We start from the raw sequence: 72,089 nt of genomic DNA on the forward strand, positions 1-72,089 counted from the left end.
CACATGACATCATGCTCATCAATACGAGCTGGAAGGAGGGTAGTGGCCATTGCTCAGGGCCTCGCTGGATATCAGTCTGCTGGTGGGAGGTGGTGAGCAATTGCTTTAGCATCATTTTTTTTTGTTAATTGTTTTTTTTTCCCTTCACCTATTAAACTGTCTTTATCTCAATCTATGCATTTCCTCATTTTTGCCCTTCAAATTCTCTCCTCCATCCCACTTGAGGCGAAGTGAGGGAGTGATTGACTGAGGGCTTAACTGTCAGCTGGGATCAACCTACCACAGTCACCAAACAGTAACCACCTGATGAAAATTTCCTAGCAGCTCTTTATGAAAACTGCCAGTGCTTGTTCTTCTTAGATCACTTGAGTAGGGGTCACAGAAAGTCTGCCCCTGCTTTTTTGGAAAAACACTATTCCTGTCTCAGTGTTGATACCACAAAGCTTTACAAAGTCCTGCAAATCTAAAGTGAATGAGAACCCTGTCTCTGATCAACTTTGTGAGATGCTACTTGCCTGTCTATCTCTCTGCCTGCTTCTGTCAGAAACAAAGTCAGGTAAGGAAAACACAGGTGTCTTGGAATAGTTCAGAACAGACAGATAATTTTCTCTTTGCATTTAAAGTGTCTCAGCTGTTTTGATTCTACTGTCATTAAAGTCATGTTAGCTAAAATCTGGCATCATCTGAAAATCTTGAATTTTATTCAGTCTTGTAAGACTGAGTACAGCACACTTTACTAGAGATTGTCTTTAACTGCAGAAATGTACATAATGTGCATAAATGTACATAACTACATAGGTGTAGTTCTAAGTAGAGAAAATACCATGTTCCACACTGACATGTGACAAATAAAGAAAAATACTTTTTAGGAATCAGGGTAACTCATGAGCAGTGGCCATTATGCTTTCCACCTTTCCATTTAAGTACTAAATCAGAAAAATTACTCTTAATTTCTCCTAACCATTGGACTATAAATACTGTTCTAGATCTGTTCAGTGATAACAATGGATTTGCTAGGATTCAGAGTGTAAATCTAAGAATACATCACCGTTTTCTCGTGGTGTTTCTTTTTTTCCTTTCCTTGAATACAAACTGTTACTGATTTACCCTTCTCTCCGTTTGCTTTAGCTTGTGCACTTTTTTCATTACTATCTATCTGGCTTCTTTGTGCTTTTCCTTTCCCATTATTCTTCTGCTACCTTTCCACTGTCTTTGTGTAAATGATAGGATAAAACCAAAGCAAAGGTGATGGAAGACAGAAAACAAACTAAATAATAAATTTTGAATTAAAAATGTAAGTTTACTATAAGCATACAAGGCTTTAAAAAATATACTTCCCATAAAAAATAAATCACATTTTTAAACACAATACAATCTTACTGCTAAATTTGTTTGAGTGGTGTACCCACAACAGTCAGAAGCATGGACAAAATGTTTAAAATTTTGATTTTTAAATCATGATGAAGACATTGTAAAAATATATATATGCCTTTATACAGTCATTAACCCTTACTAAAGAAGGAAATGGAATAAAACACAATAAATAAAAAAGCACTTTAAATGTAACCCCAGAGGCAGTAGAGGTCCATAATATGTTACAGAATAAGCAAGCGATTAAAAATCTGATAAACTGATAGACAAAGATTTTAAAGTGTTCTTTATTACCATTAGCAAGAATCTTCCTGGATTGGTTAGTCTGTAATTAGATTTCACACCATTTTGTTCAAGTAGACAATGAAGTCAACTGTCAGGCAAAACTATATTCAATACCAGAAGATTTCGTCCATACTATTCGTGTGTATTCATTCTAGAAGTAGTCATTTGTAAATTGCTCTTCTAGATTTGAAGTTTCACTGGGAAATTTAGTGGAATAAGCCTACTCCAGAAGAAATTTATAGCCTTCTTAGACTGACATAGTAAATTAAATTTAAACTAGTGATAAAGTCTGTCTGTACTACATCTGCATGTTGTTAGAAGTTGCTCTGTGAAAAGTAATCACAGAGATAAACTTCGCATGGAAAATTCCCTCCATGTGCTACTTGAAAAATTTTAATTTGAAGGTACTTCTGTTCCTTATTTAAGTATAGCAAATTTTCTGTAAATGGAAATGTTGGTAGAATGAGTGATCATTCCTTTGCTCAACTGTATTATCTGTGCTGCCTCTGTCTTACAAAATTGGCCCGTTACAGCATACAGAATTTGGTCTACTCAGATTCAACGATATGTTTTTGTTACATAATTTTCCTTTGTTTTTTCTAAAGAACATGAAGTAACAGAAATTCTGAATTGATTGTAAAACACCTTATTGAGATGGATGAATTAACCCGTGAGAAGAAAATCTCCAAATGATTGTTTTTTAAAATTAATTTAATTTAATTTTAGGATATATCTGAACAAGCAGTGGGTAATGTTAACTGGAGGGGAATAAAAAGGGCAAATTATTCAATAGGATATTTTATTTTATGTGCTGCCAACCATATAAAGTACGTTATTCAATACACTCTGAAGCATCAGTGTCTGGCTAAACAGAATAAAAAGCTTAGTTTAAGATTCTAGTTTCTCAAACACAGATTGTTAAAAAAGAATTTTATCGATTATTTATAGATTTCCAGTGCTCATATTATTCAGTTCAGCCAAGATGTGAGCCTTAGCTCTGTCTGGAGGATGAGAGGACTCCTTTCATGGTGTCTGTATGAGTGATGCCATTACAAAAACAGTCCTTTGCTTTCCCCATGCTTGTGCCTAGCCCAGGAAAGTAGTGAAGCACACAACCCTTTCATCTCTGCTCTCATCCTTGTCACACAGCAGCTAAAGCTCTGTCTTTTATTACATAAATCAATAATCCAACTGTAATTGTTAGTCTTCTTAGTAATCCTTCCCTTACACACAAGGAATAGCTAAATTAACACATTGGCAGTGTGCAGTCCTGCTTTACCCAGTTAGATATTTACTCATTCAAATTTCCATAATTTTATTAAACAGTCATCAGTCTCAGGCAGACCATGACTTTCTGCTGGGAATTTGAACCACTCACCTTAGCATTGCAGTCAATTTGTTTTTCACAGGGATCATGTTAAGGCTAGAGTTTACACATTTGTCTCTGGCAGGCTTTAGGTGTCAAGGGAAGGGCAAGCCATGGTGGAAAGTACTGTGATGTCAGTGAAAATCTCCTTTCATTTTCCTCCATGATAAACCTTGTCAAGCAGCCCGTGACTGTCTGTGACTGATACACCACAACTGGGAGAAGCTGCAGCAGGCTGTACACCAAAAATGTACATGGCGCTGGATGGGGTCGGTGAGTGGGAAAGAATGCTCCAGCTAAAAGGGGAGGTACCTGGTCGAGTAACATCACAGAGCCTCCTCCTGCAAGTTTAGCAAGGTTTCAAGTTCAAGAACCTGCCAACTGACATCCAGAGCTCTCTTTGCACTGTGCTGATATAGCAGGCATACCGGTGTTTGAGTGAGCTCTGGCGAGTTCTTTCCCAGTGCTCAGTTCTCCAGGGACCTGCACAGTGACGTCCTACTCCATGGCTGTGACAGCGTGGCCATAATGCAAAACTTTTGCTGAAATGAGTGAACCTGGGCTACAGGATCCTTTGTTCCTGCTGGGAACTGAAAGCCTTGATCACGTTTCAAGTCTCTTTAAATGAAAACATGCTATTCAGCGAAGATTTGCGGCTATATCTGGGGTAAACCTGTGTGGTCTTGGTCAGATTTCTCTTTGCTAGAACATCCTTCAGGTTGGTTCTTCACTGGCTGATGACTTCTTGAGAGCTCTCCTATTACTTTTCCTGCTCTCAACAAGCTCTGAATAGTGCTCTCTCCACAGAGTGGGTGTAGTGCTGTGAAAGTCGGTCCTGTGCAGCTTATTAACTTCTGTATGGGAACAGAAGATGTTACACTGCCCCTGCAACTTACTTTCTCTGACCAAATTTTTAGTCATCTTGAGTTTCACAATATTAATATAGCAAGAAGAATGTACTGTATCAAAATTATTCTGGAGAGTTCTTCCTTGGGAAAGATCCAACAAAAAATCTGTAAGTAGTTAGTGCCTTTGTATTTGGAATTCTCTGACCATTGCACAGCAGTCAAAGATTATTGGCAGAGATCACTGTACAAAATATTTTCATGTAGCAGTTGGTGAATTTATTTATTCACACCAGCTAAGGAGGTGATCAGTGTGTTTGATATGGGACAGCAATTATTGAAGCAATTTGCTGAAATAATTGTTAATATTACAAGATAACAATTAATGTTTCAATATCCATAACCCCTGCTTAGACATTTCCAGTTGTTTTATTTCAATAAAGTTATGATCCTACTTTATTTAACAAAACAGCTCATTAACATTTATAAAAATATTTGGAGCCTCTTTTTTTCAGCAGTTTCCACTGCATAAAACTTGGTCATGATTTCTGATTTGTAATTAACTCCATCATTAATATTGATCATGCAGTTATTCCCAGTAAGTATTAAGCATTTTATGAATTGGAAAATGTTCAGAACTACTCCAGAAAAAAAAGTATTTTGCCTACCCTTATCATAGGATGAAAAAGACACAGCATTGTGTTGTATATTATTGAATTATTGTGCAGTGTTTCTAATACAAGAGCTGAAAAAAACTGGGGTGTATCAAGCTGGCTGATAAGAGATCACAATAAAGGTCAGTAGGAGCAGAGCAACAGAGCTAGAGACAATCTTACAAGTGATTAAGTCCTTTTCAAGTTGATCTAATTTTTATTCATTCTTCTAACACCTTGTTTTTGTCTCATGTTCTCTACTACTTCCCTGCAATTATTCTCCAGTTTGTCAACTCAGTGAGTGTTATTGGTCATTCTATGTCAAAAAATATTCCATTATGCAGAGTCACTCACTTTTTTCTCAAAATATCCTCACAGTAATATTCTGCTCCTTAATATTTTTCATCAATATCTGCTCTATGGATTTGCTTGCTAAAATATATAACATTTTTATTGAAGAACATCACCTATTTCTGACTGCCTCATCTAATCTAAAGTAATTACGTCTCACTGTTAATCACCAGGCAACAGTGTTCACAATTACCTTTTGCACTAAGATTAAATTATTTCCAGTTCTTCATAAGAGAAATAATGGATATCAGACAAACAGTATAAAAAAACCACCCACAAAACCCCTCTCCTTTCCACACTTCTCTCTCTACAGAAAATCCGCTCCACAGTAAATTTCAGAATGCATAACCTTTATCAAGATAATAAAGGTGAGGTTTTTTCCCCAGAAAATGCTAAATTATGAAAGTTTTATTTTGAATACTATCAAAGAGGTGACTCATATGTCTGTGCATACACATATACATACATACATACATACGTATGTATGTGTATATATATATACATTTAAAAAATGAATTAATGACTTATGGAAATTCCCGTGTCTATTCAACATTTGAATCTGCAGAAAATGTGAAATATTTTCATTCCTCAATAGGCAGCAAAAAAGAACTGTGGGTGGTAGGACAGGAATGTTCCACCAAACTTTAAGAAACTCATCAGTATGTATGACATGGATAGCAAAAGACAGAAAAGGAATTTGTGCAAGGAAGATACGAATGTAAGAGAGAAGAGACTTTAATATCATTCCAAGGAATGATTAGAAAATCTCCCAAGTCTTTCTACCTACTTGACTACATTGGATCTTACTTGTCAGGAGCGAAATGACGGGCACAAATGTGGTTTTTTACCCCCCAAAAAATGGAAGCAGAAATTCTTATCTGGATTGCTGTTCATCAAACTTACTGAATCCCTCTAACAGCTAAGCAAAGAAATCCTATTTTGAACTAGCCAAGGCCTGGGAGAGATAATGAAAGTCTCTAATTACTTTACATCTTTCTGAAAGCACCACGCACACCAGAGTTTATGTATGTTCTTTCATATATGATTCATACTGAAAAGACCTTACAAATAATGTTCAATAGTCAGTTTTATTCCACAAAACTTATTCACCAAAAAGGAGAGTTTAAGAGTATGAGAGACTTCATAATCTTTTAAAAGGTCTTCCTGCATCTAGGCTTCAAGGCCTCTCCAGTTATTCTACACTTCTGTTTAATAATCAGACTTGTTGAGCTATGCACACAAGTTCCATATTAAAGTGCAATTAGATGTTACGACGTGATTAATTATAGTTTTATGTTTAATGAGTCAATCACAATTCCATTTGTATAATTATAATCTAAAGAACCTCACTTGTATCTTGACAGATATTCATGGAAAGAGAAAATAAAAAACAATTTGAGAGAGTTTGGGAAATAAATATGTAATTTATTTATTGTTCTCTGAAAGTTAAATAAAAATCATTCTGAGTTAAAGAAGTTTTAAAAGAAGATTTTTTAAGCAATCTCATCTTCAGTACTAATGATCCATATGTTTGTTTTCCACATAAAAAATTATAATTTTGTATTGAATTTAAATTACATTTACTTCATTGAATTGATATTTTATTATCAGGTATCTGCCCCAGTTAATTTTAAGATGTTTATAAAACAAAAAAGTGCTATTTTTTCAGAAAATTATTAATTCTGATACTTGATCTTATCTTGATTTGATCTCCATTAATAGGCTAATCTCTATTGATAGAGAATATCAATAAATTAACAGTACATTTTCATATTCAAGTATATTTCCTATTTCAAACCATACATACGTTTGAATCAAAACAAAACAAAAAAAATGCAAAAGTGGATAAATGTAAAAGGAGAAAATACAGAAATGTGGAATGTTGAATTCATCAAATGAACTCCTTATAACTTTGCATCCCAAGTTTCCTAGTCTCTAAGAAATTTGAAAAAATCAGCTTGAAATCTGTATATAAATTAATTATTAAATTTCAGATTGTCTGGAACATCTTGTAGCACATCAAACATTCTCTGAGATTTTCATCATGTGTCAGGAAAATACTTTTTAGACTGTTCCAAAACGTCATTATTGCTTTTCTCTTCAACCATAAAATAAGGGAAAAATATTATTTTACAAAATTCTCATTAAATATTCTCAGGTACATAGCTGCCTAGCTATCGTATAATATCATATCATATCAGTCACTATTGATGGAGCCTCAGAAAGACAATCCACGGCAGGTTTTATGCCTAACTTCCCTAAACAGAGAATGGTAACAGCTACGTGCTTCAGATCATTAACATAACCAGAACTCTAACCAAAGGGCATCTCAGATCTAGTCTGTAGGAAAGTACAAAGGAGGTAAACGTGCCTTCAGTCTCATGTCTCTCAATTGTTTAAACCTCCCAGCATAAGAGTCCTCACTAATCAGAATCTACCTTACACCACTTTTGTTTCAAAATAAAAATTGACAGTGGTGATTTCTTTTCTTCCATACCCTTTGTAGGAAAGCCTTCTTGTTAAACAGTTTCCAGTGAATGTGAAAAATTTCATTTCAATGCTGTCTTTTGCATGAATGTGTAAAAATGCTCGTCTCCCAGAAGTGTGCTTAAACTACGGTGTTTTAGATTAATCTGAAGTGGTAAGAAGGAATAGGAGAAGGACAGAAGAAAGCTTTCAACTGCTCTCAAGTAGGCTATTCTGTTGAACTAAAAGGTGATCTCACCAAAGAGTGATAAAATAATGAACCTTGAGAATGTCACCAATTTTCCCTTCCAGTTTGTAGGGTAGGGCATTTTTATTCATTCTAAATGTTGTTAATCCACAAACCTTTCTACATTAAGAAGTTATTATATAAAGTGCAGATATAGTTCTTGGAGGAGGAACTGGAATCAAGGTTTTATCTCTCTCTGATGTTTAATAAAAGTTCTAGCCAAAATGTCATATTTTCCTTTTCTGATCAAAATACTCCTCCTACCATGGGTGAAATTCAGCCCTATACTGTAGACTCTTTTTGGTTTGAAGTGTTTTCTTACATGGACTGAGCATAGTCCCCATACCCCATCCGCCTGTGCCCATCGGGGAAGTTGGGAGATGGAGGACTGAAGTCGAGCTTCGGTTGGTGTGAGAGGTGTTTCCAGTTTTGTCTTTGCTTCTCACTTCCCTAAATTTTTCATTGACATAAGATTAAACCAATTTTCCGCTAGTCAAGTCTGTTTTGGTAGTTGGTAAAAAGGCAAGGCAAGGCAAGGCAAGGCAAGGCAAGGCAAGGCAAGGCAAGGCAAAGAAAGGTGGAAGGGACCTACAAGGATCAATAGAATCATAGAATCATTAAGGCTGGAAAAGTCCAGCCTTCAAACCAACACCACTATGCTTTCTAAACCACGTCCTAAAGTGCCATATCTACAAGTTTTATTTAACACCTCTGGGGATGGTGACTCCATCACTTCCCTGGGCAGCCTGTTCCAATGCTTCACGACTCTTCCAGTGAAGAAAATTATCCTAATATCCAATCTAAATCTACTCTGATGCAACTTGAGGTTATTTCCTCTCGTCCTGTCACTAATTACTTGACAGAAGAGATCAACACCCACCCCAATACAAAGTCCTTTCAGGTAGTTATAGAGAGCGATAAGGTCCCCTCTCACCCACCTCTGCTCCAGGCTAAGCAATTCCACTTCCCTCAGCTGCTCCTCGGAACATTTGTTCTCCAGACCCTTCACCAGTTTTGTTGCTCTTCTCTGGACAAGCTCCAGCAAACAAATGTCCTTCTTGTCCATCTAGTCTTGATCATCTATCTTGATCATCTAGTTCTACTGCCTGACCAATTTAGGGCTGATCAAAAGTTAAATCATGTTATTGAGGTCCTTTTCCTGTGCAGCCTACTGTAGGTGACCCTGCTTCGGCAGGGGGTTTGGACTAGATGACCCACAGATGTCCCTTCCAACCCCTACCATTCTGTGATTCTGTGGTTCTGTGATTCTGAGGTCCAAATGCCTCTAAACCTCTGACAGGCAATGGAGCACCGACCCCCTCTCTAGGAAGCCACTTCTCATAAGACTTGTGCTCTAAACCCTTCAACAGCTTTGTTACTCTTCTTTGGACATTGTTATGGATTTGCATGGCAAAGTTTCGGTAGCAAGGGGGTTATAGGAGTGACTTCTGTGAGAATCTGCAAGAAGCTTCCCCCATGTCTGATAAAGCCATTGCTAGCTGGCTCTAAGACTGACCTGCCGCTGGCCAAGGCCAAGCCAATCAACAACAGTGGTAGCACCTCTGTGATAACATATTTAAGAAGGGGAAGAAAAAAACTGCCGTGAAACGGCAGTGAAGAGAGAGGAGTGAGACTGTGTGAGAGAAACAACTCTGCAGACACCAAGGTCAGTGAAGAAGAAGGGGGGAGGAGGTGTTTGAGATACCAGAGCAGAGAGTCTTCCCTTGCAGCTTGTGATGAATACCATGGTATGGCAGGTTGTCCCCCTGCAGTCCATGGAGGTCCATGGTGTAGCACATATCCACCTGTAGCCTGTGGAAGGGACCCCACGCTGGAGCAGGTGGGTGCCCGAAAGAGGCTGTGACCCCATGAGGAGCCTGCACTGGACCAGGCTCCTGGCAGGACCTGCGGACCTGTGGAGAGAGGAGCCAACGCTGGAGCAGGTTTGCTGGCAGGACTTGTGACCCCGTGGGGAACCCATGCTGGAGAAGGCTGTTCCTGAAGGACTGCACCCCATGGGAAGGACCCACACTTTCAGGATAAAGGCCAGTCAGTGGAAAATATGTGTGTCTATGTATACATCTGCACAACAGGGATCTGTCTAGCTCAGACACTCAGTCTGCCCAGCAGTTGTCCCTGCATACCAGTCTTCCCAGTTGCTGGCACCTGCATTGAGGGCCTGCGCTGCAGTCCCACTGCAGCTGCTGGCATAGACCCCCTTGCACACCACACATACACCAACACACAGACACACAAACACACACACTCTCTGAATCCCTCCAGCAACTGCGATTCCATGCACAGTCCATCCATCAACTGGCCCTGGATCTTTGCTCTCCCCCCTTTGCCGCAGGCACAGATGGACAGACACACACACAGCCGCACAGCCACATATATGCATCTCAGCAGACCTGTAGGACAGGGTGGTGCTTGTCTCTCCCACTAAGTTATCTGGATTCCCCTGCCTGCCCTGTGCCTCTGCACTCTTCCATGAGTGGGGAGATGAGCTTTTTATCGCATAAGCAAACATTTTTCTAGAATCACTTTTTCCAGCCACTAATCTTCCTTTTATTATTTTTTTAACTATTTTAGTTCTAAATGACATGTCAACATTTTGATTCATTTAAAACAGCAGCTAGTAATTTTTGCTAGGACGAAGACTCTGGCTTATTGGATTAGTCTGAACTTTACTTACGCTTAAATAAAAAATGTCATGATGTGTTTCAAATGAAAGAGGACAGTAATTTATGCAAGAGTAAAATGGACAATCTGTGTAAACGCAATTATTACAAAAATCGTAATATGACTTTTAGGGAGGTCCAGGTTAATACTGAAGTCAAAAAATTGCTGAGAATTCATATAAGTGATCTAGCAGCAGTTCTTGCAACAATTGTATTTGAGAAACTCAGATTCTTTTGTACTTGTAATTATACCTTATTTTCTGGATCAAATCATCATAATAAAGATGCTGTGGAAGAAAACTCTGTATGCTGAAAAGCTAAAAAACTTAAAAATAAAAATCGTATGCTTTGAAAGGAATTTCTCTGTAAAACAGAAAAAAAATATTTAAAAGAATATACAGATGATTCACTATGGCATCAGAAAACAGCAGCCTAGTTAAGCTTCTTTTGTGTTGACCCGTGGGATACTGTACAGCTTTTGTTGCTACGAAAATGATAAGAACAATCTACACCTCTCAAATGAACAAATGTAAAAAGCAGGTAAATAAAGCTAGTCTCCGAAGGAAGAAGGAATACGCAGGACACTAACGCAAATTAATATCCTGACACTAGAACAGATGTTGATTTGGAGAGTATCTAGCACACAACAGAGGTGTCTGTGTTCTGTATCATTCATGGTTACAAGCACTTGGATATTTCCGTGTCTTCTTAAACTGAAGCAGTACCACAACACTGATGTGAAATACATGTTATTACTGTTTTGTTATAAAGGGCAAGCAGTGACTAATGTGGCAGACAGGCTGTGCAATACTTACAAGGGCAATGGGAACTTCTCTAGAATATTTCTTATGCAAGGAGATGCCAGAGTGATACTAGAACTTCTGTTCTTCTTGCTATACTTAGTCTTAGGTAACACCTCTCACAGCACAAAATTTTGACTCTTTTTACTGTCAGACTGAACAAGGAGTCTGTGGATGACAGTCTCATAAAGTCTAATAGATATGTTTTTGTGAGTATAACATGTCTCCAGTCTATGAGAATACAAATTTCTATCTAAGTAGCTGCTGGTTCACAGTAACTTCTGTAAAAACCGTTAGTCACTGAAAGCATAGGCGGGTGAGCTCCTTTGTTTCCCATGAGGAGAGACTGAGATAGAAAGCAACTTTGACCTCAAAAAACTACATATCTTTTTCTGTACAAGGACACAGACATACAGACACAGGAGAAAGTAAGGTGGTTACAGACGTTCCTCCAAATGGCACTGAGCAGCTCTGATTTGTTTCGTTGTCCCTTGCCCTATTGACTCTCCCTGTTTTGTCCTTCATTCTTCTAAGGACTTACGTGAGCACCACCTCAGCTATTGCAGAAGCACAGCATCTTCAGCATCTTGCAGCACACCAAATAAGTGAAAAAAACAAGAGAGGATGTCTAGAAGGCAAATGGAATCAGCTCACTAAGGGTTGATGGACAAGAACTTTCTGTAGGGCGTGAATCATATGATAATGGACTTGAATTGGTGGCTGTGCTCTGGACAGTCTACTAAGGTAGGGGAGAAAAATCTTAATAATAAGAATTTAGTACCACAACTTCTACTTCAATGGAGAAATCAAGGGAGCTGGCATATGCTCAGAACATTTTGATAAGCCTACCTCTCTGAACATCAGGTAAATGATCTCACAGATCAGGAAAGACATGGACCTGTTGGAGTGGGTCCAGAGGAGGGTGAGAAAAATGATCAGAGGGATGGAACACTTCTTACATGAGGAAAGGCGGAGAGAGTTGGGACTGTTCAGCCTGTAGAATAGAAGGCTGTGGGGAGACATTATTAAGGCCTTTCAGTACTTAAAGGGGGCTTATAACAAAGATGGGGACAATCTTTTTAGCAGAGCCTGTTGAGATAGGACAAGGAGTAATGGTTTTGAAGTAAAAAGGGGTAGATTTAGAATAGATATAAGGAAGAAATTTTTTACAATGAAGGTGGTGAAACACTGGAACTGGTCTGCCCAGGGACGTGGTTGATGCCCCATCACAGGAAACATTCAAGACCAGGTTGGACAGGGTTCTGAGAAACCTGATGTAGTCTGCTCGTTGCAGGGGTGTTGGATTAGATGACCTTTAAAGGTCCCTTGCAACCTAAACTATTCTATGATTCCGTGACTGTGTGATTCTGTGATTCTATGATAATCCTCTTCTATTTCATTGGGTTTGAAATCTTAAGTACCACATTTTCACAGGAATGGACTCCAGGCTCTTCTCACTCATCTAGATGAACACCTCAAAACGCCTGAGATTTCAAAATTGGGAGTAGTCTTTTTTTCTACTAAAGAGTTTTTAGGGTGCAGACATATATTAGCAAGAATATTGCTCTTCTGTTTTACTATTCATCTTCTGCAGAGACTGCATAACAATTTTTAGACAAGCAAAATCACAGAATCATAGATTCATAGAATTGTTGGTGTTAAGTTTTATGGTTCTATAAAACTATTTCACGATTTTTATCTAGTGTGAAGGCTTTAAATCTACCAGACTAATTTAAAGGTTTATAAAATTCTTGAACTATATGACAGAAACTGTACCAGGATTTCGAGGATTTTGAGGCATTATGGCCAAAGAGAGCTACCCAGCCTCACAAGAAGTAGCCTACAACTCCTGATTTTCCTTGTACAAAGACAGTGTTTTGTGGATCCATTTTAGGTTTTATTAGTTATCTTGATGCATTTTAAGAAACATTGTCTTCTAACACGTTACCAGTGAAAACAGCTTTTGCTGGAAAAGCTCTACAGATTTCTGAATTAGCAGATTAATGTAACTGATAACTATGACTACAGCAGTTTCTGAAAATCTTTTTGCACAAATTCCCTCAAAGGATGACAGTATAAACCATATGTGACTATATTTCTTTCACCAGATATCTTTTCCTATTCTTTTTCTCTTCACAGACATAGGAAATGAAAGAGGATACAGGTTTTCCTACATGGAAGTCTTCAGGTAACATCTCACTTTAATACGTGAAATTCCAAAGGTGTATCAATTCGTAAAAGTAATGATCTCTGGGAGGTCTAGAAAACTTTAAAGCATTTTGCATTACATGTTCTTTACACAGCAATAGTTCTTGGCATCATTTATCCTCATTTTGCAAGAAAGAGGAAGATACACTGATTAGAAGCAGGATGTTTCTTCTAGGGAATCTTTAGGTGTTGACCTGATACATATTGGATTTGCTGTAATTTGAGGAATAATCCTAGGCAGTAACTTGCATTTTTGCTTGAAGTGGGTTTTGATTGAGTATTGTAAGAAATCAATTAACATTTATATAACCGGCTCAGCTGACTGTCATTTAAAACGTGTACTTAGGACATGAGCTAAGGCAAAGAGAAATGTACATATTATTTTACTTTAACTGGAGTTATTTGTGGCATCAAAGTCCCAGACTCTAATCCCAGAAATAATTCTGTAGGTGAGCAAAATAATAAATGGATCCATTCAAAGCACCACCATTAATACTAATTTTTCACCAGCCCTTTACAACAGTTTTCTTCCACTTTTGGAGACGCAGTCATGTCATTCATAGTTAGCCTGTCTGCACAAGATCCTCAGAAGTGAACGTCTGACTGGTCCTTTTAGAATTTTTGAAAGGTGCTGCTTGACCCTTCAGCACATGAAGAAATCAGATAGCACCAAGTAGCTTGGTATCTGGCTGGCAGTAGTCGTGCTGCCCTCTAAAAATTCATTCACAGGAGTCAATGCAGAGGGGTAAGAGTATCTGACAGCCTGGAGGCTGGAAGTTTTCAGGATGTCTCTTAAAGTACTGTGAACCGAAGTGGGGAATACAGCTGTTGTGGTTTAACCCTGATAGGCAGCTAAGACCCACACAGCTCACTCCTCCGTAGTGGGATGGGAGAGACAATCAGAAGGGTAAAAGTGACAAAACTCATGAGTTGAGATATAGACAGTTCAATGGGTAAAGCAAAAGCTGTACAGGAAAGCAGGGCTCCATCATGCCTAATAGTTACTTGGGAAGACAAACACCATAACTTCAAACATCCCCCCTTCCTCCTTTTCCCCCAAATTTTATTGCTGAGCATGATGTTATGTGGTTTGGAATATCATTTTGGTTAGCTGAGCTCAGCTCTCCCAGCTGTGTCCCCTCCCAAATTGTTGTGCAACAGTAACCTGCTCTCTGACAGTGCAGTGTGAGAAGCAAAGACCTTGACTTTGTAAGCACTGCTCAGCATAACAAAAAGATCGTTGTGTTATTAAACCTGATTTGGTCACAAAACCAAAACATAGACCCATGCTAGCTACTGTGAAGAAAACTAACTGTATCCCTGTCAAAATCAGCACAATAGGTCATGGTAAAGAAACACAATATGCTAGACTGAAAACTGGTCTGATAAATAGGTTGGAGATGAAAGGGAGGTCAAGGTTACGTTCAAGAATGTGAGAGAAGTTTCATCTCTAACACGGAAAAAGGAAGGCTGCAGCCATTGAAGATGAGGCTGATTTTGTGTATGTAACATGTAGCATTTGAAGTGTCTGTATTTTTATTGCAAATTTGAGATTTTTTTTTTCCTTAGGTAGCAATGAATGAACGCAATACCTTTATGGTTTCTAGTTCTATTGATGATGGAAGATCCTTGATACATCAAACATTTGTTGTACAAAACAGATGACATATACTACAGATTAATTTTTAATTTTATCTCAGGATAATGTAAAAATATTTATTATTCTTTAGGAATGTAACACTATTAAAGTTAAAGAAAAAGATGATCAACTTAATTTGACAGTACTTTGCCTGCTTGTGTCATTAAAGTAAAATAACCATAGTTATATCAAACTCTTTTAAAAAACTGCATAAATGTTTTGATAGACCACAACTAATTTTTCTTGTTTATCAATACATGGAACATCATTTCCTTTTCATAGAATCATAGAATAATGCAGGCTGGAACACAACTTGAAGATCGAGTACAACCATAAATGTAACACTGCCAATCCCACCACTAGACCACGTCCCAAAGTACCACATCTACACACCTTTCAAATACCTCGAGGGATGGTGACTCAACCACTTCCCTGGGAAGACTGTTTCAATGCTTTGCAATTATTTCGGTGAAGAAAATTTTCCTAATAACCAATCTAAACCTCCCCTCGAACAACTTGAGGCTATTTCCTCTCATCCTATGGCTAGTTACTTGGGAGAAGAGACCTACACCCACCTCACTACAACCTCCTTCCAGGTGGTTGTAGAGAGTGATAAGGTCTCCCCTCAGCATCCTCTTCTCTAGACTAAACAATCCCAGTTCCCTGAGCTGCTGCTTCTAAGACTTGTTCTCTAGACCCTTCACCAGCTTTGTTGCTCCTCTTTGGATGCACTCCAGCATGTCATTGTTTTTCTTGTAGTGAGGGGCCCAAACCTGAACACGGTATTCAAGATGTGTCCTCACCAGTGCTGAGTATATGTGGATCATCACTTCCCTAGTCCTGCTGGCCTTTTCTGAACTCCTGTTGGACTTTTCTGAAATCCAATGCCATACATCTAATTCAACATCACTTTCAGCAGATAGGCTTTACATACTGTCAGACTATGGATTTAAAAAATCATCTTTTTCTTTCTCTCTTTCTAGATTTTGAACACTTAGCATAGTTAAATTCTTTAGTACTTCAGATTTGACTTTTAAAACTTTCTCCTTTTTTAGTCTGACATTCTTTATGTGCAATGTCACGATTACAGCCTCTGTGTTTTTGAAATTGATTGTCAGAATATGCTAATTTTGGACATACAGTTATTTCAGTGTTTCTTCCACATGGAAATCTGGGTTTTCCCAAGTGACTTCTGCCACCCTTTGCTAACTATGTTGCAATGCTATTTTAATGAAGAGAGAGACCTTTAACTGAGCATCTGGTTCCTAAAATGTGTCTGATTTTCACAAGATGGTATAATATTTTGACTGGTTTTGAAGATTCTGCACTTGAGTCAGGCATTTGAGAGGCTGTAGAAAATGAAGATTGAGAGATCTGTATGTTTTTGTGATGTATTTTCATCCTAATTGCATTCAATTTTTTCTAGTTTTTCTTTATTTAGACAAGTCAATCCAAAAAAGAATTGATCAACTACATTCTTGACACAAGTATCTATCCCAGGTCAGGTTTGTGGTATGTTTCAGGGTCTCAGAATAAAACCCCAAACCAAAAAACAAAGCTGCATGAAGAGGGGAATTTTCCCTAAGATAGAGTAATTGGTATGATTTTATGGTGTTGTAACAGACTAGTAATGATGAAACGTACTGGACTTGCAAGTATTTTCATTTATTTATTTATTCTTTATCTCAGATGATAACATAATGTAATTATTTGTGTGTTTCCTGGCTAAAAGCATAAAAGCAAGCTGATAGGAAGCTGATCAAAAAGTGGTGATTCATAGACATATTTAAATCCTCTTATGTCTACACATTTTCAGCCTTCTTAGATGTTACTTCTTGTCCTGATTTCAGCTGGAATAGAGTTATTTTTCTTCCAGTAGCTGCTGTGTTTTGGATTTAGTATGTGAAGAATATTGAAAATACAATGATGCTTTTAGTTGTTGCTAAGAAATCAAGGACTTTTTCCAGTTTCCCATGTTTTGCTAATGAGCAGGTGTACAAGAACTGGGAGGGAGCATAGCCAGGCAGCTAACCTAAGCTGGACAGTGGAAATATTCCATACCATAGATGTCATGCTTAGTGTATAAATGAGGGTTGAATGGGCAGCAGAAGACTTTTTTGATGAGTTCATCTTTTCCATTAGTTCAGTGAGCTCAGCAAATTCCATGAGTTCCACAAGTTCTGCGAGTTCCGCGAGTTCTGCACGTTCCATCATCTCTGCTCAGGGACTGGATGTGCAATCAGTCATCAGGCAGTGAGTAAAATTGTATTGTGTATTGCTTGGTTTGTATATTCTATTATTATTATTATTATTAATATTTTCTTTGTTTTCGTATTAAACTCTTTCTATCTCAGCCCATGAGTTTTGCTTTTTTTCCATTCGCCTCCCAATCCCAGCGGGGGAGGGGAAGTGCTAGTGAGCAGCTGCACCATCCTAGTTGCTGGCTGCTGTGTTAAACCATGACGCTTCTATAGTTTAAACATATATGACAAGTATGGGGAAAATATATTCAGCAGGGCTTGTTGCGATAGGACAAGGAGTAATGGCTTTGAAATAAGGGAGGATAGATTCAGGCTAGATTTATACTAGATTTAGACTAGATATAAGAAAGAAATTATTCACCATAAGCATGGTGAAACACTGGAACAAGTTGCCCAGAGAGGTAGTGGAGGCCCCATCCCTGGAAACATTCAAGGCCAGACTGGATGGGGCTCTGAGTAACCTGGTCTAGTTGAAGATATTCCTGCTCACTGCAGGGGGGTTGAACTTGATAACCTCTAAGGTCCCTTCCAAGCCAAAGCATTCTATGATTCTATGGTTCTATGGTTCTATGACTTTCATATTGCATGCCTGTAAGTTGCTTTTCATGATATATAAGCATTGACATAACTTTGATCGAAAGACATAAACCAGATGAATTTTGCAGAGAGGCAATACCATTATTAGACCAATTAGATTTAGCAAAAAGATGAATTTTCAAGTAGATAAGCATATTTTTCTACATGTAACTGAAGAACTTGTTTTCAAAACTAAGTATATGTACTGCCAACAATAGTTTAAGTTTAGCTTGGTTATATGACTTTGTAAGTAGAGAATAGAAAAACTGGGCAAAAAAGGTGTGGAACAGAGGAGGGATTACGAAGTACAAAGATAATAAATTCCTTAGAGATTGTGGGGGTGGAAACCTTTTCATGTGAGGCATGCAACAACTAAAGGTTTCAGTGAAAATTGTTGCATGCCTTGAAACCAGTGCATGAGGTTTAGTTTCTTGGTTCATCTCTTCTGAAAATGGTTTGTAAGATTTGTCTTGAGGATGAGCACTGAGATGTCAGAGACAGAATGAATGTGTTATGAGTGTTTTTTGTCCTCTGGTAGCAGTGAAGAATGTTCTAATCTGTCTTTAGGCATCGACTTTTGGAATCGGTTGTGTAAAAATAAGTTCCTAGTACTCTTGGACATGGCTTGTTATATTCAAGACATCATCCTGGGACTGGAAGATATGAAACAGAACTTACACAAGTCTGGTAAGGATTTATGGGAAAGCTTTTAGAAGAGCAGATTTAGGCCACACAGGATATTTTGTAGTCCCTAGCATACCTAGGTATAATAGAGAATCTGCAGAAGATCTATGCAAACATTGATTTTACGGTCTCACAAAAAAAGTGTGTCTGGCATTTGACATACTACTTAAAGAACCTACATCTGAAGTATACAGTTAGATAATTCTAGACTTTTGATACATCGGTCATGTAGACATTTATTGTGGTTTGAGAAAGAAAGCTCAGTTGTGTACATTTTCATCTCTGGGAAGATTCTTTCTGCTAAGGCTGCTTAAAGCTAGAAACGCTGGGAAAAAGGAGCTTTGAGAAAAGAAAGATATAGGCATGGTCATCTGCCACTATGGATTGTCATTATTTAATTATCCTCCTTTGAAGTTCAAGCTAAGGAGATACACAACAATCAGTGTTACATAATCATAGGAGGCTCTGTCTTGTATGATAGTGAATTTGTCCACAGTATTTTGGGGTTTCTTCAAAGATGCCGGTTGTTTTGTTAGATGCACAGCATTTTTGTATAGTCTAGTCTGTAGGGAAATTCTTGTACCCTTTGGGTTATTGTGGAATTATTAGTAAAATTAAGGTTTTACATGTGAAAATTAAGGTTTGTATGAAAAACGTAGCAGTGTTCATCGATTGAGGAAAAGCATGAAATCAAAAGGAGCTCTGAGAATGGGACACAGCTGCAGCAGGCATGCGAAGAATCCACTAACACAGCAACTCCCTACAACATACCATAGAGGATGGAGTGGAGTGAAGATTCCGTGCCCATGCTCCGTGATGATAAAGCGGGAAGAAATGGTCCTCTAGAACTGATAAGGAGCTCATCTGGCCCCCTGAGCCAACAGGTGTTCGAAACCTTGCCAAAGTGCTATCCTCTCGTGAACTTTTCTCGTTTTCATATCATTTTAATACCAAAACACACCTCCATCCCAAAGGCTACCCACCTCCGAGGTGCAACCACTCCTCTTCGAGTCTGCACCCTCGATTTTTTGTAAACTATACCTTTAAATGCGAAGCAAGAAAATTTTACACCAGTCATGCTAAAAGGTATGTATGACTACAGTCACTCAAACTCCACCTTAAAGGTAGAAAGAATATAAAAATAGCCAGGGAAATAGGGGATTTTCGGAGGAGAAGATAACATCGTGAGCAAGTCAAGGGAAACTTCACCTCAGGCTGCCTCCGACAACCGGGATTGACCAATGGGCTGAGCCTTGCTTCTCCCCCTCTTGGGACGCCTTGGGTGAGACTTAAACTAAGCGCTTTTCTCAGGAATAGTTACTCCCTAATGTGAAAATATACTTCAAATGTAAAAGTTAAATGATTACATATCTATTTAACTGCAGGTGACATGCAGCAGGAGATAACATATTATAATAACTTTCAATCCACTGGTTTATCACTGTTTTGTATATGGTATAGCAAACGAGAAATTTCCAAGTGTGTAATTCCCGAGGAACAATTTCAGTAAAACTCTAGGAAGTTCCTTCAACAAATTTGAAAGAGTTATAAAAACAGAAACCCTGCTGTAACTAATTTGTAGTTAAGATTCCTTTAATGAAAAATATCTGTTTCTTCATTTAAAATGAAAATTCTCTTGCAAAATCATTAATAACAGAATTTCAGAACTGTTTAATGAAGGATTTTTACACTGTATCGACTATACAGGATTTCATCATTGTTAAACTTTATTTTATCAAAAAACCAACCAAGTATATATATGCTAGTAGATATGTATAGACAAATAAGTAGTGTTTAGTCAGAATAAAACCTCCTGAAAAAGAAGAAATAAATTTCTGGGAACTATTGATATCAATAATACAGCTAAATTCTTTCAATTTTTTTTTAAATTCTGATAACTTCTTGTGGTAGTTAATGCAAGATAGACCGGAAGATTTTGTCAGCATATGAGTAATTTTCTGTTACATTAGATGAATCTCTTAGACTAAAGACGTTCTTTAAAATAGGTGTGCATTCACACAAAGAAAATTTAGCACTGAGTCCTAATACACTCTCATAACTTTGACCTTTCACATTGATTTTAAGATACTTATTCTACTGTGAAGAAGATGAGTCACCTTTGAATCAACATGCTAGGCTATAGGATACAAGCTCATCTACACACTCACAGAGGATCTCAGAAAGTCAATGCCAGGAGAGAGCCTAAATAATATTCTGCCAGAGTACTCCCAGCTTCATCACTGTGGGAGTCCCAGCCAACTCTGCATGTGAGCACTTGAGTGTCTCTAAGGATGAGAGCACAGCAGGGTTTGGCAACCGGGACCAATAAGCCAGAGACCAGAACAGCATGAGATTGTTGATGCTGTCTGTGTTCATGTGAGTGCTCAGGGTGTCTGCCTGTTATCTGTGTGGCTGACATGTATGTATGCGGTGTATGCATGTGCTCTGTGTGCATGTGCCTTCTTCAGTCTTGCTGCTAGTTGGAACTGGGGACATGGAGCTATGGCAGCCTCATCTCTCTCAGACATGATATATTTTCCTCTAGCAATACCCATATTTTCCTCTAACCATATCCACCTACTACTTGCATAAAATATCTTCTAACTTCCAGATAATTCCTTATTTGTGATGTGTCATTGGAAAATTTGCTTTAAAATATTTTCAATGCATTTGAGGATTGACAGAAATTAGATTTAAATTTAAGATTACTTTCCAATAACTGAAAATACTTAATAAGTAACTGAGGATTGAAATTAGGTTATAAACAGAGCCACACAATTATGAGTTTAAGAATTTTTATGTATTTATATGTCCACAGTTGTAATCCATTTTGATATTGTTTTGCATGACTTTTTCTTTGAACTTCATGTTCTAATGAACTTCTCACTTCCAAACAAAATTCTGTCCAGTGAAGTTGCTTAAGCTTTCATGTCAACACCAAGCAACACTACAAGCTGCTATTTGATACATTTCCGTAATATATCCATTTTGTTTCTTAAAGCTTTATGTGCATTAGGAAGTCTACTGTAGAGTTTCGAGTTAGCAGAAAAATCAGAAGTCCCAGAAAATTAGCCAAGTTCTATTATTTGTCGCAAGTAGCAAGAGATGCTGAGGCATGGTTAATGACTAAACTACTGAAAAAAACAGGAGAAGAGGAGCTTGGCATTGCAAATAGGTCAATGAGTGTAATTTATTTCTTGTAGGAACTGTTTGTTACTTCATCGTACAAGCATTTTTGTATGTTTTTTTCAACCACTTTTAAAACTGGTGTTTACTCCAGCTGCTATACTAAATCTGATTTTGAGGAAAAATCTGATTTCTTACATTTCCTTACATTTGATGATCCTTCCTCCCATGCATTTTCCTTTTTTTCAAATAGTTTGAATCAAGTCCAAAGCGAAATTTTCAGCTTAAGTAAAATTATTTCAGTAAAATCTTTTTCATTGCCTTTTTTAGAAGAATTATTTCTGAGTGTGCATAGTGCAGTTGTTTGAATATAATGCCAGTAATGAAATAATATCATTTTCTTTTCCAAAACGAGTGTGAGGGATGACATATTTGCTGTGCTTGTTGCATATGTCACAGTCTGCTTTTTTAAAGGATGTGGCTGCACAGCAGATAATGATCTCCATTTTATATGTCTTGACTGCTGTCTATTAAGTCAAGCAGAACTTATTGAAGTAGGGGAATTCAGCCTTTCTGGGGGATCAGCTAGTGTTACTGAACTGCAGGAACCTTCTGGAGAGCATGGAAGAACATTGAAGCATGCAGCAGGAAAAAGATGAGAGAAGCCTTCAGAAAATGGAGACTGGAAAACTGTGCAGAAAGGGAACAGGCTGACCTGAGGTATGATGGAAAGAAACCTTGTGGGATCCAGAAGAGACTGAAGATTTCATTTCTGAAAATCACTGATTTGTTGGAAAGAGAACAAGCATGTGAAAGCAGTGTAGGGAAGAAGGGAATGTTTTTGAAAAACCTTTATATTTCTTCCTAGAAGTTGTGCTATTTTACTTTCAACATGTATGTTCCAATATTCTACTTAAGCATGTCTGTAGAATTAACACAGTTCTATAATATTTTTACTGGGCAAATTGACAAAAAAATATGGAAATTAACTCAAAGCATTGCTTATGTCAGTATTTTATTTCAGTAACAGAAGCAGGTTATTTGTCTTTATACTAAGAGAGGGTAGATTTAGACTAGGGATAAGGAAGAAATTTTTTACCACAAGCGTGGTGAAACACTGGAACAGATTACCCAGAGAAGTAGTGGCGAACCCATCCCTAGAAACATTCAAGGTCTAGTTAGATGGGGCTCTGAGCAACCTGATCTAGTTGAAGACATCCCTGCTTACTGCAGGGGGCTTGGGCTAGATGACATCTAAAGGTCCCTTCCAACCCAAAGCATTCTACGATTCTATGATACTATGGTTCAAGACAGCTTAAGAATAATTTACTATTGTTAAAACTGTGTCATCAATAGAGCATCTCGTGGCAAGACAGCAGTTTCAGAAAAGTGAAGCAGTATTTGTCTGTAGGCTTAACAATTTGTCCTGCCATTCCATGGTCAATGGAACCAATTTGCACTTGCGTATTTTATTTAATACTCAGGAATATCTAGAGTATGTCTATACAGCACACTGTGTTAGGAGCATGTAACGACATGATACCTAACCTTTCTGTCAAGAGAGCATGAGAACGCTGCCCAGCAGACCAGAGTTCTCTAGCATTCATTTTCCTCCTGATTTACTCAGGATGCCACAGTCTCCTGGTCTAATCTTGGGAGACTGCAAAGGGCTGCCAGAGTCAAATCTGGCCTAACTTGCATTCATGTTAGAGTGTGGAGTCTGTGAACAGGACGCTTCTTTATTTTATGCCTTTGATTCTCAGCCAAAAAGAAGTGAGATTCACACCAGAGCAGACTAACACGGCAACCAGGAATTAAGGCTTGAATGCAAAATAAGGATGAGAAAGCTAAATTTAGTCAGTCTTTTTTCTGTGCGGCACTATCTTGTGCAACCTTTAGTTTTTTCTGTATTCTTTGTTACATGACATATTCACTGTCAGATTTCTGGAGGCTTTGTTTTTTATTTTGTGTGGTTTTGTTTTGTTTTATTTTGTTTTGTTTTGGGCTTTTTTGTTTTGTTTTGGTTTTTTTTTTTTTTTTTTTAAATCCCGTGTGAGGTTCTGTTCCACTGAAATCCTGCAATCTCTTAATCTTCACTTAAGTCTCATTTTCTTTAGGAATATGCAACGCAAAATATTCAGGATAAGTGTATTCAAAATTTAATGAACTGCCTCTGAAAAAGCATGCCAGCAAGATTTGGAAATGATCAGATGTAAAGGTCTGCAAAGGATCAGATATAAAGGCTATGAATAACTGTCTTCTCAGAACAGCTTCACACCTGACTTACTATGCCTCTGACAGTTCATTCCTATGTACTCCCTGAGTAGAAGCTGACATCCTTAAACGGGTTTCTTACTATAAAATGCTTTTGAGAAAATAGAAAATCGTACGATTGAGATCAAATTAATTTTCACCTGTGACCTCAAAACTAATTAAGCTGTTTAATTAGTTTACTGAAATGCCATTGCTGTGCTCAGAATATTACCTTACAAAACATGAAAGCTACTTGGCCTTAAAGTGGGAAAAAAAAACACTAATCTGAATTCAAAGTATTACAAGATGACAGAAGTGTCATAAAAGTTCAATATATGTTTTAATTAACACCCTGGATTAGTTATTTAGATGCTGCATAACATTTAATTGATAATCTATCCATATAAAATCTGATGCATCTTTGAAAATTTTTCAGATATCTATTGATAAAGCAGGGGGTTTTTTTCAGAACAAATGGTACCTCACGAACTTGATACTTGATACGACGTCCATATCAAAACTCCACAAACATACTTTATCCTCTCTTATCTGAGTGAATTTATAAAGTATGCTCTAAAGCATAAAATGTCTTCTGTTGTTGCTCTTTGTGTTTCCCTGGTCTACAATATCATCCTACCTGCAATATCATCCACAGTCTCTTCTCTCTGAGCTATAGTGTAGCTTTTCCTGCCTCTACTCTTGCAGCAGTTTTTTGCCTTTGCCATTGCTGAGGCCAAATTTGTTGTTGGTATTAAAATAGTAACTTAGAAAGTTAATACTGAGGATTTCCAAACACTCCTAAGGTTTACGCATGAAAACTCATTAAAAGGGAGTAAGTCAGATGGAAGAATTTCTGTCTTCTGATAAACGTCATTTTGATTAAAATACCTGACATTTAATGTGACAAAGTAGTCTGTTCTGGTCAATGTTATAATGCAGTACTGTTATTGGGAGTTTACTACTTAACCTTGTTGTTAGAACAGGAATACTTAGGAATCAAAAAATCACGTTAAAAAAAATAAAAAAGATCAAACACGTAATTTTTATTCTGGTTTTATTCTTTATGATACAGTTTAAAAATCTGGTTTTGTTGCCCATTGTTGTGGTTGCTTAATCATTAGATTTACTGTGGTTCAAAAAAATCCCCAATCTCCCCCCCCCAGCCCTGTTACACACAAACAAAAAAAAATGTAAGAAAATTCAGAGATTCTTTATTTAACCTTTGATACAAGGTTTCCATACTTAGTGAAATGACAATCCTAATTTAATTACTGAACTAGAATAATTACGTATTTTCCTCCTCAGTGAATGGCACAGACCTTGCATATGATATTTCCCTATACAATATATTCCAATAAAAGATGTTATTTTTGATTAACGTGAGAATGAGCCCAAACTGCTACTGCCCCTGATGATGACTCTTCTTCACAGTAAAGAAGAGGTAGACATATTCTTTTTCTCTGAAGACAGACAGCAGCATTCTTCTCAAATAATTTCAAATTACTATTTTTCTTCCCCCTTCAGTAATTAAAGATTAACTGTTGTTCTGAGAATTCCTCTGTTTAAGAAAGAAATAAAAGGGAAAAAATAAGGAAAGGAAAAATTGTATAATCTATACTCCACACTTTGGAATCAATATTCACAGTTTTAGGAAGATGATCTTTACCTATTTCCTCTTCTTTTATGAATATAATTACCTCATAACTAACTTTATTGCTGTGTGGGTCCTGTTTCGGATGCCTGTATTTTTTTCTGGAATATTAGTTTTCACATTCTTGCCTTTAGGACTTTATACTATTGACAGGTTCATGTTGCTGATTTTAGATTGTAGATTTCAAATTTTCCAAAATCAGACTTTGAAGTCTGGTTATTCTTTTTAGTGAAAAATGTTTCATGAAAACATTTGCATGTATTTGACCTCAAATTGTTCACAAATTAGATATGTGTCTTGAGATATACCTATTTCTGATTTTGCATCCAAGTAATTTTTCTGTTAAAAATAAACATTTATACAACTGGAGCTGTTGAACTTTTAAATTTGTCTTAGTGTCATTTTTTTTTTTATAAAAGAAATTTCACTGTATTCAACAACTGTTCCTGAGGTATTCAATTCTGACAGCTCAATTTGCCAGTTAAAAAAAAGGCTTTGTAGGTTGTTTCCCTCAGTGGCCTATTGGGTACTTTATATATATACAGACAGAGGTTGTCATAAATTACTTCTTAATTGCTTCCTCCTAAATGTATTCCTCCTTCTTCACTACATTGCAGTTTATATGTATACTTCAAATGCTACTTGGATCCTCTTCTCCTTATGTTTCTTTGACTTTCAGGTTTTTACACAATTCTGTCTCCACTTATGTCACTCTGATGAACAAAATTAAGTTAAAATCAAGGTAATTTTTCTCCTTTGTATTTTGCTTTTAATGTTGTTGTGTTTGTTTTAAATCCAAAGCAGGCCCAGTGCCTGGAATTTGCCTTTTTTTTTGGTTTTTTGTGTCAGTTGTTAATCTATATTTTCTTTACCATTAAACCTATCCTTTTATTACTTTTCTTACTTACTTTTAGCATCTTTTTTGTATGACTTAGTAATATCCTAAACTCATTGAAGGGAAATATCTCTCTAATTCATTTATATTACACAATAAGAGCAGATATTAAAAGTTGAAGTGTAAAAAGGGGTCCCATTCCACAAACAAAATAAGAACTATACCAAGAGTCAAAACTCTTAGGTGCAGGAGAGGTATATAACTCATCCTTTTTTGTTTTGGAAGAATGAAAGTAACATTCCTTTCCAACTTTTTTTTTTTTTTTAATTCTACATACATTTTTAATAATTGGAGAGTGATCCATTATTTAATTCCTGTATAAACAATGAAAAGGAAAAAAAAAGTCAAACCTCAGTTAACTGTATTCTAACTAACGGCCCTGCTGTTTAGAAAAACAGTTTACCATTTACAGTGCTATATTTTAGTCTTTGCTAAAAAAAACCCTGCGAGTTAGAATCCTCATATGTAAAAGAAGCTTCACATATGCTTGAGAATTATACTGTCTATGTGTATAATTTATTAGATTTAAGACCTATTGCAGTCTGTGAAGTGAATACAGTTCTGAAACCAAGCTGTATTCATGTATGCCTATACACAAGGTTTTCAACAATCAGAACCCAAATTTAAACCTAAATATTTCAGTATTCTTAATACTCTGATTCTGACCAGAAAAATATTTCAAAGATTATTATAATCAGGTGTCTAGACAAGCTTGTGTGCTTTATATAAATGATAAAAACTCACAGGTTAACTTTATGTTTCTTTTATTATTGCCGTTTATTTTTATTTTTCTAGAGAAGAGTTTGTTTGTTCTTGTAAAGTCAGCAAAACACAAACAAATAAACATTCCTTTTAGAATTTTATTTCATTCTGGATACCTTCATTTTTATTTGGGGAAAAAGACATGTCTTAAGGTAACTTTCAGTGTTCCAAAATACTAGTTTTTTTACATTCTGTCACATCAGATCAACCAGTTTCACAAAATAGTTATGAGACATGGCAAGCAGAGCAATATCTGAAATGAACAAGAGATTATAATATCACTGTTTCTTTCTGATTTTCTGAATACTGAAAAAGAAAATTAAGTTAGTAAATTTATTCTTGAATATATCAAAAGTCAGAACAGAGAAAAGTTTGGAAATGATGAAGTCTTTTGAAGATAGTTCTTTTGTTCTTTTGACTGAGCTTTCAAAAAATGTTAATCACAGTCCCCAAAAGCTTCTAAGAAATTAACCAGACTGGATTAGCAAGACAAACTGCAGAATTAATTGAATAAATTATGGGCATATTAAACAAAGTAGCAGCAGTAATCACAGTTATTCAAGTTTGCCACCTGCCTAGTGATTATCTCCCTCTGAGCCTCATAGTAAAATTTTATTAAGGGGTTTGTAAGAAATAGAAGTGGTGGCTTCACAGCTTTTTTATGGGAATTCTTTTCCTACTGAGCATGTGTAACACTGAAGAAAATGAAATGCATGCTATAAAATTAAAGATTTTTTTCCATTATGGTTGTCTTAAGTGCTATTTCATTGTGGTGAAGTTCCTCCAGACCTCCCAGCCAAAGGTTAGGGATATGTAGATACCTAGATTGGGACAATTGTTTCTCCAGGCATCAAGACTTGGATGATACTTACTTACCAGTACTCAGTGGACTGAATCCTACACTCCGTAGTTAACTTGAATTCACTGTTGTTGAAATTACTTCTGTGATAATTTATACAGATACTGACATTTTCATACCTAAAATCACACACAATTATATCTGTTGCAACCACCATTGCGTGCATTTTCTCCTATAAATTGTTTCCTATAGCAAAAGACAAGCTGAACAAAATAACAGGAATAAATAGGGGAATATTTTCTTTGTTTAGCTACTACATGAATTGTATTATCCTTGTCTTTAAAGATAAGAGGTCTGTTTATTTCATGTCTTTCATAATATTTTTTCCCTTGTTCAGAAAATGGCATCAAATACCTGGTTTAGGACTTCTTCATGATGGTAGGCATTGCATGACAATACGTCAAATATGTTTCAAAATCAGATACAGAGTTAGAGACAGTTGGCTCATTTTCCGTCTCCCCAGATAATGTCTTTGAATATACTTTTTCCAAATCAGCAGTAAAATTGTTCAGTATTGATGAACTTGATGGAATGAATTTAGCCCAGTGTTTTTCTCTTAGCAACTTCAAATAAAATTCAGCTCCCATGAGAAGCTTCTTAAAACCTAGATACACTCATTTAGCAGAGTCAGGTTCTAATGTTGAGAAATGTCATCTCCTGTGCTTATGGTCAGGACGTAAATTCTGTTCAGCCTGCAGAAGAGAAGGCTGTGAGGAGACCTCAATGTGGCCTTCTAGTACTTAAAGGGGGCTTAAAACAATGATAGGGACAATCTTCAGCAGGGCCTGTTGCGATAGGACAACGGATAGTGGTTTTGAAGTAAAAGGGGGTAGATTTAGACTAGATATAAGGAAGAAATTTTTCTCAGTGTGGGTGCTGAAACATTGGAACAGGTTTGCCCAGAGAGGTAGTGGAGACCCAATCCCTGGAAACCTTCAAGGTCAAGCTGGACAGGGTTCTGAGCAACCTGATCTAGTTAAAGATGTCCATGCTCATTTCAGGGTTGTAGGACTAGAATCATAGAATCATAGAATCAGAGAATCATAAAAGCATACGCTGGAAAAGAGCTCTAAGATCAGCAAGTCCAACCGCCAACCCAACACCACCATGCCTAATAAACCATATCCTGAAGTGCCACATCTACATGTATTTTATACACCTCCAGGAATGGGGACTCTCCACCTTTTCCCTGGGCAGCCTGTTCCAATGCCTGACCACTCTGTCAGTAAAGACATTTTTCCTAATGTCTAATCCAAATCTCCCCTGATGCAGCTTGAGCCCATTGCCTCTCATCCTATCGCGAGTTACTTGGGAGAAGAGACCAGCACCTGCCTCACTACAACCTTCTTTCAGGTAGTTGTAGAGAGCCATGAGGTCTCCCCTCAGCCTCCTCTTCTCCAGACTAAACAGCCCCAGTTCCCTCAGACGCTCCTCGTAAGACTTCTTCTCTAGATCCCTCACCAGCCTTGTTGCCCTTCTCTGGACATGCTCAGCAACTCAATGTCCTTCTGGTGAGGGACCTAAAATCGAACAGAGTATTTGAGGTGTTCCCTCACCAGTGCCGAGTACAGGGGCATGATCACCTCCCTCCTCCTGCTATTCCTGATACAAGCCAGGATGCCGTTGGCATTCTTTGCCACCTAGGCACACTGCTGGCTCATGTTCAGCTGGCTATTGACCAGCACCTCAAGATCCTTTTATGTTGGGCAGCTTTCCAGCCTCTCTTCCGCAAGCCTGTATAGCATTGTGTGGGGTTGTTGTGACCGAGGTGCAGGAGCCAAAACTTGTCCTTATTGAAACTCATACTGTTGGCCTTGGCCCATTGATCCAGTCTGTCCAGATCCCTCTGCAGAGCCTTCCTAGCCTCAAGCAGATCGACACTCCCACCCAACTTGGTGTCATCTGCAAGCTTACTGAGGGAGCACTCAATCCCCTCATCCAGACAGTTGACAAAGATATTAAACAAGACCAGACCCACAACTGAGCCCTGGGGGACAACACTCATGACCAGCCGCCAGCTGGATTTAGCTCCATTCACCACCACTCTCTGCACTTGGCCATTCAGCCAGTTCTTTATCCAGCAAAGAGGACACCCATCCATACCACTGACGTGCGGAAAGCAGACTTCATAATCTGTAAGACAGTAAAGTAGGTATGTTTATTCAGCACCGGGCAGCTTGGGGGGCAGTCCCACCAAAGTCATGCGTGCCGAGCAACAACGTGTCTCTTCAATTTATATAATCAAATATTACATATACATTAGATTTCCCAATACACCTATAGATATGCATCTATCCTCATTGCATATCAAAATCAGTTCCGAGAAATAATTTCCATATTATAATTAGTTCCAAGAAGTAATTTCCATAGACTCCTCCCAGTTGCGCTTGTGCAGTGCCTCCTAGTGGTGGTCGTCAGGGGTCCCAAGATGAAGGCCCATCCTCTTCATCACAGTGTCCGCTGATTGACCTTCGTTTCTGCGCAAACTCAGTTCTCTTCTGGCTCCCATCCATAGAGCAGGGTCGGTCTTGACCGGTTCTAGGCAACTCCCAGCCCCTATCAGGAACTAACCCCTTTGTATGGAGATGCAAGACTCTCTGCTTCAATTAATTTAAACAATAGATAAGCAATATCAGGTTTTTTTTAAATGCACAGCAACTATTAGGTAATGCCACTTCTATTAAAATCTCTTTTAACCCCTTCCTTCACCATGGGCAGCTAGTTTCTCCAGGAGGATCCTGTGGGGAACTGTGTCAAAGGCCTTACTAAAGTCCAGGTAGATGACATTCACAGCCTTTTTGCTCATCTGCTGGGCGGATCACCTGGTCATAGAAGGACATCAGGTTGGTCAGGCAGGACCTGCCTTTAAAATGGATAGATGATCTTTAAAAGTTCCTTCCAACCCAAAACATTATATGATTCTATAATTCTACTCTATGAACACTGGAGGCTAGCAGTAAAAAGAAAAAGCTTCTGATAATTATATGATGTAACCAGTATTCATATTTGAAAGAGTAGATTTTAATTTACTGTTTGTGTACCTAAGAGATAATAGACTCGACATGTTTTGCTTTTTTGTTTTTATTTAAAACCTGAGCATTGAATTCTCAAGCTATAAGTGATGTCTTATGCTTTCGTTACAGTGCAATCACATTTTTTTCTACCAAAATATGTTATGGCTTGCTGTCGCCTGTTACTTTCACAGATATGTCACACTGAACAGTTCTGAGATTGATACAGTTCGCTCTGCATGTGTGCTGTCTCTTTTATGTCACAAAATAACACTATTTGAGTAAAATGCTAGATAGTATGATTGTGTTCATAGAATCATAACAAGGTTTAGGTTGAAAGGGACATTAACATCATCTAGGTTCAAACCCCCTGCCATGGGCAGGGACACCTTCCACTAGACCAGGCTGCTAAAAGCCAAAACCAACCTAACCTTGAACACTTCCAGGGAGGGGGCATCCACAACATCTCTGGGCAATCTGGTCCAGGGCCTCACCACCCTCATAGGAAAGAATTTCTTCCTTATATCTCATCTAAATCTACCCTTTAAGCCATTACCTCCTGTCCTATCACTACATATTCTTGCAATGAGTCCCTCTCCATCTTTCTTGTAGGCCCCCTTCAGGTACTGGAAGGCTGCTATAAGGTCTCCCCAGAGCCTGCTCTTCTCCAGGTTAAACAACCCCAACTGTCTCAACTTTTGCTCATAGGAGAGGTGTTCCATCCCTCTGATCATTTTTTCACCCTCCTCTGGACCTGCTCTGACACATCCATGTCCTTCTTGTGTTGAGGGCTCCAGAGGTGGATGCAATACTCCAGGTGGTGTCTCACCAGAGCAGAGTAGAGGAGAAGAATCCCCTCCCTCGACCTGCTGGTCACGTTTCTTTTGATACAGGCCAGGATATGGTTAGCTTTACGAACTATGAGTATGCATAGCTGGGTCATGGTGAGCTTATCATCCACCAACAGCCCTGAGTTTTTGTCCTCAGATCTGCTCTCAGTCCATTCTCTGCCCAGCCTGTACTTGTGCTTGGGGTTGCCTTGACCCAGGTGCAGGACCTTGCACTTGGCCTTGTTGAACTTCATGAAGTTCTCACAGCCCACCTCTCAAGCTTGCCACGGTCCCTCTGGAAGGCATCCCTTCCCTCTAGTGCGTCGACCGCACCATCAGCTTGGTGTCTTCAGTGAACTTGCTAAGAGTGCACTCAGTCCCACTGTCCATGTTGCCAACAAAGAAGTTAAACAGTGCTAGTCCAAGTACTGACCACTGAGGTACGCCACTCGTCACTGATCTCCACCTGGACATTGAGCTATTGCCTGCAACCCTTTGAGTGTTATCTATCCACCAGTAGTCCATACATCAAATCCATCTGTCTCCAATTTAGGGACAAGGATGTCATGCGGGACAGTGTCAAATGCTTTGCTCAAGTCCAAGTAGATGAGATCATTTGCTTTTCCTTTACTCACAAATGCAGCAACCCTGTTGTAGAAGGCCGCCACATTTGTCAGGCATGATTTGCCCTTCGTGAAGCCGTAGCGTAGTTTCCAGGAGGATCTGCTCCCTGATCTTGCCAGGCACAGAGGCGAGACAGACTGGCCTCTAGTTCTTCGGGTCTTCCTTTTACCCTTTTTAAAAATGGGTTGTTGTTCTGCAAGAGCTATACTGCATATTTTATTTTTTGCTTTTTATTACTGTGGTGTTACAGCCCCCCCCCCCCCACCTGCCACTCGCAGAACCAGTCAACATTGTATTCTTGCTTGCACTGCAAGAATAGTTAACTGGTGTGCTTGAAAAGCAGTGAATTGGGATGACTTGGCACTTTCCCTGTTCTTCGCAAGAGCAGTGAGTTGGGCCGACCAGGCACTCCCAGACCGCAACATGAAACTCCTGCTGTCTGGGGTTGCAGCTGTCTAGTAAATATCAGAACTGTACATTCTGGGTAGTACTGGAACTGTAGAGTTCTGTCTAAATATCAGGATTACATCATGTGGATTGTGACCAGGATGGAAAATTACTGATGCCTAAAGTCAATCATCTTGAGATCCTTTAAACAGCGGTACCAAGGAAGGCTCTTTGAGGTCTTCTGGTCTGTAGCAGACTGAGCCCAGTAAGTCCCTCTGAGTGGGACACCTCTCAGAGTAACTTGCAAACTACCTGGGCTGATGTCCTTGAGACTCAACCTTCGTCCATTGAGAAATCATTTGATTTGAAGTGAGTATTTCACTGAACTCAAGGGGAATTTTTATGACTGTTTGTGTGTGTGTGTGAATCGATTCAAAACATAATATCGTATTACTGTGACTGTAATAGCAAATTCTTTCTACTCACTCCGTAAATGCTAAGTTAACCTGTGATTAATAGCTGCTAAATCCCTGTGATTCTTTCTCTCTTTAAACTGTGAACAAACCTTATATTGCTGCTAGACATATCCTTTAGACATAAACCGTTGTCGTCTTAGGCCAGGTCTGGATCCAGCTGCACCTAGGCTCCTCTCTGAGAAGCAGTTTAGAAAGTGAGCGGGTCATTTCCGAACCCTGTGACTCAACAGGAGGGTCTTCTTACTCAGTTACACTTTCCTTTTACTCTGTATAAATTATCTTCTATTCAAAACCCCTTTCGATATTCTGTTCCATTCATTTGATAATTAATAGAGTGAACCTTGCCAACAAAATTTGTAAGGTCACATTTTCTAAATCTTCAATAAAATTTTTTCATGCAAAACCTTTGAGTGATCATTTAAGCGACCTAACCACTCATTTAACTGACCTAACCACTCATTTGAGACGATTATAAAATCCTTGATTTTTTCACAGTTCTAACATGACAAAAATTACCATAATGAATACGTGGAGCAAGTGATTAATAGAAATGGGGAATAACATCTGAATCAGTGACAATATAGATACCAAAAATCCTGACAGAAACTAAGAAGTGTTTGGAGGATGTGACATGGTGAACTTAGGAGTCTGTAAAAGGATAAAGGAATTTTTGTTGCTTGTTTAGCAATGCCTCCCATCATCAGTCCTGATATTTCTGGAGAACTGGGAACTTCTCAGAACTTCACAGCAGGTGATAAAGTAGTTGCTGATAAGTCTCCTTCACCTACTGCCACAGCACATTTGAGATCCTCTGATCCACCACTGTACCTCTTCCTCACTTGCTTTTCTCAGAGATGCAATAGATGCCTCTCCACATATCCTGGTTCATACAGTGTCTCTGCCTGCGTGTAGCATTTTGCTGGGAGAAACCAGAGAACCACTAGGTAAGAAAGGAGAGGACGTACATGAAAAGGGCGTGAAGGAAGAAGTACAGTTTTGATTCCAAGTTCTAAAATAGGAAGTTCAGATCCGATTGATGAGACTGGCTGTGAATAGCAAGGGAGAGGAGGGATGGAGTTGAGAAGGGATTATGAATCCAATGCATGGCAGGGTGATCGTTGAAGAATAAAACCAAGGTGTGGAGAAAAACACCAATATTTAGAGTTTATGAATAGCAAGGAGTTAAACTTTTCTGTGAGGCTAAAAATACTATTAACTAAATAAAAGTCCTGATTAACAGCTTCCTCTTGCTGAGATGTTTTTTCCTTTTAATTTACTATTTTCACTTAAATTATGATCATTAAGTAAATCTTAGGTAAGCAGGAATTCAGCAATATACATTTTTATATTTCTATCATACAGTATGTCTGAATATTCATCTCTATGCAAGAATTGTAATTGCTTCAGACTTCCACATGCAGAATAACTGTAAAAATACTCTATGCTTTTAGTTGTATATTTTCTCTTTCTGGTATATACTGAGACTATTACACATAATATTCCATCTGAGAATGTAAGATGATATGAAATGGTAATATAATTTCAGCTTTTTTTTTTTTTTTTCATATCCAAACTGCTGAAATAATGTGTACACTACCAAAGTAATGTTTTGACCTATTTCTTGAGTTGTTGTAGGTAATTTAAAACCAGTGAATGTCCGGATCCTTTCAGCTTGCCTTTCATATGTTCTTCTATGTGCATGAAGATAATGAATAAAAGACTTTATCACTTTTGCTAATGTCTTGTTCATTAGTTTTGACACTTTGCGATGTCACTTAACATTTGCAACATTTCTGACTTCAGGAAGAATCAAGTGTTTGAGGTTTTCTTTCCCACATTCTGGCATTTTAATCAAACAGCATGTAGATAAATAAGACATGAGAGGAAAAATATTCTGCATACAGTAGCTTTTGTGTATGCCATATAAAAGGGAAACCTGTAGTTATTATATGGCACAATACAGCTGACAACCAAGATAAGCTGAAATCCTTTGAAGTAATCTAATATTAATTTTCAAACCCGATTACACTAGGGCTTTCCACATTTTTCTTAAAATAAATTCGCATTTTACATTTAATTTGAGTTGCTGTCATTATGTTCATTGTTACTATTTTGTCTTACAAAGAACCTGTTACATCAAAGAATATTTTGTACTCAAAGAACTGTATGTTTTATTTTTTTTTATACTATCTTTATATTTCTTGATGTTTAGTGAATTCTGAATATTTAAATTCTCTTTTCAAGTAAGGAAAATAAAATCATAAAAGCTAAGCAAACAAACAACTCTTGAGCTACTTGTGGTATTGTCTTTGCAAAGAAGTTTCCACACAGTTAGCAAACACTATAGTTTATCTTGAAACTATCAGTATTCTTGAGTCACTACATTAATCTAAGTAACTTTATTTCACGTTCTTATCAAATACAATACAGAGTGGGAAAAGGTATTGAAGGAAAAAGTGAATATTTTTTTCTTTTCTTGTTGTGGACGTTTTTCCTTATTTTTGTTTTGTTTTAATATAGTCATGTTCATAGGACAGACTAAATGACGTGGATTAATAGATGCTAACTCACGCTTCACTGGGCATTACTATAACAGTACTGTGGTTAGTAGAATGAAAATGTACTTGAAATAATAGGAAACACAGAAGATACATTAAAAATAGTAAAAAACCCATAAGGTTTCAGCTTTTCACCCAGTATTTCTCTCATAAAAACTAAAGATTACTTGTGATGTCAAGTGTGGTTAAGGGTTCAAAGGATATTTTGTTAGGAAAACTGTTATCAGATATGTAATATAGCCCACCAACTCCACCTGAGTGGGCTGCCAGAAGGAAATACTTAGGACTACAAGAGATAGATACCTTGGTCCACCGTACAACAATGAGATCAAAGGATTTTGTGTTCTCATGCCTACAGAGGGTACACTGCAACCTTTAATAAGAACCAAGTTTTGTAGGGCATCACATGATTTAACATACTTTATATTTTAAGATCTGATTGAAGACAACCATTAAGTAGCTAAAATTAGTATTTCTCGAAAATATATCTGAAATTGCGTCTGACAGAGAAATTTTAGCAGGAAATCTGACTCAGTTTGGACAACATTAAAGTAGTGCACTTTCAGGCAATGTGTGAAATCATATTAATTGTGACATACTCAGAACGTCTTCAAGTGAAAAAAAGTGCCTGTATACGGACACATGCTTTAAGTGATGTTAGAGTGTTTGACACAATATTTAGAAACTTAGTGTGTGACTTCTCTGATCATACATAGATGTGTTTTTCTTCAAAAATCGTTCAAAGAAATAAACACTTCTATAACCCATGTTGGCTAATCTTTGAATTCTTGCCTGAATTCTTCTTCTTCATGGAAAAAATTCTTATTTCCACTGACTGTGGAGGAAATCTCCTTTGCACACCTAGACTGTTGGTCACTGAAGTTAGAAGGAAACCAATCACACAATAAACATGTCTTCCAGTATGCTTATCTGTTAGATAGGTGCTAATGTGTATATCCATGTATATAAAAATATATTGTCACATATAAATGTGTATACGTATAAATATATAAATATATAAATATATAAATATATACCAACACATATATTATGTGAAATTTATATTACATGACAACTAACTCAAAGAAACCTTGATTCCAAATCAGTATTCTTGAAGTCTGAGAAATTGCTTGAAACCATAGAATCAGTTATAAAAGGAGCTTCTTCAGTTCACAAATTATCCACTCTTAAAGAAAATTCTTTTGTAAGGCATAATTTCTGGCAGCCTCAGAAACCAATGCCTGAACAATTTATTTATCCCTAGAGATTATCCTGGCAAACAAAGTTAGAAGTAGAGAGGCAGAAACAGTCTGAAGAAATGTTTTTTTTCATTCGCAATAGTAGTAACACAGATTTTAATCTGTTAATCAGGATTTCACAGTCCATATCTGTCAGTTCAGCACTCATTTTACCAGCTCTTCCCCAAAGTAAATTGTTTGTCAGTCAGAAGAAACCTTCTTCCTTCGTTTTTCTCTGAATAACAGCCTTCCAAAACCTTAGAGCTGTAGTGGCCTGAATGGGAGAATATTACTTCAAATAAAAGTAGTCCTCATGCACAGGGAAAAAATAAATTGCCCTGAGGCTGATTCTTAGATTTAGAAATATTTTGGTTTTATTGGAAAAAAGTAATACACTCTGATAAAATGAGATATATTCATACTTCTACATTTTAATATACTTTTGTTACTACAAAACACAGTTTCTTTGTTCAGTCTTTCTGTGATAAGACATAAATCACGCTGAAATTGAGATTTGAATTGACAACAGTATGTTGTTTCCTTCAGTTACAGCTAATTCTATTGACCTATACACAAACTATGAAAGAATAAGTTCAAATGCAGAAAAAAAAGTGCTGTTAAATCTTCCGTTAATTAGAGTATGGGGATTTATAGTGTATACTGTTAACTAGGCAAACATAACTAAAAAAAAGAGCCCAAATAATATTTAGCAAATAATGCATCTTGTTCTGTGTTCCTTTCAAATTATTCTAAGCAGGTGTGAAAGAAATCTAAGCTGAATTATCCACTTACATCAGAACTAGCAAGTTCCACATACTCTTTACTTTGAACAACATTTGCACTTTCTCCCTTTCTTGAGGACACAAACACTGCATCACTGTCTATTGCTTTCAACAGCCGCCTGCAGTAGTTTGGGGTTTTTTTTGTGTGTAATTTTGACAATTCTTTATTCTGTGTTTACTGTACACTTCTGTGGGGTCTTCTATCAGTTCCCTCCTATCTTGCATGTTTCATTATTTCAAAACTTATGAGGTCTGCTTCATTTTTCCTTCCACTAGAAGAAACTGTCTGAGGAAGTTCAGATAATAAAACTACAACATCATAAAATAAACAGTTTATGCATACATGCAAACATGCATATATATATATACATAAACATAGATTTATTTTAAATATAAGGTTCCTGGATGCTACTTTGACGACAGTTCCTTCTTCTTGATTCATTTTCTAATGCCTCCTTAAAAATTCATTAATTACATCAGGAACTACAAGAACAGAGGATTAGATTAAAGGAAAGAATATTTTGACAAATGAGCAGTTTGGCATAGTTTTCCTTTTGAATCAAGGCTGGAGAAGTCTCCTGGTCTGCAAGAGAGGAAGAAAATTTGCTTGGGCTGGTGTCAGTTTGTATCCATGTGAAAGGAATATGGGGTTCATCTTCCCAGAAGCATCTTAGTATGCTCCTGCTGTCATATACAGTTCTATGTATAAATGGGTACTTCCAGATGGAGATTCAATTCATCCCAAAGGGAGTATTCATTAGTTCCAGAATTCTCAAAATTCCTTGTTTTAAGACTTTGTCAGCTGCCTTCTGCTTAAAGAAAATCTATGTTTTTCCATAGACAGATAACACATGTCATTCTCTGAAGTATTTTGCTGGAAAATACAGATAACCATACTGAAAATAAAGCTTAAGTAAGATTCCATTATAAGATTTAATTCTGAAGACTTATTTGGTCTTCTGAGACTTCGCAACTTGCTTGACTCTGAAGTAAGTTATATTCTAAGTGCACATTAGAAGACGATACGCATAAAACCATATCAAACAGTTGTCAGTTAAATGTCTGTTTAAATAGTTAAGAAAAACTTATGTTTTCTATACACAAGAAAAAGAAGTGGTGTTTACAATCTGCTATATTTAAAATGATATACGTTAACTGCATACAACAAAACAGAGTTCTTGAACAGTTATGGGGATTAAAGAAGTTCAGTAAACTTGAAATGTAAAGGCTATGATTTTAAAAACTTCTTGAAATTCTCATACAAGTCATTTCACTTCTGAAAATTCCTTAGTTTTATTGAACCATTGTGTACTACTTATTATCATTATTATGGTTTGCTGAAGCATGTAACATTGAAGAAAGTTGTGACTGTGCTTATTTTTAAAATAACTATAAATTCTTGGAAGATTTGCCATATTTATAATACATACATATATAATCTAAACTGATAACATTGGAAATAATGTTAAAATCACTTGGAGATGAAACATCCTATTTGCTATTCAATTGTTTATTGAATTTCACCTATGCTGAACTGATAGTACTTGCAGCAGCTATGCAAAACAAACAAAGAGAATGGTCTGGAATTAGCAGGGAGGTACAGCTAATCTGATGCCCAGTGTTGTTATTTGTAGCACTGTACCCCAGCAGACACTGAGTTGTCGGTTCTTGAAACAGATTTTGCTAAACTGACAAATCAGATGCCAAAACCTGTTTGGCTTTTTCTGGACTTCCTCTGGCCTGCCTAGAGATGCGTTTTAACTTGTAACTACAGTTCTTTAATGACCAGCTAAATATTACCTACTTTGTTTTAGCTTTTGTTGTTTTGTACTAATGTGTGATATAATGCTCATAACTGTATGCATTTAGTGACTAACAGATAGTTATAGCACAGCTTACACCATTTAGGAAGAACTACCTGAAACCCTAGAATAAAATGCAGTATGGAAGAGTGCCAGTATACAATGACAACAAAGGCCTTGAAAGTCCAGGCGCAAGATCATAATGGAGGCTCTAGGCCTATACAGACTTTACCAATGGTCAATTTCTGGTTATCAAAGAAATGCAGTCTTTGTATCTAGGCAAAATAAATTTTTCGAGATAACAAGCAGCATAGAGGGCAGCATATGTAAAGCTCATCATATACAGGGCATTCAAATACATCATGGACAGGCAGACCAGTGAAAAGGGAACAAGGTGTTGAGTGTGTTAGCAGGCACAAAAAAGTGCCCTGAGGTAAATCCTAGTATGTGGAAGAAGAAACTGTCAGGATCAACATTGTACTACTCCCAGAAAAGGCTGCTGATGACTCCCCATACAGACCTTTCTCAGACAGAAACTATCCACTGTAAGACACACCACGGAGGCAGCACAAGGGTGAGCATGAAAGCAGAGAAAGGGACTAACACTAGGAAGTTTTCATATATATATTCATATGTATACTTTATAAATATATATACATACATAAATATACACATTTTTAAAACACACACACGTCTATAATTTTAACTGCATATAACTGTGCTAGAATCATTTTAGCCCGTTGGTTAAACTGCTAAGACTTAGATTAGACTAAGAATAAACAGCAATAGTAAACAATAATTAAAGCAACCTGTTCTGTAACTCTTGAAAAAAAAATGGTTACATATTCACCTAAGAAGTGTTTTGTTTATCAGTAACAGGGTGAAAAAATGAATTATTATGCTTTTGATCACATGCCTAAAGGTATTTTCATGTAGAACTGTCTGGAGCAAGACATGGGCATGGGGGGGCAGGGGAAGAAACAGTTTGCAAACATTTTAAGAATTTTTGTGAGAAAGGGAAGCTGAACTCAAACATAGCTACCTTTCACTGCATTCAGGACTTAGTTAACTAATGTTTTGAACGCTTTGGACTTCAGAAATCCCTGAATATAACAGTATTGACATATCTGCCCTCCTTATGTATTATAAGCATTAGAACTGTAAAAATGTCCCTCTCTCTTGTTTATAACCTAGCTAGGTAGCATGGTGTTAGATTTAGTTTTTGTGTCTTCTGTTGCTAAGAGAGGTAGCAGAAAAAGTAACTAAAGCTAAATTATAATTCATCTTTCATTTATGGATAGAAGAAAGAGTAACTGCATGAATTGTGTTATGTTGGAAAGAACTGTATGAAATGCAAGTGCTAATTCTGTCATGGCAACTAGAAAATTGTAGTTGTCAAATATGCCTTCTCAGCAGAGGTTAGATTTATGTGGGCGAGACTAGGTCTTTTATGGAGCTGATGATAAACTAAAGTGCAAGAGATTGTGATGCTGACAGTGATGACAGAGAAAATCACATCTTCTGCATACATTCTGATGCTTTATTTCTGCATTATAGAATTGTAGTGAATGTTACCTTGAGACACGTTTATTGTATCCAGCAAGAAAAGAAAGGTGGGTAGCAGACAATACGGGAAGGTGGGGAGGCATTAGAAAAACAAGGAACAGTAGAGGTATGAAGATGTGCAACTGAGGAAACGTAGAAGAGAATAAAGAAAAGCAGAGGCCTGTATCCAGTTTAAACATAGAACATATAACACAGGTCAGACTCTTGAAACATTTCCGTTACAAGATATAGAAATAGCCCTGAATTTGACAAGCTGAGTTTAGAGGAAATAAGACTGGACCTGTTGGTGAAATCCACAGCAAATGATGTGAGCTTTGATAGTAATTTCTATTGTATCATGCTTTGATGCTGTATGCATATTATTTCATTTTAATTAGGGATGTCAGCAGAAGACAACATACTCCCTATACTACATCATTGTTTTGCAATATTTCTATTTTTTCACATATAAGGAACATTGACTGTGGTGGGCTGAACTTGGCTGGCTGCCAGACACCCAGCCAGGTGCTTTTTTCACTCCACCTCCTCAGCCAAACAGGAGGAGAAAATAAGATAAGAGCCTGCTAGTGTATGGGCTCTCCATGGGCTGCAGCTTACCCCAGGGCATACTCACCCGCTCTGGCACGGAGTCCTCCATGGACTGCAGTGTAAACGTTTGCTGCACCGCGGTCCTCCATAGGTTGCAGGGGAACAACCTGCTTCACCAGCAGGTGAAGATTCCCTGCAGAGGAATCTCTGCTCCAGCACCTGGAGCACCTCCTCTCCCTCTTTGTAACTGACCTTGGTTATCACAGGGCTGTTTCTCACATTTTTTTTCCTTGCTTCTCACTGACTGTGCAGAATTTTACCCTTTCTGAAAGCTGATTTCCTTGAGGTGCCACCATCCTGGCTTAGAGGCTCAGCTGTGCCCTGCAGTGAGTGTGGCTATCTGGAACTGCTTGTAAATATCTGCTTATAAATATCTGCTTATAAATATCTGAAGGGTGGGTGTCAGGAGGATGGGGCCAAGCTCTTTTCAGTGGTGCCCAGTGACAGGACAAGGGGCAATGGGCACAAACTAAGGCACAGGAAGTTCTGTCTGAACATGAGGAAGAACTTCTTCCCTCTGAGGGTGATGGAGCACTGGAACAGGCTGCCCAGGGAGGTTGTGGAGTCTCCTTCTCTGGAGATATTCAAGACCCGCCTGGACAAGGTCCTGTGCAGCCTGCTGTAGGTGACCCTGCTTCAGCAGGAGGGTTGGACTACATGACCCACAGAGGTCCCTTCCAACCCCTACTGTTCTGCGATGCTGTGATTCTGTATCCAGCACAGGTCAGTCCCGGTCTCTTCTCACAGAGGTCAGTGCTGCAGTCCCTCCACTGCCAACACCTGTACACCTGCACACAGTACACTGACGCAGGGTACTGAGATAAATGTTGCTTAGAGACTGTACTTTTTCATTAATTAAACATGAAGAATTTTTTAATTGCCTATATCAACAGTAAAGAATTTTATTATAAACTGGTGGTCCCATATTAAGTTCTTCACTCAGTTACTAAACAGATACCAACTCAATTAATCTTAATTTGATATGACTATTTTTCTCATTGGTTCTGAAAATATAGACTCTGAGGATAAATATCTGAAGAGCAAGATACCATTGTACTTTCAGTCTGAAACAGAAATGAAGCATTGCAAAATGTATGATTTCAGCCTTGAGGTGTTTTTTTGTCTGTGATGACTTCTTTTATGTGCAATAATATCACTTTAAGGGCTAAAATCAGGGCATATAAAATGAGTGCCACTCGAAACAACCTTCATGTCAACACCCACAAAAATACATGTCTACAGAATAAGAGACAGCAATGAAGTAAATATAAATCCCCAATATACTTGAGTGAGTCCAGCTGATACAAGAGGTTGAGCAAAAGCAGTGTAATTCTTAGAACAAATCCTTATGTAACTTTGTCTATTAATAATTGCTGTGGTTTTTGATGATTATATAATATTGATAACAAAATTACTATTCTTCAGGCTTGCTTCTCTAATGCTGAGTTTGGATGATATATGACGAACATATAATGCAGCATTAATGTCCTGGTTTCAGTTATGATTGAATTAATTTTCTTCCTAGTAGCTGATATATAGTGCTGTGTTTTGGATTTAGTATGAGAAGAATGTTGATAATACAGGGATGTTTTCATTGTTGCTGAGCAGTGCTTACACGGATTCAAGGTCTTTTCTGCTTCTCACACCACCCCACCAGTAGGTAGGCTAGGGGTGCACAAGAAGCTGGGAGGTGAGACATCTGGGACAGCTGACCCCACCTGACCAATCCATGCAATATGATGTCATGCTCACCATTTAAAATGGACAGAAGAAGAAGGAAGGGAGAGACATTCAGAGTGCTGGCATTTGTCTTCCCAAGAAACTGTTACATGTGCTGGAGCCCTGCTTTACTGGAGATGGCTGAACAGCTACCTACCGATGGGAAGTAATGAATGAATTCCTTATTTTGTTTTGCTTGCATGCACAGCTTTTGCTTTAATGATTAAATTGTCTTTATCTCAATCCACAAGTTCGCTCACTTCTACCCTTCTGATTCTCTCCTCTGTCCCACCAGTGGGGGAAGGAGCAAGCAGCTATGTAATGCTTAGCTGCAGGATGGAGTTAAACCATGACAAATATCAGCCCCCATCTGAAATGAAAATTTTAAGTGAAGCAAGACATGCTTATGCTTTATTTCACATGTCAAATATGTTTTGTTTAGTTTAATTCCTCTTTAGAATTTAATTTTTAAAAAAAAAATTAATTTAAAAAAAAAAACATTTACCACATATCCATGGGGCATAATATCCATACTTTTAAAAAAAATATTTCAATATGGTGAAGTTTCATTATTAAGATAATACAAATAAATCATAGAATCATGAATTTTGGAAAAGACCTCTAAAACCACCAAGTCCAGGTAACCCAGGAAACTCCTATTTCAAGGGTCCTCTAATTTCAAGGGATATTGCTTTTGTCGTATTGGTTTTGCCCTTCCTTGAGTTCTACTGTTATGGGAGCTACATGCTTTGCTCGGCCTGGGATCCATCACAAAATAATCACAAAAGGCGAATCTGCTATGAAAAATGCCGCTCCAGTTTCCAGCGGGCAGCTCTTTAGACCAGGTAGACAGTTTGTTCTTGCTTCTGATCCTCTTGAAGAGACCTCCAAGTCATTTTTACAGCAAGTAAGCAGCAAATTTTCTGACCAGGATTAGAGGTGCCCTGCCTCCAGCCAGGTGGAAGAAAGGGACAACCGTGTTTATTGGACACTGTGGATTCGATGGCTGTGTACCTCAGATCCAGAAGAGCATAAAGCTCTAGTGGACACTGGTGCACAGTGTACTTTATTGTCATCAGATTACAAAGGGGCAGAATCCATCTGAATTTCTGGAGTGAGAGGGGGATCCCAAGAACTGACTGTATTGGAGGCTGAGGTGAGCCTAACTGGGAAAGAGTGGCAGAAGCACCCTATTGTGACTGGCCCCGAGGCTCCATGCATCCTTGGTATAGACTGTTTCAGGATAGGGTATTTCAAGGACCCGAAAGGCTACTGGTGGGCTTTTGGCATAGAATGAAAAGCAATATCCCCTCTTCAAGGTCCTATTATATAGTGGGGAAGCAGAAGAGGTGGAAGGCTGCTGTATGGAGTCCTACATGACGAGTCGCAGAAACTGCTGAAGGAGTAGGTGAGTCGAGCCAGTTTGCAGAGGTGAAAGCCATCCAGCTGGCTTTAGACATTGCCAGTTGAGAGAAGTGGCCAGTGCTCTATCTTTACACCGACTCCTGGACGGTGGCCAATGCCTTGTGGGGGTGGCTGCAGCAATGGAAGAAAAACAACTGGCAGTGCAGAGGCAAACCCATTCTCAAAATTCTATAAAATTTATGAGTTTTAGCCATCTTTCAGAAATATAACACATAAAAAATTAATAAACTGCTAAAAATAAGGATCCTATTTTGTAACTGTGAATAAAAAAAAAAAGGAAAAATTGATCTCGAAACACCAAAATCTGAGCTTTTTATTTTTCAATTATTTTTAAAACTATTCAGAAATTCATGTTTCCTTCTAATCTCAGTGCTTATTTCTTTTTATGTAGTGTTACTGTTTCTCTAGTGCTGTATTACCTTCTTTTCAGTTGTTGTTGGGGTGTTTGTTTGTTTGTTTGTTTCCTGCCTTTCCTGTTTAATTTTCACTCAGTTACTGACTGATATTCTGCAGATGCTGTTATTAATCTCAGATGCTGTATGGGGCTGTATGATTTCTGCAGGGTTCTGTTCACAAAAGGGTTTACAAATTAAACACAGCAGTCTAGTTTCTGGACTGGAAAGAGGTTTCGAAAGTTTAAGTGGAGATTTGGGTTCCAATTGTTTACAGTCTATTTTAAGTACTTGCTATTTCTAAATCATTGTACTTTACATTGTACTTTAGAACACATGGGATGGTCAAAACACATGAAAAATACACAGAAGTACTGACAATAAAAATATACAAAATCTGAAATCCATAGAGAGGAGAAAGCACAATACAGAACCATGTGGCAGTACTTACAAGTTAAAGAAGTGAATCTCTGACACTTTCTTCTGTATATATATATCTATCTCTAACAATAATTTATCATTTCTGCTTTACTCTGCAGCATGTTGTGTGTAACAAGAAAAAAATTCAATTTCTTTGCCCTAATAAATACAGAAAATCCTACCCTAGGAGTTACTCCTAATACTAGAAATGATATAGTACCTCACAGAATCTGGACACATTTCAGCCTTGGGCTTTAGTAAACCTCTGTCTGAACACGCCAGGCTGCTCACAAGTGGTAGCACAATGCTGCTTTACCAGCTCTGACACTCAGGTAATCCATCTACATTCAAAGTAGATTTGTCTACTTCCCAGAATGTGTGTGCTTCATCAACTGGAAAAAGAGACATGGTAGAACAGCTGAAAGAAAGCTATGTACTAGTAAATAGACCACTGAAAGAAAGAGAAAGCCAAGGAACCAGACTGACATCATCACAGCGGCAAAAAGGCCCCAGATTTACAGCTTCTAAACCAACTGCTGGATGGGAATGAAAAAGATCTAGAGTGTATTGATGGTGTTCAGGAACTAGAGTTCACTTATACAGTATTTATTTAATTTTTTTTTATTTACAGTACTGTCTCAGCTCTCCTATACATAATTCCTGCTACTGAGGTGAGGGAAAGACAAGAGCGGGAACTTTTCTGACTCTTGCAGTTGGGGAAGCTAAGATGAACAGATGAATTCTTCCACATTTTTTTCTATCTCAGTGCTACCTAATACAGTGATTCTGAAAGTGGTTGAGCAGCAGGTCAAAATGTATTTTCCCCTGTCAGGGACACTACACAATGGGTACGGCTTGGCTCTTTCACAGCTGCAGTACTCCTATAGTCAGAATGGCATCAGAGATGCTGGTCATCTTCTCTTTACCCTTTTCTTTGCTTCCTTCTTGCAGCAACAACTTCTTAAATTATTTCCCAATAATACCCATCTAATTTATTCTACATTTAATAACTGATCTTTTTTCTTTCCTCATGTGTGGGTTAAAAAAAAAATCATTTTCATGTTAAATTTTGAGGGAAAACAGTGTATAAAGTAGAATTCTACCTTCTAAGTATCTTTTATTTATAAGGTAACAAGCTTATAGGTAAAAGGAAAACAAATGTTGTATATTCCCTTGTATATTTGATGGAATTTGCATAAAATTATTTCTGAAAGAATTTCATGGGATTAGTTCTAGATGCTGAAACTAATTGCTAGCTATTCATAGCAGTGAGGAAAGGCTGGCCATGATCCCAACCGAGACAAAACAGCACCTGTTACTAAAAGAAACAGCATTTATTTTTCCGGGGGGGGGGGGGGGGGGGAAGCATTTAAAAGCCATATTTTTCTTTCATTTTTCATGTCAAATTTCTAAGTGTATTAAGATTTACAATACTGCTTCCAAAATCTTGCAATTAATCTGAAAATTCTAAGTTTGATATGTATGTTTCTATGTTGATTGGACTTACAACACAGTGTTGCTCTGGATTCTCTTTTGAGATTATGAAAAGAGTAACTAAAACAACACTCTCAACAAAATTAGAGTTCTACTCATAATTAAGATACTAACAAGCAGTTTTTAGTATGATTTTAACTTATGCAACTTGCAGAAGCAGACACAAAAACATTTCCTAAGTTGAAGAGCAAGGATGTTTTTCGCTGAAAGTACCTGGCACAGAAACAGAAGGGGTAACACCCTATTGATATTATACTCCACTTAGTGCTGTTGAGTATTAGTAAACTCTCTTGTTATTTGTGTTACATCACCTATTAGCAAGGCAGAATTTTTAGAAACTTTTTTGTAGATAAAATTATACTCTCTCATATTAGATAATATTATTTCAGACAGTTCTGCCTAATGATGAGTACATAAGTCATTTACAACTTCTATTAAAATATTTTAAGAAGCTTAAGTTTAAAAAGTCAAGAAAACAAACAAAGAAACAAAAAACATCTTCCAGTTTGGCCTTAATTAGACTTTTTCAGATGTGTGAAGGATTAACACAAGGTTAATATATTAATTAATTAAGGAAAACTGAACTCCCTCCTTATCTATGTTGTGCTTTATAATATTATGATTTTTATTTATGAACTTTTACTCTACTGAGATGAAAACTACTTGTATCTCTTTTTTTGCTGTTATTTTTACTTAAGAACATTAAGGAAGCCACGTACACTCCAAAAAGTTTGAAACTGGAAAATTGTGGGACTGCAAGCAAGTCAGCTGCTTCTGTTGAATACCTCTGCTGCATGGAAAGGAAATACAGTGGTTGGCTCATTATGGATTTGAGATTAGTTTGCAAATCAACTTTATTCAAACAGACAATAGTTTAAGAAATAAAAAAAAAAAGAGGGGAAAGGAAAACACGAATTAAACTACCTTCCCTACATGCACACACACACACACAAGGAAGCAGTTAACAACTTGTTACACCACCTGGAGGCTCACAAGTCTGTGGGGCCGGATGGGATCTACCCAAGTGTATGGAGACAACTAGCGGATGAGCTTGCCAAGCCACTCTCCATCATTTATCAGTAGTCCTGGTTAACAGGGGAGGTCTCAGATGATTGGAGACTTCCCAAAGCGATGCCCATCTACAAGAAGGGCCAGAAGGTGGATCTGGGGAACTACAGGCCTGCCAGCCTGACTTCCGTACCAGGGAAGATTATGGAGCAGATCATCTTCAGTGCTCTCACCTGGCATGTGTAGGACAGCCAGGACATCACGTCCAACCAGCATGAGTTCATGAAAGGCAGGTCGTCCTTGACTAAACTGATGTCCTGCTATGACCAGGTGACCCGCCCAGTGGATGAGGGAAAAACAGTGGATGTTACCTACATGGATTTTAGTAAAGTCTTTGATACTGTCTCCCACAGCATTCTCCTAGAGAAGCTGGTGGCTCATGGCTTAGACAGGTGCATTCTTCGCTGGGTAAAAAACTGGCTGGATGGCCAAGTGCAGAGAGTGGTGGTGAATGGAGTTAAAACCAGTTGATGATCAGTCACAAGTGGTGTTCCCCAGGGCTCGGTTTTGGGCCGGTCTTGTTTAATATCTTTATCAATAATCTGGATGAGCGGATTGAGTGCGCCCTCAGTAAGTTTGCAACCAAGTTGGGTGGAAGTGTTGATGTGCTCGATGGTAGAAAGACTCTGCAGAGGGCCCTGGACAGACTGGATCAATGGGTCATTGTCAAATGTATGAGGTTTAACAAGGGCAAGTGCCTGGTCCTCCATTTCAGTCACAAGAAACCCATGCAACACCACAGGCTCAGGGAAGGGTGGCTAGAAAGCAGCCTGGCGGAAAAGGACCTTGAGGTGCTGGCTGACAGTCGGCTGAACATGAGCCAGCAGTGTGCCCAGGTGGCCGAGAAGGCCAACAGCATTGTGGCTTGTATCAGGAATAGTGTGGCCAGCAGGAGTACAGAAGTGATCATGTCCCTGTACTCAGCACTGCTGAGGCTGCACCTCGAATACGGTGTTCAGTTTTAAGCCCCTCACTACAAGAGGGACATGAGTGGCTGGAGGGTGCCCAGAGAAGGGTCTAGAGAACAAGTCTTATGAGGAGCATCTGAGGGAACTGGGGCTGTTTAGTCTGGAGAAGAGGAGGCTGAGGGGAGACCCTATTGCTCTCTACAACTACCTGAAAGGAGATTGTATTGAGGTGGGTATTGGTGTCTTCTCTCAAGTAACTAGCAATAAGAAGAGAGGAAATGGCCTGAGGTTTCACCAGGGGAGGTTTAGATTGGGTATTAGGAAAAGTTTGTTTACTGAAATAGTTGTGAAGCACTGGAACAGGCTGCCCAGGGAGGTGGTGGAGTCACCATCGCTGGAGGTGTTTAAAAAACGTGTAGATATGGCATTTCTGGATATGGTTTCATAGGCATGGTGGTGTTGAGTTGATGGCTGGACTTGATGATCTTAGAGGTCTTGTCCGATCTTCATGATTCTATGACTCTAATCCTTTAAGGATTTAGTCTAGTAGAGAATTTTACAGAGGCTCGTAATGCAACGTTCTCCTAAGTCCCTCACTTGTGATACCTTTCAAGATATTTTGAGAAATGACAAGGCATAGTGAGTTAAATGAAAACCAATGCAAGAAAAAACTAATGAATATCAGCACTGTGTCTTTCTGCCTTTATGTTTCTATTTAAACAGTGTTACTAGACAATATCCAAATAGAGAGAGAATAACAAATTATCATTTTAAAGCACATATGTTAATATTTAAGATCAAAAGTAGTCATCACTGAACAATTTACATAAGCCTATTTCAAAATAACCTCTAAACAATATCAATATTTTATATCCACTTTCATTACAAAACTTGCATGAGTTTTTTTGAAAATAAAAACACCTTTCACACTCACAAAATACTATATCGAAATGTTACACAGTGTAATATACTCCGTAGAAAATTACAAATGTATCAGTCTATATCTACAAAAATATATCCAAAATTATTCTGTACAAAACAAAGTCTATGCTGCTTTCACGTGTATAAAAAGATAAAAAGTATTCAGTGTTGTTCTGCCTTCTTGTTTAAAGGGTGGGTGTTTTTCAATTGTACTATTCTGAACATTTCTTCCTGTCCTTTCAATGTAGATGGTAAATCAGACATCTAACTTCACACTTTAAAATATCATGCCAGATTTTGTTCCAACCATGCAATCATAGAAATCATCAAATAATATCAATTACTAGCTGTCATTAGGTGATTAATTATATTTAGTTAGGATTGACTAGTACTGTAGAAACAATATTGGCAGACTTTATGAGGGCTAACTGCATTCCAACAGCATGCAGATATGTGTGTACTGAAAACTCATTGGCATATGTTCATAAAAGGAAGTTTTAAACAATGTGCTTACTTTTACCTGTCTTTATATGACATGCAAATTTTCTTCTACACAGAAAAGAGAAAAAAATCTCTTCGTTGTTAGGAATCTTGTATAATCATTTATACTAGTAAAGATGAGGTAGAAAAAACTAAGAAGTGTATTGATCACAAGCCAATTTTGTTTATGTTTCAGTTGACTAAGCAGCACTCTTGCTGCTTCTTCACCTCCTCCTCGACGCTAGCTACATCAAAATAGTGAAAGATCTTCCGAATTTTACTTTTAATATGAAATGGTTTTAAATATCACATTAAATTATGCCTGGTATTTTTAGAATGGATATAATACTAAGAAACCAAGCCTGAAACTTTTGTTTGTAAAACAGTTACTTAAGCCACTGCAACTCACACCTAACCTTGAAAAATATTGCTGTCTGCATAGATAAAAATTTAGACATCTATTGCAGAGAAACTTATTATACCTTAATTAATCTTCCCTTACTAGAATATTTCCTATTTTTCTTTTTAAGCTATATTTTTGTCCATTTTAATATATACGGCATGTGTGGAAAGATTACATTTTCCTTAAATATATTTTAGTCCAGTTAGTTTCAGGATTACTTATGATATTAAGCTTATTAATCAATTTGAACAAGAAACAGGAAGAAGCTTATTGACATTACCATTGATTCTGTCTAGGAGAAAACGCCTCTGAATGTCACAGATGGCAGTTCAAATATTATAAGTTTTTGCTGATGAGTTAGGTCTTCTAAGTGGTAGCTCAAATATACTGAAGACAAAGAACAGAAGACTTTCCATCACTAAACACTCTGCTCTGAAATAAATATTTTTTCTAAAAAAATCTGACTTTGCTCTCTGTGTGACCCATATTCCTCAGAACTGTGAATTCCACCAGTGCATGATCATTGCAGACCAGGCTGCTTCCAATCTTGATGTCTTCAATTAGCTCACCCGCTTTGGTGACCATATCGCATTCTTGGTCCGGTATCTCATCCCCTCTGGTAGCACTATTTCCTGGCTTAAGTTATCCTCAATGCACTCCAGGAGTTTCCTGGGTTGCCTACAGCTTGCCGTGCTCCTTTTCCAGCAGATGTCAGTGTGGTTGAATTTCGTCAGCAGGATGAGAGCCTCATCTGAAATGGAGTACCAAATTTTATGTAAGATTCATAAAAAATATCATACCCAACTTACAAAATATAATTGGTTAGGACATTGTAACAGGGAAGACATGTAAAGTACAAGGACAGCAGATACATTTTTGTGTCCACAGTAGTTTTTCCCATGCTACAACAGATAGGATTGTTCAACAGGAAGAGGAGCTTAAAGTTCTTTCTGGTAGATATATTTTATTAGTGTTCTGGCTGTTAAATACTTTTGATTTCAGAACTTTTATTAGTACTATTCTTCTACTACTTTGTTTGTATAACATTAGATTATTATTAGTAAAACTGGAGTACTTAATATATAGCTAAATATATATATATTAGTTGCTGGATTAAACTTGTCTGTGATGGGATTGTTTGGAAAACTAAAGAATAACGCTAGCTTTGAAATTTTAAATGAAATCTTAAACTTCAAACTTTGCACAACAATCACATCCTACATGATATCTGGGTATTTAATGCTATGTAATTGATGCTATACAATTAGCACTTATAACTATGATCTTTGGTGTTTCTTAGGCATGGAAGCTAAGGTGATCAAGATTGAGAGCCTTAATTTTCCAACAAAGGAATACAAAACAAAACAAAGTTCCTAAAAAACAAAGAGAAAACATCACAAAGCAAAAAAAAAACAGTAGAAGCTCTGTTATGAGCATGGACCAAAGCCTAGAAAATTCTTTCTCCCACAGTAGCGTTCCAGCCAATTATTTCAGGAGTAAAGTTCTATCTTAACTTTTCTCTTCTTACTCATACAAATCTTGTTTCATTTTTCCCAGTTTTCACCAAGATGATTAGGAAGAAATCTATTCAAGCAGCTTGGCATTTTGCAGAGGATTTTTTTGTTTGTTTTGTAAAGCTATTCGTATTTACATGCTGTCTTAAAAATGTTATGCTTTGATGTTAAAGTAAGGTTTAACGTTCCTGTTCTGGAGGGAATACAGCTCAAAAACATTAGTCATACTTTTCACAAAAAGATTCCGTTTTCCCAGATAAAAACGTTAACAATTGTATGACTTCTTGCTATTATTAAATATTAGTTCAACACTAAAAGTTTATTTAAAATTAAAATGAAGATTCAGTTAAATTCCGGTATATATTCTACATCATTCTACTTAATAGAAAATTTGCTATTGACTTCACTAAGCTTTGTCTCAAGCCTCATTAAACACAAGAAGTAATACTGCAGGGGTTAGTAAGATTGCTTTAAATTAGCATAAATGAATAACCACTCTTTGTTAAGCATGAACAGTTGTTTTATATAGAACACAAACTGAGGTAAAATAAGAACACAAATTATAATTCAAGATAGAGCAGTAAAATCTTGAGAAGAAAAAAAAAGCAGAAAATATGTTACCACCTTGGTCCCTCCTGAGATGTTTCCACACTGACACTAGACAGTGTGCAGTCAAAAGAAATAGATAGTGACCCTGGGATAATCCAGACTTCTTGTGCTGGTTTTAGCTGACGTAGAGTTAATTTCCTCAGTAGTAGCTACTATGGGGTTATATTTTGGATTTGTGCTTAACAGTGTTGATACTGCAGAGAAATTGTAGCTATTGGTGAACAGTGCTTACACAGAGTCAAGGCCTTTTCTGCTTTTCACACCAACCCACCAGCCAGTAGGCTAGGGGTGCACAAGAAACTGTCAGGCAACACAGCCCACAAGCTAACTTCAAACGGCGAAAGAGATATTCCATACCATATGACATCCTGCTCAGCATATAAAGCAGGGGGAAGAAGAAGGAAGGGAGGGACATTCAGAATGCTGGCATTTGTCTTCTCAAGTAACTGTTACATGTGTCGGAGCCTTGCTTTGTTGGAGATGACTGAACCTGTTGATGGGGAGTAGTGAATGAATTTGTTATTTTGCTTTACTTGCACACGCATCTTTTGCTTTACCTATTAACCTGTCTTTATCTCAACCTATGAGTTTTCTTGCGTTTACCCTTCTGATTCTCTCCTTCATCCCACCGGGGGGGAGTGAGTGAGTAGCTGTGTGGTGCTCAGTTGCTGGCTGGGGTTAAACCATGACACTGCTGAAATATCTTGGTGAGTATTATGACTCACATTTTAGAGAACTATTCACCTAAGCAGTGAACAGGCAGGGTGAAGAGAAAGTATACTGAATTCTGTAAATGAAAATGAGTTAATGTGCTTATCCAAATGTCTTTAGAAGAAGAACACCATCAGTGATTATGACGAAAACTGGAAAACAACAGGATACAATTTTGACACCAGGAGAAAAACAATGTTATCTGCAAAGGGAGAATCATTTTGAGAAAATTCATTTACAGCTTTCAGCACAAAAGACTTAGTAAAATCAAAGCACGATTTACAATTTGTAATTGCTGGTATTTGATAAAAAAATGAAAGCTTACACTGGTGAGTATAACAGCTAAAATTTAAAAAAATGCTACATACAAACAAAAAAGACATTCCTGCTTAAATCAACAGTAGTGTGTTTTATTGATTTTTACTTCTGCACTAGACAGCTCTTAGCCTTCAGTTCGGGTTTTGTTATTGAACAGTACAGACATAGCTAGAAATTTTTATGTTCAAAGCTATTTGTAGAGGATATCTAAAAGTATATAGAAAAGTAAAAGAACAAAACAACTTAAGTATACTTCATAAATTAACATGAAACAATTGAAGATTTCCTAGCAACAGATTGAAGTCAATCAGATACATTTCAGAAAAAAATCCAAGGACATATTCTACCACTCTTAATCAGCATGCCTGAAACTATCTTCTGTTGTCAGCAAAATGCAATTTCTTCTACAGTTTTGGATGTAGGTCAAAACCTGAAAATTTGCTTTATAAAATAATTGAGATATAGTACACCAAGCCACTTCAACCTCCAACTTAAAAGGAGAATATACCAAGCCCTTCTGTTTCTATACTTCAGTTTTATACAATTCTTTATTTTCAAAACATATGAGGACATTGAAACTATTCCTGAAACATTACATGAGGAAATGAACCATGCACATTCTGACAGGAGAATATATTTCAAATATTATATTAAAGTCCTTAGGCCCTAGTCCATTGAAGCATCTCAGGACGTACTTAACTGAAAACTTTAGTAGTCTGAAGCCAGTAAGCCTAATTCTACAGATGTTCTATTTCTGAATTCCTGGGGCATATTTCAAAATATGTAAAAAGTGTCATTGTTTAATTTCAGGAGTACTTCACACTCTACAGTGTAAATGAACCTGAGAAATGTAAGAATTGAAACTTCATATATTCTTACAGTAAAAAAAAGTAAGTATTCTGCCTAAATTTCATTTTACTTAGTTGAGATATCTATCAAAGGTCTAAATAAGCAGAACTGATTTTAGATTCCTCTTTCATTCACTACACAGAGATACCCAGAAAGGGCAGAAGTAGTTATATGGCTGCTACTAGAAGTGAAAACATGGTATCATTAAAGATAAATAATGAGTAATTTTCCCACTATGTAGACTCAGCTGAGAGTTACTGCATTATCTGATAATTTTATGACAGGGTAGATCACAACACTAATCAGTTAGGTCTGTTGTTCCTTCACTGAAATAAGCATTTGTTACAATTGTCTAGGTGTGTGTATACACAATTAGAGAATTTGATATTGCTGTGAGCGGAGTTTTTTGAAGACTGACAAATCAGGCCTGTCTTAAAGTTTAAAAAAACTTTTTTACTCAATCTACAGCACACTTGGTATAAATGGTTAGCTCATGCAAATTGTTAGTCATCATTACTACCTATACAAAACTGATAGAAGTCTAACTATAATAGCCTAAATTAGCAGTAAGTATACAGCACCATGCCACAAAGTCAATGCTGAGGGCTACTGTCTGTGACAGTTCTCAGCTGCAGAGGTTACAATGATCAGGTTGGAGAACTCTTTGGTGAGAGAAGTCAGTACAGAAGTAAGCTTTTCTTGTTTCCTCTGCATCCTTGCTCACTTATCCTCGTTGTTTCTTTCTAGCCTCTTTCCCAGAGAGGGTTTCTCATCTGCTTTCAGTGATGTTTGTTTTGGTTTTGCCAGGCATACTTCATCTGTGTTCAGCAGAAATTCTACGTATTTCAAGTCCCAAGCCTAAAGTAAGCCTCGTGCTTTTCTTGTCCTTTTCTCTTCCCCGTGCAGTTTCTCCTACTTCAGTCTTTGCTTATGTTTTCTCATGCTTCCTAAGTGCAGCTACTTGTTTTTATTTGCCTTTTTGTTGGTCATATTGCTCACTTATTTATGTGAAATGCTTACCCATTGTGTCTGGTTATGCCATCAAAGTATTATGAACTATTTAAATATTGTTGTTGCTTACACCGTTTTAGCAAGATTACATTTGATTTCAAAGTAAACTAATTTCAATTTTATGCTGATTAATGGACTTGTAATTTATATGTGTCATAGGCCTGTGTTTTGGTTATATATTAAATAGTCCTAATTTACAACTCATCAGAATTAGGCTGTCTTTATGAGGTATAGTCTTATAAGCATGTAGTTTTTTCTCACATTTTCCTAGATCTTTCCTAGAATTTCTGCAATTCAGTAGTTTTACAAGATCTTCTGGAACAGTTCTTGGCCAGTCATGCATGTGCATATAACAAAAATATATCGTCCTTATATCATTTATTAAAACTTTGCATACTCAGAAGTGATATTGGAGGTGATTGCAAAGTGTCAGACTATTTCTTATCCTTTGTTTGTGTTTGTATGTCTTCTAACAAAGTGCATGTACATGAAACAGATTTTCAAGGCCACATATCTCATAGCAGACAGATTTGCAGTTCTCAAAGCTTGCAGCCTAATGCTACTTTCCTAGTCTTCCTTGTTCATTCCCAACAGGAAGACCAAGTATAACACATGGATTCCCCCTTCTCTATCTTCTGCCACATGGCTGAATCTCAGAGACTTTCTGATCTGCACTCCGCTATTCCTGTTATTCCCTCATAATGTTCACAGGCATGTCTGCATTTGCAATTCAGACTACTTCTGTAGGGTTCTCCAGTCGTGGTGTGTATCATCCAAATTTCACTCTCTGAATCACTGACATGTAGAACAATCTCTTCTACATCTGTTGAGATTTCTGTCATGACAGCATATCAAAACCCATCTGCCCTGGCCTTATACACTTCTATAACTATCCACCGATCAGGCTAAATATATAAATACAAATATTTAAATATTCACATGATAAGAAGGATAAAACAGTTTTCTTCTTCCCTATATCACAGCAAATATGGAGCAAATACAGTCTTTAAAGCATACTGAACATGTAGCAGAGACACAAGAGTAAGAGACTTGAAGCATCATACAACTTGCTTAGACTAGGATTAGTAAGAGTAGGCAATGATGAGGGCCCTTTGAGTTGTCTGGAAGGAACCTAATTAATGCTTCACTTTAATTAAACAATCCCTATCTAACAAGAGCGTACTCAATTATGAGCTTAAATTCCACGCTTACATATTTTGCTAAACTGCACAGTGCTAGTGTACATGTGTTTGGCAGAGCAGACAAGGATATTTTTAGCTGAACAGATTTATGTCAGAAAATGCCAATTTATCTGAATTATTCTTCTCCCCACCAAAAGCAAAGCAGTTTTGATGAAACAGTAAATGGAAAAAAAAAAAGACACTGAAACACACCAAAGCAGCCTAACAGATATTACTACAGGTCACAAAATGAACATGAGTGGAAACATCTCAGTGTGCATTTCTTCCCCGCACACCACCCCGCCCCCCCCGCCCAGCACCCCTAGCTGCATTCTGGGCTCCCAGCAGTGGAAGGTGGCAGGTGACCCACAAAAAACCTCATGACACAAAAGGCTGTTGTGTGTCTTCAGCCTCACCGTCTGTCTGGCCAGTACCACCAGCATTAGTCATGTCAGCCAGTGGGGAGGGGGAAAAACTCTACTCCAACAGGCCCCACACAGGTAAGGCTGCCCCATCCCCTGAGGAATACCTGCTCTACCGATGCTGGGGCTGCACTGCAACTGCCACCACCAGCACCACAGCAGGAGGGTGTGAAGAGGGGCAGTGATCTTAAGAATTCTCCAGAGAAGCCTTTTTAAAATTCTGCGCATCATCCTTCGATGTTTTCTTAGACTTCCTTTTTCCAAAAAGAATTCCTGAAGCCACTCTCAGTGCACAGAGCTGATGGGGCTCTTAATACTTTTGATAAATGCTGCACCTTCAAAAACAATAATAAAAATAATCCAACAAACTGAAGAGTAGGGAGATGTTGAAGAGTTTTTTCTGACACACATTATTCTTAAAACAGTGTGCATCTGCAGAATATTTCTATATATGCAAAACAGTCGTAGGGCTTTAAACAGGTGGTGTTTTGCAATAAAAACACTAAAACCTTGAACAAATATTCTGTCTCTGAAATTCATATTCTTTGGGGCTCTTCTGACTTCACAAATCAATTTATTGGTGAAGAAAGTGAATATTTTACTATCTGAAGTCTTAAAAGATGAATTAGTGGTCTCATTGCTGAAGTAAAACACCTTGGGAAAACACAAAGACCAAATACTAGTACCCTCCAGTAATGAATCTTGCTTGTCCTGGAGATCCTTTTGATGATTTTGTACTCTGGATGCCTAGAAGTGCTCAAATGCTTTCTACATATTTGGTTTTTGTTGTAAAATTCCCTTTCTAAACCACATCATTGGAATCCTTTCAAATGCCCACATGAACTTAATTGGCAATCATACTGCTGATTAAGAGATTTTACTTTTAGACTTTGATAGTTTCTTTATTTTCAAGTGAACATGATTAGTGATTAGCAAACTCATTCAGTCCCTGAAGTTTCCAATTATGATCTTTTTAAGGACGCAGAAAATAACCTTTCGTATTTGTCTCCTGAAATAGATTAAAAAGACTGTCAATATTTACATTAGAAGACAGCTCTTATAAAACAGGCATTTAGAAGATTATTTTTCCCCCCCTGGTTTTCAGCTCAGAGCATTATTTCACCATTAAATTAAAATACTGTGTCAGTATCTTTGTTCAAAACTTCATACCAATTATATAAAAATGCTGAAGAAATATTATTCTTAGTTACTACGGTAGTTGGTAGTTTATAAACAGAGACTGTAGGTTTTTAAAGACTCAAGTTGATAAGACTGTTGTGAAAGCTATTAATCTCCGCCAGCAGTAACATAGAATTGAATCACAGACTCCCAGAACAGCTGAGATATAGGAAAGGACCTCTGTAGCAGACTGCTATGAACTGTTTTTTTCTCAACATTGCCATTGCACTGTCACCTCTTCTTGACCTCTGAAGAAACCACCATAACATCCTGCAGGAAATTACCATACCATGCTTGCACACAGACTAGTGCACGAAGGGCTGCCTAAGCAGGTAGCATGCCTAGCATGAAACGCATGTACCAAAATGCACTCTGTGCCTGGGCAAATGCTCATTTAAAAGGACAGAACACGCTCCCCTGAGAGCACTTTTTTTTTCCTTCTCACCACTTTTTCTCCTAGAACCCGTCCTTGTTGGAACCTCAGCTCCTGCATAGAGACTGAGCTGACTGGACATCGCTGGATCCATGGTGGTGGTAACCGAAATCCCGTGCACTCTTTTCCTTGCTTGCTCAGGTTGTCTGACTTTACTCCTTTCTTTCTCTCTCCCTTTCTTCTTTTCTCCTCTCGTCCCCCCCAAGCTGCCTCCCCGCCCAACCTCCGGTTCCCAGTTCACCAAAATAAAGTTTGCAAGGTTGCATGGCATATGACTCCATTTGCATCTTAATCTCGTTCTTGGGATCATATTGAAACCTCTCCGATACTGGATCGGGACTACCTCCAAGGATGGAGACCTCGCTGAGAAACCTGTGCCAGTGCTCAGTCACCCTCACAATAAAAAAGTATTTCCTGATGTTCAGACAGAATCTCCTGTGTTTCAGCATGTGCCCATTGTCTCTGGTCCTGTCCCTGGGCACCATTGAAAAGGACCTGGTTTCCTCTTCCTTACTGACCCCCTGACTCCCTTCCTCTACTTAGGTATTTTAATTGGAAGAAGTTCCTAAAGTATAAACAAGATCTGATTAACATTTTTTTTTAGCACAATTAAGAGATTTGTTTCTCTGTTTGCTTAGATTGGCTATGACCATCTCCAGTTACACACACACTTACACATAGGCACATGTATATATTTATTGCACTTCTAATTACTTTCTTTTTTTCTATTAGTTGTGTAAGGTTACGTGAGCTGGTTTGATTTTTTCCAATTAAACAGCTTCAAGGATAGCCACTCTTTTAGAGAGAATGCTTCTGGAAGCTTCCAGGGACCCTTCTGGTAACATCTTCTGTTAGCTGTTTCTTGATTGGCAGGTTCATGATTCTAACCTGTTTCCTTATATTCTGGGTCTTGATTAAAAACAGCCCACCCCACCTTATATACTATCTCTGATCCAGGTGGCTGATGGTGTGGGCTTCTGACATGACCTGATGAAAGCGGCAGTGCCTCCTAGCTGGTAAGTGTGACCCCAGCAAACATAAGTACCCATGAGAGATTTGTCAGTTGTGGGGCTGCAGGTATGAAAGAAATCCCCAAAATTGTCCGAACAGTGTAGAAGATATGAAAACAGTGGTGATGTACTCCTGGGATTGCTTCCTGACACTGACTTGGAGAAAGAACCTTAGCACAATGAGCAGTTTTGATTCAGATGGCTTGTTAGAGGCAGTTGTGCCCTTGCTGCAAAGAATTTGAAGGGTATCCTGGGCTTCATTAGGAGGAGTGTTGCAAACATATCAAAGGTGATCCTTCTCTTCTACTCAACATGGTGAGGTCGTACCTGGAGTGCTGTGCTTACTTCTGGGCTCCCCAGTACAAAAGAGACACGGAGTACTGGAGGGAGTCCAGCAAAGGGCCACAAAGATGCTTAAGGCACTGGAGCATCTCTCTTAAGAGGAAAGGCTGAGAGAGCTGAAATTCTTTGGCCTACAGAAGAAAAGGCTCAGGCGGGATCTTATCAGGGTGTACAAGTATGTGAAGGGAGTGTGCAAAGAGGACAGAGCCAGGTTCTTTTCAGTAATGCCTAGTGATGGGACAAAAAGCAATGAGCATAAACTGAAACAACAGAGGTTTCCTCTGAACATCAAGAAACATGCTTTTACTATGAGGGTGACTGAGCACTCACACTAGTTACCCAGAGAAGTTGTGGAGTCTCCATTCTTGGAGATAATCAATATCCATCTGGACATGGTCGTGAGCCACTGGCTGGGCAGGTGTGTTAAACCAGATGACCTCAGAGGTCCGTTCCAACCTCATACATTCTGCCATTCTGGGATGCCGTTTTTCAGACCATGGGATGGAGGGAGAGCAGTGGCCTCTCGCTGAGACTGAGAACTAGAGTGGTGTCACTTATAGGAAGTACACTCTGCTCAAGACATTGAGTCATCAGATGCTGCATGAAATAAGCATTCTGTGTAATATCAGGAGGATAAAGAGGAGATCTAGAGTATCCACAGTGACTCTATAGAGGTGACAGCCTGAGACACAAAATGCTGTGGAAGTGCGATAGCTAGAGACTACACCTGAATGAGCGGTGTACAGGGACATACACTCGCTGCAGCAGCTGATGCCACAGGCCAGGGACAATTACCCCGCTGGTTTGATTCCACTAAATGGAACCAGATTCATTCACATCAGTTGCCCCAGCAGCTGGCGCTCTAGGCACAAAGTCTGTAGGACACTCCCTACATCCAGAGTGCTATGGCCCCTCCATCTACTGATGCTAGGACCCTCACTCACTCCACATCACAGGCCACCAACAAATTCCTCTGGCACACATATAGGTCTCACCAGCAGCTGACACTTGATCCTTGCAGCACATGCAGACATTGGATAGAGAGAGATTACACAGAGGGAGTTAAGAAAAGATTTAAGAAGAAGACATAAGAAGATGGGACAGACCACAGTGATCAGGCATGCTGATCGTCTCTGTTTATCGACACTTTTTACATTCTTTCCTGTCTACCCACCCTCTTTTTTCCTCCTTGTTTCCTCTTCCCTTACATGTCACCTTCTGGGTTGTACAGCTCTATCAGTTCCCAAACCCTTCTCAGTTTGAGATACTCCTGGTTTACAGTCTTGTCACTTATAAAGTTGAGGCTGATCTCCCTGGAAGTGGTGCCTGTATCTTCTTGGTAGCCCAACAATTTGTGTCAGTGGTGAGGTTTATTTCTCATCATTGTCACCATATTTGTTTTGTCAGGTCTGTGTGTCTGTATATTTTGTTTCTGGTTTACTCTTTTTTTTTCCTTAGTTTCCTATATGACAAGGTCCCAAATCAGATAATTTTGCTGAAATTAAACATTCTCACACTCCTGCATGGCCTCATCAATTAGTGTGACTGACCAGGTTTGATATTCATCACTGCCTTCATTATCATCTGTCAGTCAGGTTTCTGTCCCTGTGTGTTCTTGTTTATGGCTTCCTCCTTTATTTATTATCCCTTTCTGTATTGAAAATCATTCTTGACAAAATACTCTTAAAAGAGCAGACACTCTCCTTCCACATACCCTCACATAATCCTTAAGAAAACTTACTTGTGGGAGAAAATATTTGTGGAAAGATAATGCATGAGACCAGCTAAGAACATGAGGCAGTGTGTGATCTCATGGGGTTTATGTACTCTTCAAAAAGACGAAATGTCAGTCAAAACCACAAATGAACATGAAGGGAACAGGAAGATCCTCTTATAATGACACTGTGATGAAACATAACCCTCCAGCACAACTTTGTTAGAGAAATAACCAAGTCTTTATTTGTCACATTGGTGGAAGCCATTACGTAGAGTTGCCTGATAACGCATCTTCTGACCACGCTAATTCTAGAAATAAGGTGCTTTAAAACCATTAACTACAACATCTGTGGAAGTTAATATTTCATTAAGAAAGAGTTAGAAAAAAGAAAATTTGATTTAAATTTGCATAATTACTGAGACTGACAGTGAAAGGCTGACGATCTTAACATAAGAGAAGTTTAGGTGTTCAAAGAACATATCGATACGGCACTTCAGGTCATGGTTTAGTAGCATGGTGGTTTTGGGTTCACGAGTGGACTTGATGCTCTTAGAGGTCTTGTCCAACCTTTATGATTCTATGACTCCATAAGTTACTTGCAAAAACTAGTAAAAATTAATATCAGCTTAATTCTATTATTACAAATCAACTAAAATTTCACCTAGCTAAAGCATAGCAAAATTATTATCTTATGATGAAAAGACTTAGCAGAGGTAAATTACAACTGTGGTGAGTCTCAATTATCCAGACTATTTCACTTAGAATTACTCATCTCCATTTGACGAACCTACCATCTCCCACCTCCCCCCACCACGAAAGTACAATCCCCTTACCAGAAACACGCAGACAAATGTCTTACACCATCAGAAGACCCAGAACAATTGGAGAACCACTTTCACTGACTTGAATCACATTTTAATTTGCTTTGAAAACTGAATGCAGAATTGCATTCTACATCCATGTCTCAAGCACTTCAGCTCTTGTGCTTACAAGAAGTAACCAGTCATTGACACAAATTCTTTTTATGGATTTCAAGTATATCCGTAGTAAAACTGAATGGTCAGTGTTTTGCAACTGTTTATCTTTCATTTTTCATACTTTCTGTATATGTATAAGATGTTCTTGAAATATCTGATCACTGGTGGATATTTTGTCAGAAAGAAAACAGAGGTGAAAAGCAAGTCGACAGTCGCAGTGTTTTGTTACGCACAGCCGTTATGATCGTTCATGAGCTGAGACTGAAATAAACACTGCTGTTCTTTCTGGAATGAGGCAGTGTTTTCATTTTTGTGAAAGTGAACAGCTTCATTTTGAATGCATAATTACTGGAGTGATCAAATATTTATCGCTTTTTCCTCACGGTGATCTAAGTTCCTACCTTTTCCTTGACTCCTTAAGATATTTGTTTATGTAATTGTAACAGTATCAACATACTAGTAAAGGCAGGTAAGAGTTTACAGTTCGTTTCTAAGGGAGAAAAAAATAAGTGAATCTAATTAACAGTTCTTAGATTTGAATTTATGCAGTTTAGTAATTTAGGTTAAAACATCTTTTTTCAGGGAGAGACTGGCAGAAGCAGAATAGAATTGAGTCCCTCCACTCCAAATAAAAAGACTCGATATAAGTGTATAAAAGAAGTGAATTATTGGGTCATACACAAATTTACATCTTGTTATCACAACCATCTGGTGTCTTAAATTTGGGAGGTACTGACTTTTGAGCACTATTTATGATCTGCAGTTATTTTTAGAAATAGAAAATGCTTCTAACAACATTAAAGTTTTGCAGGTTTAGAATTTTTGAGTAAGAAATAAAAAATGTTATGTTTAGTTCAGATTTCTGGGGTAAATACAATGTACTTAGAAAAAAACCAAAAGATTGTAAAGAAAAATATGTAATATGTAATATGTAATATGTAATATGTAATATGTGATATGTGACATGTAATATGCAATATGTTTTGCTTTATTTTATGTAAATTATGTTCTAATCCAAGATACACAGTAGTTAAAGCAGCAGGAGCTCTTCATATCTATGAGACTTAGGAAAAAAAAAGCATTTCTAATTAATATTTATTCCATATTTACCATGTATAATAATTGGAGTAAAACCACATTGTGATATGAGGTTATGCAGATGAAATGGACCAGATACATTCATTGTTTATTTACTTACTTGCTTCTGGTTTAAAGTAAAAGAAAAAAGAAAAGAAAAGAAAAGAAAAGAAAAGAAAAGAAAAGAAAAGAAAAGAAAAGAAAAGAAAAGAAAAGAAAAGAAAAGAAAAGAAAAGAAAAGAAAAGAAAAGAAAAGAAAAGAAAAGAAAAGAAAAGAGAAAAGAAAAGAAAAGAAAAGAAAAGAAAAGAAAAGAAAAGAAAAGAAAAGAAAAGAAAAGAAAAGAAAAGAAAAGAAAAGAAAAGAAAAGAAAAGAAAAGAAAAGAAAAGAAAAGAAAAGAAAAGAAAAGAAAAGAAAAGAAAAGAAAAGAAAAGAAAATCCAATACTTCTGTAGTGGTGTAGTAATTTCCATATGGCATAGTAGCTAAACTCTTACAGAAACATGAATAGCAGTGCTAGCTGAGCACGATTCAAAGAATACTGAATATGATTTCACTGCTTCTTAAATTGTTAATCCAGACTCAAGAGAATTGCATCTTGTCTCCACCACAGAGAATGAAAATTTATGTGTACCTGTAGTAAAGGTCAAACATCATTCTGAAAACCTAGCTTGTATGATGATGGATACATAACATTTTCTAAATGTCCGCATGTAGGCCTCATGTGTGGGAGCCCAATATGCCTAACTTCAGTGCAGGTGTACAAGAGGCACTCTTTAAGAAGACTAGGAGCACTGAGGGCTAAATTAATTTGCCTTTGCCAGCTGTTGACCTTTGGGATGTGCTGAGTGGATTAGCTGTGTGAGGCTGGAAGATACAATAAAGGTCTCAGAGAAGACCTTACCTTTCTGGAGCTGCAGCTGGAGTTCAGATGAGATATACTAGGTCACCTCAAGTGACTTTGGATCCCTCTGTATGTTCAGCTTAAAACAAGGCCTGCATCTTGCTGAAGCAAACCAGTCAAACGCTTCTGGAAATATTCAGGCTATACTAGCAAATGATACATTGCATGATTCAATTTTTATCTGAATTAAAAGATTTATTTTTCTATTTCTACTGTTTAATTCTTCAGCTAACTCTGAAAAATGTAGTTGCTTTAAAGGTAACTCTTCCAGCTTCCAAAGCTATTTAAGAAACCTTATTTTGAGTCACCCTTATTACAAAAAATGCTGGATCTTTCATGAACTCTTAAAGGAAAAAAACTACCATGATTTGAAGTCTTTCAGCTTTAATTAAATCATAGATTTTCTTGCTTGAAAATGAAATGTGTTTTAGTACAGGAACAACATCAGAGATGATGATTTGAGAAGATTATTACATATAGTGGAACATTAGAAAGATATTTTAAAACTCATTCTATTATCCTGTCTGAATGATTCTACTTGTATTTGTTGTTGTTATTTAACGTTATTGAGGTGAAATAAAAATGGAATATGACTGTGATTAATGAAAAAGGAGCATAACAGTAGTGGGGTGATCTCTTGAAGACCATCACAGTCAATGAATTCTAAAAGTTATTATCTGCCTGAGACAACTGTGGACATCAATAAAACTATTTATGAAAATAAATGTATTTCAAACTCTGACATGAGTTGTCAGTTTCCATTTAAGATTTCCATAACTGTAGGTGAAAGTATACTAGGACAAAAGCTGACATGGTCTGCAACCTTGTTGTATTATTTCTTTATCTGTGGCCAAAGTGATGGCGGTGTGGTCCTGTCAAGGGTAGCCAGCAACCGATCTTTTACACTAAGCATCATAGGAAGAGTTAGGTTCATATGCCTCCTAAATGGAAATGTGGTGCTTTCCATTGAAGTGGGATGAATAGTCAAAGGAGTCTTAGAATTAAGAGCATTTTGTCATACACAAATATGACTAATTTTCTTTTTGAAGTAGTACAGTCAGCATGAAAAAAAAAATTAAAATTAAGTAAATAAAACCCAAGACAAATCTTCACAAAGACAAGGATGAAAACAAGATCAAAGAAAAGGAGATGCATGTGACATATACAGGCTTAATAATAAACAAGTATTTAAGAAATACTACACATACAGAAAGCTTAGCCTGAATCAGAAATTGCGGAGCACTGTGACTCCATAAGTGTTTGTTTGTTCTGTAAGCAATAAAACTGACAGTCTCTTCAGAGTAAGCAAACAACAGAAAATAAATGTTTTCCTGAAGTTGATTTGAAGCCAAAATGAATCCAACATTAACACAACCTATCCTCCGTTCTCTTCAGCTCTGACTTGTATTCCACAGAGAATTTTTGCTCTGTTGTGAGTACAAAATAAAATGTGAAGAGATCCCAACTTCTTCTTTTACAGATTCTACTTATTATTAGCAAGTGGAGGCATCTATTTCTAATGTAGAACATGTCATCTGAGACAAATTTTGTCCTTAGAATAGAAGGATTTCAAGAAAGATATTTTTGGGCTTCTAAAAAAAAAGAAACTGTTTTTTATAAAAGCTGTTCTCTCAATTAAACTGTTAACTGTTTTTTAAAACAAAAATCCAATCTTCCCAGTGTCTTTCAGCAATGGCATCTGTCAGCTCTGTTTCCACTGGAGACAGGTTTGATTTTTATAATATTTCTGTATTAACGTTTCAGAAAAATGCTGTTTGGAAAATATTAGAAATGGCCTCTGATCAGAAAGAATACTTGTTACTTTACATTATAGTCAATGAAAATATGCACTGTTGCCAGTTAGCAATATAAAATAAATATAAACCAGTGCTCCTAGGGCACTTCCTAAAGCAGACACTACATCTGGTCAGCTGAAAAGGTCTCTAGACTCTATTAACTGTGCTGTAGCTACATTTGAAATAGTCATCTGAGTTTCCTTTACAACAAGCTATTGGCATTTTAAAGCTACTTAATTGAATCTGAAGACACATATCTAAATTGTGTCAAGTGAACTGAACTTTGGAAATTATTATTGTAAGCATCTAGGACAGGATACTGTTGCTTAAACATGAGCACCTGTTCACACTTTACATGTTCTAAGGCAGTTTATAGATACGATACCAGACCAATGTGACACTCACATGCTTCTTGAGCAGCAGTTTGAGACCACACAGAGCATGAGAGATTATGCTCAAATTGCATGAGTTGTCTGATTTTTGGCAACTGGAAAATAAATCTCAGCCAAGCTGCTGTTACGCAACAGCTCAAAAATCGTCAAATCCACACTTTAATTAATGTTTCCCAAGGTTGTATACTTAATAATAAGCCTGTTTTTGTTAATGTTTGATATGTTTGAAGATTGTACAGTAACACTCTAATACTCTTATGTTTGAAATGTAGCAGCTTTCTAAACCCCTGTGGGTTGTGACTGACACATGTTCTTCAGTAACTTTCTGGAGGTGGTTATGAAGGTAATAATCTAAGCTCACTTTTGTCTTTGACCTGAAAAACAGGACATACACTCACATTCTTGTCGTCTGGCTTCTTCTGGTAGTTGGTAACAAAGATCTAACAGTCGAGATGACATCTTCCCAAACCACCTTTCAGCTGTAACTGGCTGTTTAAGCCACTACTGTAAGTAAGGTGTCAGGACAGTGAATCTTAACTTCTGAGTCAGCAAGGAGAGATAACACAACCTCCTCTGACACTGAATGGAAAGTGATCTCAGGGATGTAGCAAGCTGTGAAGACCACATGACTTATGATTAAATAAAGTGTGAGTTACTGTGACATGGAGACAGTAGGGTGAATGGAAAATATTCTAGAGGCATGTGCATATCTCTGTATGTAGAATGTGAATAAAATCATAACTCAGTAATGCAGAAAACATATTCTTCCCTTTTGCAATTAATATGACTCCTTTTGTTCCATGTTCAAGAAGCATACAGAACCTGTAGAAACTCATGCTGTTGAAAAGACACCCTGCCTGTTTTCCCCTTCTTTATAAGAATAAAAATATGGTAGTCAATATCTGTGATCAATTTTTGATATACCAAAAAGGAAACATAATGAATTCTGCATACATTTCTTACCAAGTAAGCAAGACACCTGATTAACTACTGTTGTTGACCTTTACTAAACAAAACTTTTTCCAAACTTTTTTCCTCGGATTTTTAGTGTTCTTATATTTTTTAGAGTTCTTACTTTAAAGAGAAATAAGGAGTATTGACAGATAGTCATGTTAATAATATATTTATAGCGTTATTTTTATTAAGAATTTTTTGAGCTAAGCGATCCCCTCAATGTGAACAGGAATTTTCATTATCAATTATGCCATGTAAACCTAAAATACCATTGCATCTATATATCTACACAAGTTCAACCCACTTATTTAAAACATACACTTTGTTTAAGAACATTTTATAATGCACATTTGATTGTATTCTCTTACTTTAAAATGTTCAGTAATAAAAAAATGCAGATTCTTATTTAGCTTTCTAATCCCACTGTTAGAACCATTTTTCAATAGTTTTAAATATGAACAATGTATTTCCAAAAGTGTCTGTTCAGATTTTGTAAGAACTTCCATAACAAATGTTCAGTTTGATATTTTTTCTTGTCTTTCTTAATATTAATTAATATATTCTTAGCTATGATTTTATATCATGAACTTTGGACTTTATTCTGCAAAATGTTTAATTAGAGGAAATCTGAATGAATCAGCATTTTTGGGTGTTTTATTGGCTCCGGTTTTAGGAGCTAGATTTCATTAATATCTGATGAGATATATAAAGAGTTAGATATCTCATTAGTTCAAAATGTAACAAGTAGTATTGAATGAGACTTGACTCAGGTGATAAATTTAGGAAGCTGAAATAGAGTTCTCCACTTTCTAGATAGTTCCCATTGAGAGATAGGTCCCTCTGAATGTATACAAATTTAATACTAAATATAACCTATTATAGGGAATTCTGTTGTGTTTTTTTTCTCGTTTTTGTGTTTTTTTGTTTATTATTCTGTGTTTTTTCATTGTTTGATTTATAGGGTTTTTTTCATTTTTTGGTTGATTTCATTTTATTTCTTTTTTTTTTTTTTTTTTTTTGGAAGGGAGTGGGTTCCCCACAAAAAGTGAATGAATATCTGTGTGGTTATGTGACAAAGGTCATTAAAATACACTGCTGTAATAAGAACTTGCCTTCCAGCAGGGCGTTTTTAAAGTACTATAAGGCTCTTACACTTTCAGAAATCTCATAAATTCAGCAGCAAGTCCAGGTGCACAGAGTGAATGTGTAAGAGGTGGGTAGCACAAAATGGGACCATGAGGTGAGGTCCGTAATCAGCTTTCAATATAAATACACATAAAAAATTCCTATGGGAGGATTTAAACAGGCTTCTAATTGTTATTCTTTGAAAGCAAAATAACAAATGATAATTCAATGATTCAGTGGTAGAGGGGGAATGAACTAGCTAGGAAATATATATTTGTTACTTGCTCAGCAAGAAACATTCTTATCATTTTAAGTAATCACCTACAATGCATAATCAGGTAGCTTGTAGAATGATGTCTCATCCAGCTTACAAACTTTAAATGCTCTGGTCTGTGACATGATTAATTTAGGCAGCATTTTGAATCTCCTTGTCATGAATCACAGAATGGTAGGAGTTGGAAGGGACCTCTGTGGGTCATGTAGTCCAACCCCCCTGCCAAAGCAGGGTCTCCTAGACCAGGCTACACAGGACCTTGTCCAGGCAGGTCTTGAATAGCTCCAGAGAAACAGACTCCACAACCTCCCTGGGCAGCCTGTTCCAGTGCTCCGTCACCCTCAGAGGGAAGAAGTTCTTCCTCATGTTCAGATGGAACTTCCTGTGCTTCAGTTTGTGCCCATTGCCACTTGTCCTGTCACTGGGCACTACTGAAAAGAGCTTGGCCCTATCCTCCTGACCCCCACCCTTCAGATACTTGTAAGTATATATTAGGTCCCCTCGCAGCTTTCTCTTCTTCAGGCTGAACAAGCCAGCTCCCTCAGCCTCTCCTCACAGCAGAGATGTTCCAGTCCCCTCACCATCCTTGTAGCCCTCCGCTGGTCTCTCTCTAGTAGCTCTTCATCTTTCTTGAAGTGGGGAGCCCAGAATTGGACAGAATACTCCAGATGAGGCCTCACTAGGGCAATGTAGAGGGGAAGGAGAACCTCCCTCGATCTGCTGGCCACACTCCTCCTAATGCATCCCAGAATGCCATTGGCCTTCTTGGCAGCCAGGGCACACTGCTGGCTCATAGTCAATCTTTTGTCCACCAGGACACCCAGGTCCCTCTCCGCAGAGATTCTCTCCAGCAGGTCCACCTCAAGCCTGTACAGATGCATGGGCTGTTCCTCCCCAGGTGCAGGACCCTGCATTTGCCTTTGTTGAACCTCATCAGGTTCCTCTCTGCCCAACTCTCCAGCCTATCCAGGTCATGCTGAATGGTAACACAGCCTTCTGGTGTATCTACCACACCTCCCATTTTGGTGTCATCAGCAAACTTGCTGAGGGTACATTCTAACTCTTCATCCAGGTCGTTGATGAAGAAGTTAAACAAGACTGGGCCCAGTACTGACCCCTGGGGGACACCACTAGTTACAGGCCTCCAACTAGACTCAGTGCCGCTGACGACAACCCTCTGAGTTCTGCCATTCAGTCAGTTCTCAATGCATTTCACCGACCACTCATCCAGCCCATACTTCCTGAGCTTCCCTAGGAGAATATTATGGGAGACTGTGTCGAAAGCCTTGCTGAAGTCGAGGTAGACAACATCCACGGCTCTCCCTTCTTCTACCCAGCCAGTCATGTCATCGTAGAAAGCTATCAGATTGGTCAGGCATGATTTCCCCTTGGTGAATCCATGCTCACTACTCCTGATAATCTTTTCCTCCACTTGCTTGTTGACGACCTCCAGGATAAGCTGCTCCATTACCTTTCCTGGGATGGAGGTGAGGCTGACCGGCCTGTAGTTCCCTGGGTGAACTTCAGTGGTGCCCAGCAACAGGAGAAGGGTCAACAGGCACAAACTGAAGCATAGGAAGTTCCATCTGAACATAAGGAAGTACTTCTTTACTCTGAGTGTGACAGAGCGCTGGAACCGACTGCCCAGAGGGGTTGTGGATTCTCCTGCTCTAGAGGTATTTAAAACCTGCCTGCACAAGGTCCTGTGCAGACTGCTGTAGGTAACCCTGCTTTGACAAGGGGATTGGACTAGATGATCCCCACAGGACCCTTCCAATCCCTACCATTCTGTGATTTTGTGATTCTGTAACAGGCTATTCCAGACTACTAACTATCTTACTAATTTAAGCATTTTTGTTTTTATAACAGATACAACATTATGGGCAGTAGGTAACATTACTGAAGAGTTTCATGCAAAACCATTGCAGTTTGTCTGGCAGATACCTTATTAAGGTGTCAACAGCAGGAAAGCTGCAATAAAAACAATACAGAAGAGAGAAAATACATTCAATAATTGACAAAATACATTCAATAATTGACAATATTTTAGTAGCTGTTAAATTATATTACATGTGAAAAGGCTGAATTTATTTAGTGAAAGTGGCATGTATTTTGGTTCGAATGAAGATTTGTATAGTAGTAGTAGCTTTTTTTTCTTTTTTGTTCTTATGCTCCTCTGACAATAAAATACTAAAAATGTTCTCAGTCATAGTAATATTAGTGAA

The sequence above is a fragment of the Opisthocomus hoazin genome, chromosome 1, assembly GCF_030867145.1.
Source record: "Opisthocomus hoazin isolate bOpiHoa1 chromosome 1, bOpiHoa1.hap1, whole genome shotgun sequence".
Classification (NCBI taxonomy): Eukaryota; Metazoa; Chordata; class Aves; order Opisthocomiformes; family Opisthocomidae; genus Opisthocomus; species Opisthocomus hoazin.